This window comes from Rutidosis leptorrhynchoides, chromosome 3 (assembly GCF_046630445.1).
Source record: "Rutidosis leptorrhynchoides isolate AG116_Rl617_1_P2 chromosome 3, CSIRO_AGI_Rlap_v1, whole genome shotgun sequence".
Classification (NCBI taxonomy): Eukaryota; Viridiplantae; Streptophyta; class Magnoliopsida; order Asterales; family Asteraceae; genus Rutidosis; species Rutidosis leptorrhynchoides.
Window position 1 is genome coordinate 107034816 of NC_092335.1, and position 72089 is coordinate 107106904.

Below are 72089 nucleotides of genomic sequence, written 5' to 3' on the forward strand. Positions count from 1 at the left end.
ATGTGGTTGGATCATCATCTCGATTGTTCATTATTTGAAGTGTCTTCAGGAATTTCGGAGGGTTTGAACACAGATTGTAATCGTTAATATACATATGATGTTCTAGCACAGTTTTGAAGTCAAAATATAACTTGGAAAGATATAGGAATCTAAGAGTGATGATATTGGTTATATTTCGAATTGAATTCTGCGATTTCAAGATCAGCATATGTAATTGAATTTGAACGAGTATGGTTGTTTTGATTTTTATAAAAGAATGTATATTGTTGAGAAAATAGTGTGTATAGTGGTTGATTGCTGAATCAGATTCGAAGAATGTACCATATTAATTGTAAATTTATATATCTCTCGGGTATTACCTACCCGTTAAAATTTTTTTTCACAATTAATATTTTGTACAAAAGAATTTTATTACAGTCTTTACGAAAATATATATGTGTATATTTTCTTTAGATGTAACATAGATTTAATGAGTTAATATTAAATTAAACTCATCTGATTTATTGTTGAAACTAGAATTGAGTAATCCCTAAAACTTTAGAAATTACATAAGTATTTCTTCAATAATATTATGAATCAATACTTCGTTATTTGTTGATACATGATGCTGGTTTTTGTGAAATTCTTGTGAACTTCGCCAGGTACGAATGATGTTATTTGGAAAGTTTCGAGTACATCGATGATGAAAGTGTAAAATCAAACATATATTTAAATAATACACTTGGTTTATTATGAGTTGGAATTTATTGAATTGAGACAGAAATTGTAGCTAACGATGGTTAAGTTGCGGACGAAGGACGTACCTCATTGCATATTAGTAATATGAATTAACCGAGTAGTTAAGATTCACACATAATAGCTTAGTATGGAAAGATTTATTTTGATCTCAAAATTTATATATATGTATAAAATATACATATAATTTCTTCAGAGGGAGTGAGTTAATACTTCATAACTCGTTGATACAATATACGCGTTATTGATTCGTAATGATGTCCACAGTGATTCTTGAACTGACGGAGTTTGTGATGTTATAGGTGCTGCTGATTCTGATGACACTGACGGCACTAACTGTGATGGTGATGCTACGGTACTGTTGATGATGTTGGTAAAACAAGTCTAGCTTATAAATCACGCATCATTCTTGTCAGGATTTCTACTCTTCCTTCTATCATTTCGATTCACTCGTCTGATTTATGATTAGGGTTATAATAGATAATCTCTAAGACTTTAGAGATTACATAATCGACGTGGAGTGTTTCTCCAATGAAGTTATGAATCAACCTTCATCGTTTGTTGTTGTTGGTATTCCTTGGTATCTACAGGGCGTATGACGTTAGTGCTCATGGGACAGATTGTAAAGTTGAGATTTATGATGCGGTTGTGGTTGGGGGTGGTAATGGTACTGTTGGGGTTGATGATGGTAGTACTGGTTATGCTGCTGGTGCTGCTGCTGGTGTTTGTAACCTTTGCACCATATTCTCCAAAGCCACTACCCGAGCGCGAAGCTCGTTAACTTCTTCTATTACACCGGGGTGATTGTCGGTTCAGATGAGTGGATAAATAAAATCTCGAATTTGATGTAGTATATAATCGTGACGAGATACTCTGGAAATGAGAGAGAAAATGGTGTTTCGGACAGGTTCGCCGGTAAGTGCTTCAGGTTCTTCGCCAAGAGGGCAATGTGGTGGATGGAAAGGATCGCCTTCTTCTTGTCTCCAATAATTAAGGAGGCTATGAACTCATCCCCAATTCATCCAAAATAGATGATAGCTGATTGGTTGATCCATTCCAGTCACACTGCTTTCGGAGCTTGAGTGGGATTCCATATCGGAATTCGAGGGACTTGAACTAATGACGAATTCCATTTCATACAATTGAATAAAGGATTTTTTTTCGATATGAAATGATTTTCAGCTATCATATGATATTCTAATTACACAGAATATCTATATATATAGAGTAAAAGATTTCGTAAATTACGGAGGAATTTACGGAATATGTCAGGCAAAGTTTACAGTAACAGATACGCTAAGATATGAATTAGCAGATACTCTAATATATGAATTTTCTTTATACACTATTCATGTAATCAATGCAATAAGATGTGTCTAGACTAAGAATGATAAGCAGGTAATTTTCGACAAAAATGATAAGCAAAACTTTTGACATGCAGACATAGTCGAAGTCCAGACTCACTAATGCATCCTAACGACTTATCAGTTAGACACACTAATGCAGACCTGGTTCGCTAAGACCACCACTCTGATACCAACTGAAAGGACCCGTTCATATACATTATAAACGATTCACAATAGTTGATTACATCGCGAGGTATTTGACCTATATATGATACATTTTACAAACATTGCATTCGTTTTTAAAAGACAAACTTTCTTTACATCTAAAGTTGATGACATGCATACCACTTCATAATACATCCAACTATAATTGACTTAATAATAATCTTGATGAACTCAATGACTCGAATGTAACGTCTTTCGAAATATGCCATGAATGACTCTAAGTAATATCTTTAAAATGAGCTAATGCACAGCGGAAGATTTCTTTAATACCTGAGAATAAACATGCTTTAAAGTATCAATTAAAAGGTTGGTGAGTTCATTAGTTTATCATAATCCATCAATTCCATAATTTTAATAGACCACAAGATTTCAATTTTCATAAACAACCTTACACTCGCAAGTGTATAAAAATCATTCGTATGATGAACACCTGGTAACCGACATTAACATAATGCATATAGAATATCCCCCGCATACTCGCAAGTATGCCATAAATATTGGCAATCGCAATCACCATTTAAATCGAAGTACTAAAGCATTCCAAATTCTAGAATGGGGTTTGTTAGGCCCATAGATTTATCTTTAGGATTCGCGTCAATTAGGGGCCATTTCCCTAATTCTTAGGTTACCAGACTTGAAGGGGCGATATTCAGTTTCGATAATCCAACCATATAATGTAGTTTCGATTACTTGTGTCTATTTCGTAAAACATTTATAAAAGCAGCGCATGTATTCTCAGTCCCAAAAATATATATTGCAAAAGCATTTAAAAAAGGAGCAAATGAAACTCACAATACTGTATTTTGTAGTAAAAATACATATGACGTCATTGAAAAAGTGCAAGGTTAGCCTTGGATTCACGAACCTATATTAATTATATATATTTATATGTTTGATCAATATCTGTCTAACAATTTAGGTCAAGTCGTAGTGTATCACAATCCTAATGCTCGAGACTAAATATGCAAAAGTCAACAAAAGTCATATTGACCAAAATGTCTTCCAAAGTTTATACATGATTATTATATAGTTTAAATATAGTCGTTTTATATATTTAAATATTTTTAACAGATTTTATTAAAGTAAATAATATAGTTCTTTTATTAATAAATAAAATTTTATATTAAAATTTATAAAATAAAAATATACTTTTATATATCTTAAGTAATAAAATTTATAAAGTTCATTTAATATCATAAAAATAATATGATAGGTATTATTAATGTAATTATATTATACGTAGTAAAATATCTTTGTATCACATATTTATTTGATAAAATAATATTGATAATAATAATAATAAGTAAAACTTGTATTATTTTGTAATAATTATTATTATTCTACTAATAAAAATAACAATAATTATATTTTCTAAAAATGATAAAATGATAATTTTTATTAATAATAGTACTAAAATGATAATAATAATAATAATAATGATGTTTCATATTAACAATGATATTTTTATAAAAAATAATAATTTTAGTAAAAATGATAGTTTTGATATTAATAATACTTTTAATAATAATAATAATAGTAAAATAATGAAAACGATATTTTTCCTTTAAGTCAATATCTTACAATACCTTAATTTTATCATGATACTCATACTCATTATTTCCTAATCGCTTTGTTTAATAGCTTTTAGTCGTCTTTTATATCGCGTTCATATTAATAGTAATCATAATAATTAGATGTTACTAATATTAGTTTTAATTATAATAATACTAATAATAATAATATTAATGATAATACTAATAACTATTTGAATGATAATAATAATAATAATAATAATAATAATAATAATAATAATAATAATAATAATAATAATAATAATAATAATAATAATAATAATAATAATAATAATACTAATTATAGCCTTAACGATAATAACGATAATAATAATAATAATAAAAATAATAATAATATCTTTTATTAATAACGACAATGATAATAATAATAATATTAATAATAATAATAATAATAATAATAATAATAATAATAATAATAATAATAATAATAATAATAATAATAATAATAATAATAATAATAATAATTAGATTATAACGACGATAATAATAATCACTTTTACAAAAATTCAATTGACTATAACTTCTAAATCGTTCATCGAAACCATTCGATATCTAAATGAAAAGTTCTCAAATTTTTGCTAGCTTTTCAATGACATGCATATCATATACCTTATCTCAATAGCATATATATTTAACTCAAGATTCGACATAACCTATCTAACGACAATAACGAACGTATAAGCATGCATAATCCTATAGACTCGAGTACTAGTCAGGGATACACTTATAATATATAAAAGTTAAGTTATGAGTGCTCACGTATCAATATTGAGATTCAATATTGCAGGAAAAGTACGTAGACGCAACGGTGATGATAAACACTAGTTTGACTCACGAGCAATACTCCCGAACCATACCCATAACCTCCATAGCTATAACCCATAATTTCCTTAGCTCTATCCCGCTCGAAAAATAATTTCGAAATCACTCGGACAGCACTCCGTCGTAATATTTTATGTATACTAATAATATCTTGAAATAATACAGAGTATATATATATATATATATATATATATATATATATATATATATATATATATATATATATATATATATATATATATATATATATATATATATGTAAATCGATTGAGAGAGTTTAGAGAAAAATATTTTCAAGTTTCTATGAAATAATGAAACCTATTGAATTCTATTTATAATAGATTTTTGAATTATTAAAGTGAATTATTAAAGTATGAATTATTAAAGTGAATTATTAAAGTGAATTATTAAAGTATGAATTATTAAAGTGAATTATTAAAGTATGAATTATTAAAGTAAATTATTAAAGTATGAATTATTAAAGTGAATTATTAAAGTTAAAGTAAAGTAAAAATAAGGTAAAGTTTAAGTATAGTAAAAGTATAAAACTATGTACGTATAATACGCGTATAAATATATATAATATTAATTTAAATCGTTATATATATTTAATAAAATAAAATAAAAATATCGTTATCTTTATCATACTGGTTAAGTAATGAGTTGTCAAAAGTGGTTCTAGATATTTATAAAAGTTATATACGTTTTAATAATAAAGTTCTTTTTTAAACTGAAAACATTTTTGTATGTTTGAAACTAAATCAAATATGATAATTTTGTTTTCCAAAAATAAATATATTTAAGAATCATTTTGTTTAAAGGTTAAAATAATGGAAATCGTTATATCATAAAACGTTTTAGAAAAGTAAAATCATATATATTCATAATAGGTTTCAAGTTTTTAAATTACAGTCTGTTGGTGAAGCATGGGATAAAGTCCAAAAGTTAAATAAACGTATGAAATCATCTTAATGAAAAATGTCGAGTTACTTAACTTGTCGATATCCAACATCTAAGTTATTTACACTCCACGTTCTTACTTATAAATCACTTTACCATTTTTCGAAAAGTCTACACCTTGTGTCTGGATGTAGCCTTTGGCAACTAGCCGTGCTTTATGTCGTGTGACATTTCCTTTTGCATCCCTTTTAATTTTGTATACCCATTTTAGTCCAATAGTTCGGTGTCCTTGGGGTAGATCCATTAACTCCCAAGTATTATTCCTTTCAATGGAAGCTATTTCACCTTCCATAGCTTGCTTCCATTCTTTATGTCCTGTAGCTTCCTTGAAATTTGTTGGTTCTCCTTCGGTAAGAAGAAGATCATATATATCTATTTATATATAACGGTTCGTGAATCGTCGGAATTTGGTCAAGGTTATAATGAATGTATGAACACAGTTTAAAATTCTTGAGATTTAACTTAACAAACTTTGCTTATCGTGTCAGAATAATATAATGATAAAGTTTAAATTTGGTTGGAAATTTTCGGGTTGTCACAACACACTCGGCCGTGGGTCATACACACTCAGTCGATGGTCGAGTCGGTCGGTCGAGTGTCTCGAGACACTCGGCCGACTGTGTTTATCTGCAGAAGCTGAAGACAAAGTGATGGGTTTCACCCAAATTCATCCAATTCTTACTCTAGAGCTCGATTACGACCTCAAAACTGACCAAATACTAAACATGTAGAAACATAAACCTACTAAATTTGGACTCAAACAACCTCAAATCTAACCATTTTGACTCAAATTACTCACTTTGTAAAACTTTACACAAAGACCCAATTTTCTCAAAGATTAAAGCATGACATGTTATAATTCTTACCTTGATAGAATCAGTAAAACACAAGGAACAAGATAGTAAGAAAGATTTGAGCTCAAGAACAAGGATTAAAGATCTAGGGTTTGGTAGTTGGAAGGGATGAAGAACGAGATGTGTTTGTGTGTGTGAATAATCTGGAAAACAAATGAAGAAATTAGAAGCACTAGTCATCTAAAGTGGGTTAAAATCCTACACTGTGCAACACACGGTATTTATCAGTTATCTGATATCTTTCGTACATCATTTGGCAACCCAAACGAAGTCCAATTTAAATAAACAAACCTGTTCTGTGACCCTTGTCACAAACTGGTCCTAACCACATCATTATTTAATAGTATATATTAAATAAAAATAAAAGCATATATTAACACAATACTAACTTAAGGGCAAACTAGTAATCTTACAGCTAGGCCCGGTTGAGGATGTTACAAATCTACCCCCTTAAGAAGATTTTTTCCTCGGAATCTGGTCAAGGTCAAACAACTGGGGATAGCGCGCCCTCATTAACTCCTCGGTTTCCCATGTCAAGTTAGAACCTAAACTGTGTCGTCATTCCACTAACACCGTTGGAATCTGTTTCTTTCTTAACTTGGTGACTTTCCTGTCTACTATTCGAATTGGCTCTTCTACTAACTTCTTAGTCAAGTCAATTTTCAAATCCTTCAATGGAAGAATCTGACTTTCATCGTCTACTTTACACTTTCTTAAATAACATACATTGAATGTGTTGTGAATTCCTGCTAATTCTGATGGAAGATCTAAAACAACGGTTTGATCATTCAAAATTTCTTTGATCGAAAATGGCCCAATAAATCCCGGTGCTAGTTTACCACGTTTACCAAATCTGATCACCCCTTTCCAAGGCGAAACTTTCAAGTATACACGATCACCTACATTAAATGCTACCAGACGTCTGCGCGGATTAGCATACATCTTTTGTCGATCTCTGGCTGCTTTTAACTTCTCACGTGCAACTTCAACCTTTTCTGCGATTATCTGAACAATTTCGGGACCTGCAAACTGTTTCTCACCTGCTTCTAACCAACACGTAGGAGTTCTGCATTTTCGACCATACAACATGTCATACGGCGGCATTCCGATACTCGAATGGTACGAATTGTTGTAAGCAAACTCTATCAATGGAAGATGTGAATCCCAAGAACCACCATATTCTAAGACACACGCTCTCAACATGTCTTCAAGTGTCTGAATTGTTCATTCACTCTGACCATCTGTTTGTGGATGACAAGCTGTACTTAGATTCACACGCGTACCCAAATTCTGTTGTAAACTGTTCCATAAGTTCGATACAAACCTAGTATCCCTGTCAGAAGCTATAGACAACGGTACACCATGTCGACTAACGATCTCTTTCAAGTACAACACAAGGAACAAGATAGTAAGAAAGATTCGAGCTCAAGAACAAGGATTAAAGATCTAGGGTTTGGTAGTTGGAAGGGATGAAGAACGAAATGTGTTTGTGTGTGTGAATAATCTGGAAACCAAATGAAGAAATTAGAAGCACTAGTCATCTAAAGTGGGTTAAAATCCTACACTGTGCAACACATGGTATTTATCAGTTATCTGATATCTTTCGTACATCATTTGGCAACCCAAACGAAGTCCAATTTAAATAAACAAACCTGTTCTGTGACCCTTGTCATAAACTGGTCCTAATCACATCATTATTTAATAGTAAATATTAAATAAAAATAAAAGCATATATTTACACAATACTAACTTAAGGGCAAACTAGTAATCTTACAGTTAGGCCCGGTTGAGGATGTTACAGGTTAGCAAGGGCAAATATGACCTAGGGTCGTTCCTTTAGCGATCGAGTTTGAAGCGGAGATAATTCAGATACTTTAGTAATTAAGATTGGGTTTGTACACAATTTAGTATCCAAGATTAGTGGCCATGTACACCTTGTGTGGAGAGGCAGGATCCTTTTGGTCCCAATAAATTGGCGACTGTTCAGAAAATTCAACAACCAAGTCCACTAGTTTATTCTAGACACCACTTTATCCGGAATATCAAATTGTGTAAATGCTATAGTAGGGTTGATTTATATTATAGTTGTATTTAAAATATTAAAGCAATATAATTAAAATAAGCTAGCTAGCATGCAACAGCTAAGGACAGAGAAGATGTGGTTCACCATGATTTAAGATAACTTAGTGTTGGGATGATCGCGAGACACTCATCGGATAGATATACTGTAACGACCCGGAAATTTCCAACCAAATTTAAACTTTAATCTTTATATGATTCCGACACGATAAGCAAAATCTGTAATGTTGAGTCTAAAAATGTTGAAATCTATATTCAGATAATCAGTTACCCTTTGACCATGTCTGACGATTCACGAACAATTATGTGTAAATAGATATGTATGGATATATACATATTGGGTATAAATATTATATGTCATTATATTTAGATATAATTTATAATATGAAATTTTAATATAATAAATTTAATTATAAATTAAGATATAAGTTGTTATATTATTATTAACATTATCATTATTATTTAATTATCATTATTATTAATATAATTAATTAATACGGCTATAATATATAAAGATAATATTAGGCGAATACAGTTCAACCACACTATCAAAACTTGATTTTTCCTGTCTCCATATCCAACGTTAGTCCAAAACTTGAATTCACAGATTTCCAATTTGTGTGTCTTAATCCACTGTATGATTATTATTATTTATTATTTATTTATTTTATTTTTTTTCGTACCCTATTGACAAAAGCTGTCGACATCTTTCGGTATAAATCAATGGACTTGAACTAGAATATTAGCACATATAGATATAGAGGAACACTTGTGAAACCCAGTATCTATATTTCTTTCTCTCTAATCCATGCACAACACCTCCCACCTTAACTCCTCTTCATCGTCTATCAATTAAGCAACCACCATCTTCCTCGTTACAAATCCACCAACGACTACCATCATCGAGTCACCATTGCAAACCCACAACACATCGATCACAACTCGTATTCTTCTCCTTCTTCCCAAACCCACACCATCACCACACCGTTGATCATCATGTTTCTTTGTATTTTTATTTTTCCTGTTATTGGCATGAACAACCGTCACCCAATCACTCATCTTCTTCACCAAACCACCACTACCGTTTCTTTTCTTTTCTACTATTTCTGTTCGAAGTTTACTCACCACGTTCCTTTCTTTCTCTCTCTCCTAAACTTGCTCTTGAATCACCAAAGCTAATGTACTTTTATGTTTCTATTTCAAACACCACGAACCATCTTCATAATCGTTACAGTTATGGCGTCTTTCAATTTCTGTTTCAGCTTGACAAAAGCCCAAACAACACCTACTCGTTACATGTTTCTATGAACTGTTCTGGCCTGTTCCTTTCAGTTCATCAATCACCAAAACCTCAATTATCTACTATTTTATTTTCCTGATTTGAAGCTCACTAATTACTCGTATATATTTTTTTTTTTTTTTGTTACTCGATGACTTCATGATTAAGATGGAGGTGGTGAGTGAAAATGATTGATGATAATGATTTATGCCATTATCGTTTCTGTTTCCCATATCAACGACAACAAGAACCCCACACCCACTAAAGGGTGTTACACGCTAGTTACATCCAGCTGTATGCAGAAAACATTAGGCGGATTGGATCTTTGATTGGGCCATCAGTTTTACTTGGGCCATGAAGTTTGACAGTGGGCCGAAGAGTTATGTTATTGAGCCGAACACCTATCTAGTGTCGTTATTATTCCTGATTTTTTTTTCTTCTGGTCGACAAATGCCATAAGGATCACCCACTTGATTTTATTAAAGGTGTAAAAATATGTTTAGGATGAAAGTGACGGCTCTATGCTTCTATTTCAATTCTGGACCGTGAAATTAGTTAGGTGTGGGACCAAGTTTGGGTTGTTAATAGGCTACTTAAATTGTTTAGGTTACTCTTGGACCGTAACAAAAGCCAACTAATGTATGTTTTAACCGAAATCCAAATCTATTAAGGAATGACGATGATGAATTGTGAAAAGGGTCGATAATGATAATTAGATAATAGGATGATTGTGATGATCGTGGTATGATGTTATGATACATAAAATAATGAAAATAAATGATGGTGATGTTTAGGATGAACGATGATGATAATTATAAGGATTAGATGAACGAGATCGATGATGAAGAAAAAGACAGTCGGACATGGGTTAGAAGAATTTAATCCAAGAATTTAGTAAGGAAGTATTAGATAGAGGAATTGTCAAGGGTGTTTGTCTGTGATCGGGAGGTTGTAGGTTCGAGTCCCGTCCTAGGCAATTTAATATCTTTTTAATGATTCTAAGGTATAATTTTATTATTATTATTATTATTATTATTATTATTATTATTATTATTATTATTATTCCTAATAGTTGGAAGTATTAGTATTATTATCATTAAAATTAATAATTTTATTTAAAATTATCATTTTTATTATTGAAATTATCATTACTATTAAAAAAAAAATTTTACAAAGAAATATCATTTTGTTATTGGTAAAACTATTTTCATTATTTTCATAACTATAATTACTATCACTATTAGGTATTATTAATATTATTATTATAAAAATACAATTTTTATTTATTATTAATATTATTTTATCAAATAAATATTATTTGCATAAAAATATATTTAGAATATATAACATAACTATATTAATATTCTTAAAGTATATATAAATTAAATATACATAATTAATTAGTAAAACCTATAAATTAATAACAAACATATCACTAATAATAATATATAAATCTATTTGTTTACCGTTATATGTGTTAATATATATAATTGAATATAGGTTCGTGAATCTGAGGCCAACCTTACACTTGTTCAATGATGTTATATGTATTTTTACTACAAAATACATTAGGTGAGTATATAGTTCCCTTTTAACTCTAAATATTTTGGGCTGAGAATACATACGATGTTTTTATAAATGATTTACGTTATGGACACAAGTGATCAAAAATATAAATTCTACGTTGAGTTGTACCATGGCATATCTCTTTATACTTGGTAGCTAATATTTACGTGAGGAGCGTAAACACGAATCCTGTTGATAGATCTATCGGGCCTGACAACCCCAACCGGGCTGGACGACCAGCATTTAACGGTTGCACAGTACTTCGTTTCGTTACTACACTTGGTACGGTGTAGGGTTTATTTAAGAGTATGCTGCTGTGATTTAAATGTTAAGTATGGTTACCAAGTGCTCAACGTCTTTTCTATACACGAGCAGTGAATTATGTATAAACTTAAAATCTTGTGGTCCATGGTTGTTATAACGCTGCTAGCATCAAACCTATATATCTCACCAACTTTATGTTGACTTTTTAAAGCATGATATTCTCAGGTACGATTTAAGTCTTCCGCTGTGCATTTACTCATGTTAAAGATATTATTTGGAGTCGATCATCGCAATGGGACCAACTGTTGAAGACTACGTCCGAGAGGATTAGGACCGGTCCTTTCATATACCTTGGTGTAAACACTAGATTCCCTACTAATTGATTTCTCGATTAGCATGTCACGAGGAACTATGCTCAACTCCCAACGCTTTATCCAGTTTAAGGATATAAGCGGCCCATCTTGGATGCAATGCATACCTTGGGCGCACGAATAAAGTAGCATAACCATATATAATATCCAACCTTTCTTAACACCTTAGTGTATCACCCAAGTGAGTGGTTATGATTGTGTTTTGAATTCTTTTTTCTGTCAATGGTTTGGTAAATTCTAAGGGTTTGTAGACAAATTAGAACCTCTGATAGTTCTCAGTCATCCTTAAAGATTTATAAGTTTAGTTTGTATTGTAGTGCGTTAAATTCCCATTTATGATTTAAACCCTCCCTTACTCAAATCTACCCAATAAATCTCTTAGTTATCCACCATGTACTAGACTTATGGCAGTTCCATAGCTTCTAACCTTGACCATGCTCAAGTGGTCCTATAGTACATCAACACGGTACTCTACTGTTACAACAGTATTTCCTCGAGTCTTATACTCTTGACCAATGTCTTGATCTGGTCCTATGGTAATTCCCCATGTACTTTGTAGTATTTCCGATGGGTTCATACCTTGACCAATGTATAAACACAGATAATTAATTACCTTATAATTGTCGACTTTATAAAAGATTTTAATCACGTTTATTGGTGGAATGACGATAATAACGAGGTTTAATATCATAGACAGAACGCGAGTACGAAACGATAATCATCCCTAACTAACATTATTAAATCATGGCAAATAATCAAGCAATTACTCACACATCATGGCAACAAGCATTTCTAATATTAATAAATCACAACATCTAACAAGAATATTATAATAAATTAATAAAAGAAAGGATAGATGTTACCGAATAATGTAGTAGAATAACACTTGTATTTCTTCATAATATCCATAGCGTTACAATGCTTGATAGCTTCTACTACTAACTACATACTATTCTCCTATTGATCACTAGAGGGCGACAATAGAGAGATAATTATTTTCCTAATCTCTGTACTTTTCTCTCTCTAGAATCTAGAGAGAGAAAGTAGAGAAAGAACTAATCTCATACTGATCACTAGAGAGCGACAATAGAGAGATATTTAGAGAGAGAGAGAAGTGAAGAAGGTGTGTTGAAATGGTGGGATGAAGCCCCCATTTATAGGAAAGGCTTGATGGCAAAGTTGTGATTAAATGGCTGAAAAATCCCTGGCAGGCCGTTTGGCAGGATGTTTGGCAAGCCGTTTTTCAAGGCCATTTTTGGTGTACATTTTCTGGTAAGCCGTTTTCCCTTATGGCAGGCCGTAAGCAAGCCGTTTGGCAAGCCGTTTGCTGGATCGTAACTTGTCTTTCACCGTTTTCTCTCTAGAATCTTCGTTTTAGCTCCGTTTCTGACGATTCTTACGCCCACGCGTTCGTAATTAAATATCCTACAATATGAGATTAAGTAAATAAACTTTTCCAAAAATTATAAAATAAGTTATTTAAATGCGAGTTAATCGTCTTAGCCGGTTTTGCTCGTTTTTCTTCGTTTTTCATCCGTTTTTAGTGATTCTTGAAACATAGCCTTTGTAATGGCATAATCTACCAAATGAAGCAAACAAATGCTTATTTAGATGATAAAGTCAGTTACTTTATCATAAATGGGGTTAATATCGGAGGTAAAAACGTAACTTTTTAGCCGATATCAAATATCCCACACTTAGACTTTGCTTATCCTCAAGCAAAAATTACTTTTATTTTGAGTTCAAGGGTGCTTCTGAGGTTTCTGTTCTATTATTCAAGTGGCTTGTTATTTATTATAAGAGCAAAATCAGACAAACCGTCTTCTAAAAGGGTAGAAACTATCTCTGCAAGCATTAGGGGAGGTTACATGACTTTGGCTTCCTTACACGAGTCACTCAAATCACTCAAGTGTTTTCGGGTTCCCTATCAATCTATGAAATAAATTCGCTCATAGTCAGTCATGTTGCAAGTATTGTCATAGGCTTAACCAAGAATCAAATCTCCACCGGTTAGATAAGGACGGCACTGATCTTCTCCCTAATCATTCTTTCAAGAGGAAGAGCGGGTTTAAAGGTTGGTTTGCGGAGAAAAAAGTGAAGGTTTTGATATGGCGAAAAGGGTGATTTTTGAATCCTTGAAATTTTAAGAGATTCGATAGTTTTCGGTTTCATGGGGATATACTTTTTCTAGGAAAGATGATATTCTATTTTTGTTGAAGAGTTCCTTTAGAGGGTGCTGATTTTTAGCGAAGACTTTGCTTCATTTTCTGAAATCCTCCTGAGCCACAATCTTCATTTTCTGAGGGATCCATGCTTTTATTTGAATACTTTTCTCTTCTTTATTTTTGAGACTTTTCTCAACTTTTTTTTAATATATCTCATCTTCATAACTTTATCTATTACTTCTTGTGCCCAGAGAGAAAGGTATTTCACCAGAAATAGGTCTTTTTATGAACTATCAAAAATAGTCTGGAATTTCGGAATTTTTCGACAAGTGTTTGAAGTAAACTTGGTTGATCTATCTCTTTGAATTTCTAGATTTTAGAAATGAGAAAGGAAAGAGGGTGAAAAAGGTTACGTATTTGATAGTGAATTTGGGGGTGAGTATTTTCTGATTCATCAACTCTTTGGTGTGAGTTGGTCGTTTTAAATGCGTGGAGTGGAAACGGAAACGGATGGTTTTTGTCTTCTCTATTCAGAATGATTTCGGAAGGAGTATCACACCTACACCACGTATGGCGCTTACTAACCATTGACCTCGAAATGTATGTCGGTCAAGTTCTAACTCTAAATGCTAGCATCGACACTCTCAACGGAAAAGATAGTGAAGCATTAAAAATGAATGCTTATTGGGCCATTTTTGGGGTGCCTCACAACAATTATATTGGGTCGATAATGCCTAGTCATGCAATGCTCTTTTAGAGAATGGGTTCATCCTTAAGAAGATTTATGTACTCATTTGTTTTAATTTTAGAACAAACACGCTTGATTTTCGAAATACTTTTTCAGAAAGTATCATTTAGTCTAAAATTTTTAAAAATTTACGTTGAGGACAAAGAATCTAAATAGTAGGTATACTCGAAAAGCTTAGTAAAATTTTAAGTTAAGAATATTTTTCGAGCATCCCATAGCTAATTACGATGTACTACACTGCTATCCCAAACTTAGAGGAACATTGTCCCTAATGTTCATTCTCAGATTTTAAGGCGCTAGAATCCCACACTTAGAGTTTGAGCATGTCGGAGAATGTTTCTAAGCTCAATATTGAGTTGGATCCCACACTTAGTGATAAGCTTGAGGTAGGGTATAGTTTAAGGATATAACTAAGCAAAATAAATAAACGAAGAGAAAGAAACGAATTACTCCCCTTGGGTGCGGCCGTGAGCTGAGGATCTGAAGGTAGACTGAGTCGGAACCATCTTCTGCTAGATTCGAATCGGTCTTTCTGAAGTGTACTCGAGCTCATTAGGGCGTTCTCATCCTCCATACAACATCCACCAATAACTTGCAATGAAATAATCAATGGGTTTACTTGTCATTTCATCATTATTCAAAGAGTCTCCACCACAGGCATCAATAACTGTCTATCACTTGTAAAAATGGAAAAGATTAAACCTAGACAGGTGATTAAGCTTTAGGACATAGACTCACTGATTTGCATTTTGATGAAAAAGTTGAGGGTTTCAAAATTAGGTTTTTGAAAATTCAACAAATCAGTGTATGACTAAAAATCTTAATCCCACACTTAAAGTGTTGACTACCTTTAATTTTAAGACTTTTGAAATAATGTAAATATTGTAATTAAGTTCATCACAAGTAGGAGAAGTGAATTCGTCCTAAGAAACGTTGAAAATTTTATTTTAAGTTTTACTTTATCGTTTATTCAATTAACCTAATTATCCTAATCTAACTACTACTGAAGCTATAGAAAAATAAACACGCAGGTTGCCTCCCAAGAAGCGCTTGTTTTTGTTCGAGTCACAAGCTTGACTCTAGCCTTATTTCTCAGAAAATCTAGGCAGCTCCCTTGCATCCATCAGTAGACACAAGAGGTAATATTGGAACATACCGATGAGATTGAAACGGACATAGAGTAAGGTATGTCCAATGAGAGGAGAAGGTGGTTTGAAGTGAATGCTTTGTTTAACTTGAGGTATAACAAAGCTATCAACTTCTTTTACCTCCTTTATTAGAACAGGATGGTCAAAGGGGTCCTCATCACTCCATGATGTGTATGCCATTATGTTTTTGAGTGATGGTTTATAGGGTAGCCGTGACGCAAAACCCGTCTTTCTTCTTTGTGACTTCAGGTCGGTCGTAATGTTGTACTCTAAGGATGGAGGTGGGACGATGTCCATTAACGTCTCCAATATGGTTACAACATTAGTAACTACCTCGTTGCTAGAATCCTCTATCTCTTTCTTCTCATCCGGGCTTTCCATTTCTATTTCTTCATCCACCTCCTTGTCACTCTGGTCGAGAGTTTCAAGAATAATTGGTTCAGAGAGTTCTTCTAGAACTAAATCCTCTCCAGTCATTAAAAGATTAATATAAGGTTGGAGTGAAGATTGGTTTGGTGTGGAGTGGTTATTCTTCTTGTATTCTACTTCTATCTTCTTCTCTTCATTCTCGGAATAAAAGGTGACTTTCCTAGTGGAGATGGTATTTACTTCGCCGTTCACATCAGAAGGACATACAGACTCGTCGATTGTGAAAGTGACCTCTTCTCCACGGGCTCTCAATGTGATAGTCCGTGAATAAACGTCAACGATCGCTTTGGCTGTATTCATGAAAGGCCTTCCTAAGATGATGGGGGTTTTCACGTCTTCTTTAAAATCCACAACCACAAAGTCGATCGAAAAAAGGAATTTGTCAACCTCAACCATGACGTTCTCATCTATTCCCTTAGGATATCTAGTGGATTGGTCAACTAGCTGGATGCTCATTTTGGTAGGGTTAAGGTTTCCAATTTCGAGTCTCTTGAACATTTAGTAGGGCATGAGATTGATGCTGGCACCAAGGTCAGCGAGAGAATAGATAGTACCAGATTGGTAGATAGAACAAGGAAGGGTAAATCGTCAGGTATCCCCTAGTTTTTCAGGAAGAGTATTTAAGATAATGGCTGAACAATCCGTGTTTAGTGGGACATTGGGTACTTCGGGTACCTTATCCTTGGTTGATAGGAGTTTCCTAAAATACTTCTTACTATGAGGATTCTTATACAAAGTGTCTAAAATTTTACCGTCAAGCTTGAAAGATTTCATCTTGTTATGTCTTTGCTTGAGATGGCCCGGGAATGGAATGGGTGTTTTCCTAGTAGGTTTAAGTGATGACTCAATGACTACTACCGAATGGGTACTAGTTAGTTTCTTTTCCTTAGAAGAAACTGAAGGTTGGCTATGTGCCACCTTTGAGTCATTTTTAGGAAAACCTGGAGAATCAAGACGTTGATTTAGCTGGCTTATTTGATTTTCAAGACTACTCAAGTGATTATTCATGACTAAGTCAGCTGCGTCTTGTCTTGCTGTGATCATGTGGATGATTCGCAGTAGGACATCTTCTGGACTTATCTCTGGTGGGGCAGTGGGTTTGGTAGGTGGGTTGTGCAGATGAGCTAGGATCTTATTGGAGTCCTCACATTCAGCCTCGTATACCTTGGCTGGATGTGGGTCAGTACAATTCTGGCATAATTGCACTTGAGACACATGTTGCGGGAGTTTCTTTAGCTCTTCAACTTCTTTGGTGAGGTTTTCTATTTGGTCCGAGAGAAATTTGATGGTTTCATTTTCGATAGGATCGGAGGCGGAAAGCGGTGTTGCTGATGATATGTGCTCTTCCGTGTTCCAATCGTGATGGTGCATAGTCATCTCCTCGATCAATCTCCATGCCTCGTCAGCAGTGAAGTTCATGAAGTTACCTTGAGAAACAGCATCAAGAGTAGACTTTTTGTTCTGATTTAGACCTTTGTAGAAGGTCAAAATCTGATCAGAGCTCTCAAGACGGTGGTTCGAGCATCTTCGAAGCAAATGTTTAAATCTTTCCCATGCAGTGTAGAGTGATTCATCGTATGGTTGTTGAAAGTTTACGATGTCATTCCTAAGTCTGATTTGTTTTGATGGGGGAAAGTACTTGATTAAGAAAGTTGTTGCCATTTCCTCCCATGAGGTGATAGAGTTGGGTTCTAACTCCTCGAACCAGGTTTTTGCATGAAGAGTTAAGGAATAGGAGAACAGATACAGATGAACTATATCTTCTTCAACCCCGTTTTGCTTATATGAGTTGGATAAGGAGAGGAATCTATCTAAGTGAGAGTTGGGATCGTCAATTGGTAAGCCGTGGAACTGGCAATGGTTATGAATGAGTTGTATGATGTTATGCTTAAGCACAAAAGACGCTCCGTTAACCTCTGGATAGAGTATCGGTCCTCATCGTCCTTCTAACGAGGGTTTGGTGATGTCAGCGAGAGTGATGCGTGCGGCCATTGTCGAACTATCGACAGGTAAGTGTGGATCTCGTCGGATGGGTACAATGTATGATATCGGATAGAATAAAGGATGTGTCGGAAGAATTCTTAGCGGTCTAAGTAGGTTAAACCATCCTAAAGGTTCACTAATAAGGAAGTCCATTTTAAACTTTTTAATTAATCTAAATTAAGCTAATATTATCTAACTTAACTACGTTAAACTAGTAAATTCTGACAAAGCTAGTCTCAGTCAAAAGGGTCTCTTAAAAACTAACTAATCTAAACAGGCTCCAAATCGTACTAGCGCTCCCCGGCAGCGGCGCTAAAAATTAACTTACCCGTGATATGTCTGAATCTGACGGTTTATTTATGCGGTGTCGTTAGGTCTCAAAACGTCAATTCGGGATATCAACGGAAGAAGTTGATTGTTTAATTTATATATGCTGGGCCTAAATCTATTACTCCTTCCTGTGGGTTAGCAAGGGCAAATATGACCTAGGGTTGTTCCTTGACCGGTCGAATTTGAAGCGGAGCTTATTCAGATAATTTAGTAATTAAGATTGGGTTTGTACACAATTTAGTATCCAAGATTAGTGGCCAGGTACACCTTGTGTGGAGAGGCAGGATCCTTTTGGTCCCAATAAATTGGCGACTATTCAAATCCAACAACCAAGTCAAACCGGTTTATTCTAGAGACCACTTTATCCGGAATATCAAATTGTGTAAAGGCTATAGTTGGGTTGATTTATATTGTAGTTGTATTCAAAATATTAAAGCAATATAATTAAAATAAGCTAGCTAGCATGCAACAGCTAAGGACAGAGAAGACGTAGTTCACCATGATTTAAGATAACGTAGTGTCGGGATGATTGCGAAACACTCATCGGATAGATATACCTTGGTGTAAACACTAGATTCCCTACTAATTGATTTCTCGATTAGCATGTCATGAGGAACTAGGCTATCGTGATTCTGATCGGATGGACTATGCTCAACTCCCGACGCTTTATCCGATTTAAGGATATACGCGGCACATCTTGGATGCGATGCATACCTTGGGCGCACGAATAAAGTAGCATAGCCATATATAATATCCAACATTTCTTAACACCTTAGTGTATCACCTAAGTGAGTGGTTATGATTGTGTTTCGAATTCTTTTCTGTCAATGGTTTGGTAAATTCTAAGGGTTTGTAGACAAATTAAAACCTCTGATAGTTCCCAGTCATCCTTAAAGATTTATAAGCTTAGTTTGTATTGTAGTGCGTTAAATTTTAATTTATGATTTAAACCAGCTCTTACTTAAATCTACCCAATAAATCCCGTAGTTATCCACCATGTACTAGACTTATAGTGGTTCCATAGCTTCTAACCTTGACCATGCTCAAGTGATCCTATAGTACATCAACACTGTACTCTACTATTGCAACAGTATTTCCTCGAGTCTTATACTCTTGACCAAGGTCTTGATCTGGTCCTACGGTAATTCCACATGTACTTTGTAGTATTTCCAATGGGTTCATACATTGACCAATGTATAAGCACAGATAATTAATTACCTTATAATTGTCGACTTTATAAAAGGTTTTAATCACGTTTATTGGTGGAAGGATGATAATAACGAGGTTTAATATCATAGACAGAAAGCGAGTACGAAACGATAATCATCCCTAACTAACATTATTAAATCATGGCAAACAATCAAGCAATTACTCACACATCATGGCAACAAGCATTTCTAATATTAATAAATCACAACATCTAACAAGAATATTATAATAAATTAATAAAAGAAAGGATAGATGATATCGAATAATGTCGGCAGAATAACACTTGTATTTTTTCATAATATCCATAGTGTTACAATGCTTGATAGCTTCTACTACTAACTACATACTATTCTCCTATTGATCACTAGAGAGCGACAATAGAGAGATAATTATTTTCCTAATCTCTGTACTTCTCTCTCTCTAGAATCTAGAGAGATAATTATTTTCCTAAGGTCTGCAGACTGAAAAACAAACGACACCTTATAGAACGTGCATCGAACTTTTGTTTACTATATTTGTTTTAAACATTTTACTTTTCACGTTATAACTTGTACCAAATTTTGATATGTGTATTGTAACTATAATCTATCGAATTTATTTGTAATGTATATAGCGGGACAATGTGTTGTTGCAAACGATTTTTCATCGTAATAAGTGAATCATCTCTACTTCTGATAAAAAGTTTAAGTTATCGAGTGAAATAATTTCCCGCAAGAATTCGAGGTGACTTTTTCCGATCATAAATAATAGAAACCACTGTTAATATTCATGTACAATTAAGGTTATAAAAGACGCGAGATGGAGTCGAGACGGTCAAGACCTTTAAACGTCGAGACGGGGTTGAGGCAGTCGAGGCGGACGTTGACTGGAGTTGACTTTTATATATATCAATATATACACACATATTTTAAAGCAAAAAATCTTCGTTGACAAGTTTGTACCTATGATCGCTATTATCGTTATTATAATACAAAAAAGTAACACTAAACTACGTCAATTTTAATTGATTTGGCCGACTTTTGATCGAATTTAACCGAATTTTTTACCGGCGTTGACCCGACCCTTCCCGCATTTGATCCGAATTTTGACCATTGACCAACTTATTAGAAGACGGAACGGGGTCGAGACAAGCTAGTCACAAAAACGCTGCAACGGACGTCGGAACGGACCCGGCGAACCACTATGTACAAATTAAAAATTATTAGAAGTAAATAAATTTTGTGTTACATATTGAAAAAATAAATAAATGTATTCAATCGATCATTCTTAACTTATCACCCTTACAGCACCAAACTAGTTATTGAACCCTCGCTTCGCGCCGGGGGTTCAATTTTTAATGTATTTTATTGCGTTTAGTAAAATTATTTTGTGGCTAACGATGATGTCGTTGAAGCGCAACTCGAGTCGAACTAAAAGGTATAACCCGTGAGAGATTTAAATGTTATTTTAAATTAACAATATATGTGCATCTCCGCGTTTCGCTATGGAATTGTCGACTTTTAAAAATTTAACGCCAAATCAACGTGTATGAAAAGTACCCCAAATATTTTGCGTTTTTTAAAATGCGTCTGTTTTGCGTATAGCTAGTGACATTGTGTTCCTAAAATTATTTCGAGTTTAACGATGGTGTCGGAAAAATTTAACTCGTTGCGAGACAGAAGATATGACCCGTTGAATATTTGGGTGGAGTTTATTTAAGATTTTTTTATGAAAATGGTTATTTGACACTTTACCCCCCTGTTTGGGGGGTCGATTTGAATTTTTCAAAAAAGTGTGGGGGCCTTTGTTGGTAAAATAAAATTTAGTTAAAATAAAAAAAAGGTGAAAAGTCGAAAATGCCCCTGGTACTATTCATAACTTTTGTCTGTTAGTTAATACTAGTTATCGAACCCTCGTTTCGCGCCGGGGGTTCGATTTTTAATGTATTTTATTGCGTTTAGTAAAATTATTTTGTACCTAACGATGATGTCGTTGAAGCGCAACTCGATTCGAACTAAAAGGTATAACCCGTGAGATATTTAAATGTTATTTTCAATTAACAATATATGTGCATCTCCGCGTTTCGCTATGGAATTGTCGACTTTTAAAAATTTAACGCAAAATCAACGTGTGTGACGATCGCTCCAAATTCATATGGACGAACACGTCATTCATCGATTTCATTGTGAGGTATTTGACCTCTATATGATACGTTTTGTAAACATTGCATTCTTTTGAAAAGGCACACCATAAATGAATATTTAAATCAAAGGTTTTCGACATCTGATGATTTCTACATATAGACAATTACCGTAAATAATAGATTACAATAGTACTTCCATTGACAATGCAGTCAAAATAAGATACATGGTGATGATATGGTGAATGCAACGTTTCCTTGATAAATATGCCATGTAAGACTCCATGCACATAGCTTGTCTAACATATAAGCAAACAGTGGAAGACTTCTAGGAACCTGAGAATAAACATGCTAACAAGTGTCAACACAAAGGTTGGTGAGTTCATAGTTTTAGTGTTTCGCATAATCTGTATATAAAGGTGGATCACAAGATTTTAGTTGTTTCATCCAGAAACGTTTATCAAAAGTTTGTCAATAGATTCTACGTAACAGAGCACCCTGGTAACTAAGCTTTAACGTTATAATGATAAATACCCTATTCGTTTTAATACACGCAAAGCAACGTGTCCTAAACTCAAATAACACACGTCCGTTAAAAGGCTAGCGCTCTAGCTCGGACGGGGATGTCAAGCCCTATGGATCAATATACTGTTATTCGCGCCCACCAGTCCATATCCTATGTACTGGCAGCTACTAGTTACCAAAGCTAAGGGATTTTCGGTTCAAACTCAGTGTAGAATTAAGTATGTACTTATATCCATTGCGTTTAAAATAAATTGCATGTATTCTCAGCCCAAAAATATATATTGCAAAAGCAATTAAAAAGGGAGCAATGAAACTCACCTTAGCAGCATATAAAGTCGTTCACCAAAATGTGACTGAAACTCGGATCACCAAATAACTGTAGATCTCAACCTAGAGAACATATGTTGGTCAATAAATGTCTATTAAGCTAGGTCAGGTCATAGTGTATCACAATCCTAATGCTCGAGATCGACATACAAAAGTTATCCAAAGTTGTTTCAAAAAAATCAATTTTGACAATAGTTTAACAAAACGAGACGTGCCTTATATAAGATTTCATTTACTCGGCTGGTAATATTTAAAAATCCATTTTATCAATCTTGTAAACAAGTTGTTTAAATCTTAATTGCAGATTCAAAAGCAATTTCAATTAACGTCAATCATAATTTAGTTGATCATATCTTTTAATCCATTCATCGAAACTATTCGATATCTAAATGAAAAGTTATTGATTTTTCGTCAGCTTTCCAAAAACATGCATATCATGTACCTTTTATTAGTAATATATGTATTTACTTCGTGATTCATCATAACTGTTTAACGAAGAAATTTAGCATACAAGCATGTATAAATATATATACTCGAGCACTAGACATGGATACACAATTAATATATAAAAGATAAAATATGAGTGCTTACGTATCAATATTGAGATTCAATATTGTAGGAAAGTATGTAGACGTAACGGAGATGATAAACACTAGGTTTGACTTGCGAATATTACCCATAACCTCCATAATTATAACCCATAATTTTCTTAGCTCTATCCCGCTCGAAACCCATTTTGAAAGTGACACGCTCATGACCTCGTCGTAGTATTTTATGTATAATACTAATTAATAATATAATAATAATAATATTAATAATAATATTAATCTTAATAATAATAATAATAATAATAATAATAATAATAATAATAATAATAATAATAATAATAATAATAATAATAATAATAATAATAATAATAATAATAATAATAATACGAAAGAGATAGAAAGATGTGTAAAAGAACTCGAGCAGAAACTGACCTTTTATAGGTAAATTTTTGGAATCTGATGCCCATGCGATCGCATGGGTTTTATGCCTATTTCTCATGCGATCGCATGACCCCAAAATCCAGCTCACAATTTTTTGTTATTTTGTTTGTCGACATATTTTTATAATATATATATAATTTATATAATTTATATTAATTAATTATATATTATATTATATTCACATGCATAGTTGACTTTTAATTTTTGGCCTGATGACTCGTACGTTTACGCTCGACTAATGTCTGAGTTCGGGTTTCTCGAATGCATTTTCGTATGCTTAGAAAACTTGTACTTTACGTTTCGTGATTCGTACCTTTTTCAAAATATAATCTTAAATTATCAATAAACTATATTACTCAAAGTATAACTCATACATTTTAGTAATTTGGTCATTTGCTTCTATAAATCAACTCCTCGTTGTTTATTAAAATATATTTAATAATATCGAAACATTTTATATCTAATTCAATTCAATGCATTATCACATTGTAAAATATATATTTTCGTTTAGAAAAATATAAATTTGTATATAATATTTATTTATCAAACAGAACAATAAATGGGTGTTACTATTGTTTATAAAAATAATTTTGAACCTTAATATATATATACAATATATATAAATACTTTTTCTATACACGTTGCAAGTTATTTATATATCAAATACAGTTAAAAAGGAAAGATTTCTTAAATCAAGGTGAACCTCTCAACAAAGACTTATCACAATATTTACGGGATTTATAATTGTTGAAATATCTACTAATCCAATCGTTGGTATTATCTTCTAATTCCGTAGATGAATATATTAAGCATATCTTGAGTCAAATACGTTTAATGTAAAATATTATACATTTAATACTTTGTTAACGTTTTCAAGTTATAATATATATATACATATATACATTCATACCCATTTATATATTCGTTCGTGAATCGTCGAGCATAGTCAAAAGGGTAATTGAATGTATGAACATAGTTCCAAAATTTTCGAGACTCAACATTACAAACTTTGCTTATCGTGTCGGAATCATATAAAGATTAAGTTTAAATTTGGTCGAAAATTTCCGGGTTGTCACAGTACCTACGAAATTTGATTGGGATGGTCATGGCTGACAATAAGTATGTTTTCGTGACGCATATGAGCTGAAAATTAGAGTTTTATCTTCATCGAGTAATATAGACAAACAATTTGATTTTGTGAAGAGTACGAGTGAAGCTATCACAAAAGAGTGAAATGAATAAATGTAGATTCGTCATATCTTTTGACGTAGTTACGATTGATTTCCGGAATTTAAGGAATAGAAAATCTTCATAATCTAAATAAGATTTGATTCTTCGAAATTTAAGGAAATTAAGATTTTCTTTAAATGCGTAATCTGCCTCGATTGTTATGTCTGATATTTCGCTATAAATTAACCACTTTCGTTTCATTATTTTCACCACTCCTACATCTTCTTCCTTATTTCATACTTCCAAAAGATTGTGAAATTCTTAATCCAGTTCTGATTCTTGATATTTTCTTGGCTATCGTATCCTTCATTCTTCTTTTTCATCTGCCACCAGAGGATGTTCTTTTCTTCTACTATTACTTTAGGGTTATAGTATTTTTCATTCTCCCGTGTCTTTATATGTGATGACCCGGAAATTTCTGACCAAATTTAAACTTAATCTTTGTATGATTAACATTTCCGACACGATAAGCAAAGTCTGTAAAACTGAATCTCAAAATTTTTGAACTACTTTTATATATTTAAATACCCTTCGGTTGTTTTCGACGATTCGCGAACAATTATATGTAAATAGATACATATATACTATAACTTGAAAAGGTAACAATGTATTAATTGTTTGATACCGTACATTAAACTTATTGGTTTAAATATCTATTTGAATATATATGATAAGTTGAAATATTTATTAATAAAATTTATTTATATATAACTTTCAATGTGTATTTAAAAACTGATTTATATATTAAAAATATATATACATATATATAATTTCAAGTTATTTAGTAAACGATAGTAACATTCGTTTATTGATTCGATTGATATTTAGATAAGTTAACTAAAGTATTTAAGATAAACCAGTAAAACACTAATTTGCTACAGTATTTTCAAATTGCTACAGTACCCAAAATGCTACAGTGTTTTCGAAAATCACTATTTGCTACAGTGAAATTGACTTTGCTACAGTGAATTGCTACAGTAAACCATTTTTGATATGAAGTAAATGACCAAAACACTTAAATGTATAAGTTATACCTTGAGTGGTATAGTTTATGGATGATTTAATACTATATTTTGACAAAGGTACGATTCACGAAACGTAAAGTACAAGTTTTCTCAGTATACGATAGGACGTTCGAAAAACCGGAACTGGGACATAAGTCGAGTGATGACGTACGACTTATCGGAACTAAAATTACAAATCAACTATGCACGTAAATTTAATATAATATATAATTAATTATATAAATTATTATATATTATAAATATTATATTAAAATATGTCGATAAACTAGAGGCCAAAACATTGTGAGCTGTAAACCCATCCCATGCGATCGCATGGGAAATGGGCTGTAAAGCCATGCGATCGCATGGCAGTCATATCCAGGCCACATCTATAAATTCGAGCGATTTCATTTCATTTCAGCACACATATCTACTATCTATCTCTGTATCATTATTATTATTATTATTATTATTATTATTATTATTATTATTATTATTATTATTATTATTATTATTAAGATTAATATTATTATTAATATTATTAATTAGTATTATACATAAAATACTACGACGAGGTTATGAGCGTGTCACTTTCAAAATGGTTTTCAAGCGGGATAGAGCTAAGGAAATTATGGGTTATTGCCAAGGAGGTTATGGGTAATGTTCGGAGGTATATTTGTGAGTCAAACCTAGTGTTTATCATCTCCGATGCGTCTACGTGCTTTCCTGCAATATTGTATATCAATATAAAACAGTGAGTTTCATTGATCCCTTTTTAAATTGCTTTTGCAATATATATTTTTGGGCTGAGAATACATGCACTTTATTTTAAACGCAATGGATACAAGTACATACTAAATTCTACACTGAGTTTGAACCGAAAATCCCTTAGCTTTGGTAACTGTTAACTGCCAGTTATAAGAACTGGTGGGCGCGAGTAGTAGTATATGGATCCATAGGGCTTGATATCCCCGTCCGAGCTAGAGCACTAGCCTTTTAACGGACGTATACTATTTGAGAAGCGTACACGTTGGTTTGCGTGTATTTTTAAGATGATTATACAACGGGTACAAATTATATATACGTTAAGTTTAGTTACCAGGGTGCTCAATTTCGTAGAATATTTTGATAAACGTTTCTGGATTGAACAACTGAAATCTTGTGATCCACCTTTATATACAGATTATGCGAAACACTAAAACTATGAACTCACCAACCTTTGTGTTGACATTTGTTAGCATGTTTATTCTCAGGTTCCCTAGAAGTCTTCCGCTGTTTGCTTATATGTTAGACAAGCTATGTGCATGGAGTCTTACATGGCATATTTATCAAGGAAACGTTGCATTCACCAAATCATCACCATGTATCTTATTTTGACTGCATTGTCAACGGAATTACTATTGTAAACTATTATTTACGGTGATTGTTTATATGTAGAAATCATCAGATGTCGAAAACCTTTGATTTAAATATTCATTTATGGTGTGCCTTTTCAAAAGAATGCAATGTTTACAAAACATATCATATAGAGGTCAAATACCTCGCAATGAAATCGATGAATGACGTGTTCGTCCATATGGATTTGGAGCGATCGTCACATTATATTGCTATACGCATTGATATAAACGGTTTGTAATATATGTGTTGTTGTCAGGATTTATATTTTCCCTTATATTTAGGAGCTCCATGCTTTCGTTTTTCCTTCCCGACTTCAAGTCAAGCGAATAATGGTTCAGAATTCGTAGCTATACATTTCGGAATGAACATAGTTAATGTTCTAAGAAAAAAATTATAATGACACGATCTTGATTTGTCAAATTACCAGAATATCTGGAAAAGACCGAATCATCAAGAAAAGTATTTTCTTGATATATTTAGAGATTAAATAGAATGAAAGAGTTATGTAACATGGTTCATGATGAGGGTGTGATCTGTGAACCTTTATTAAGTTCCATTAGAAACTCAACATGACTTACTCTAATATAATCACGTTGATCAAGTGTCATTATATTATACTAACTCATGCTTCAATTCCCAACATTACTTCAAAACATCTATTTTTCGAATTTTTCAGATTTTAGAAACTAAAATAGTTTCTTTTATGATGTAATAAAGATAGCGCGAAGAGATGAATGATTTCAGATAAGAATGGTTATAAAAAAAATATCTTCAGAAATATGGAGAATATTTATAATGGAAGATACGATGATATCTTAGAATATTTAAGATAAGATGATGATGAAGAATATTGTCCGCAAAGGTTTAAGAGTAAGGAGCAAGGTATTTGCTAAGGATTTCAGCAGACACTGAATCATTTGTATTCTTTGAAGGTAGATTTCGTTTTTGTGATTTGTCCACAGCCTCCTTCATGGTCTGCTTAATCTGTTTTCCAGTTCTAAACCTTCTCTTTTCTCAGCTTTACCACCATACTATTCTTTATCATCAAACTTTTGACTGTTAAGGTCATTTACAGTTTTTGCTGCTTCATCAGCATTTTTCCAAAATAAGGAGAACTAGTTTTGTAGTTTGGGGTGTTTTTCAGAAACTTCACATTCGAAGTATGTAAGTCTAGAAGATAGATGTTATCTATATATAACTGTTGTCGTAGAAAATGCTGCGAGATTCAAAATACTAATTGCTAATTCCCGGTGGTTGGTATGGCAATTATTGTTACAAGATGTGGATGAGTACATGATAGGGTTTCAATGAGTATAAGAATTTTTTGAAAGGTCAAGGATTAATAAAGTTGTTGGTAAATTTACTGCTAATGTGGTGGAACATGAAAGGTTCCCCGGTAACAAGAACGTATATGTCAAGATTATAATAAGGCTAATCTGAAAAGTCAAAGTTGACTAGTTGGAAGTGTGATAAAACTGGATACTTTGAAAAGGGATTGCAAGATTATTTTCGGTAAAAACAATGCTAAAGGATCTTGCACAGTTTTGAAGTCAAAGTATAGCTTTGAAAGATGTAGAGATCTAAGAATGATGTTACTAGTTCAGAGTTATGACTTGGATTCTGTTCTGTCAGAATACGTAATCAAATTTGGATGAGGATGGTTGCTTTAATTTTTATAAAAGAATATATATTGTTGTGAAAGTAGTGAGTATAGTTGATGATTTGTTGAATCAGAATCGAAGAATGTAACATATTAATTGTGAATTTATATATCTCTCGGGTATTACCTACCCGTTAAAATATTCTCACCATTAACAGTTTGTATAAAAGAATTTTCTTAATTACAATCTTTATGAAAATATACCTACATATATATTTTCCTTAGATGTAATCATGGATTTAATGAGTTAACATAATATTAATCTCATCTGGTTTTTGACTAGGACTAGAATATATAATCTCTAAAACTTTTAGAAACTACATATTCTCTGCAAAATATTTCTTCAATGAAGTTATGAATCAATACTTCATCGTTTGTTGTTGTTGGTATTCCTTGGTATCTATGGTGCGTATGACGTTGATGTTCAAGGTACATATTGTGATGTTGAGGCTTGCGGTGCGGATGTTGTTGGTGGTGGTAATGGTACTGTTGGTGTTGTTGTCGGTGGTACTATTGATGCCGGTGATTCTGCTGGTGCTTGTAACCTTTGCACCATATTCTCCAAAGCCACTACCTGAGCGCGAAGCTCGTTGACTTCTTCTACTACACCGGGATGATTGTCGGTTCGGACGAGTGGATGAATAAGATTTAGAATTTGAGATAGTATATTATCGTGATGAGATACTCTGAAAATGAGAGAGAAAATAGTGTCTCGAACAGGTTCGCCGGTAAGTGCTTCAGGTTCTTCGCTAAGAGGGAAATGTGGAGGATGGAAGGGATCACCTTCTTTTTGTCTCCAATGACTAAGCAGGCTACGAACCCATCCCCAATTCATCCAGAATAGGTGATGGCTGATTGGTTGATCCATTCCGGTTACACTGTCTTCGGAATTCAGGTGAATGTCCATATCGGAATAGCTGTCGGAGTTTAAGGAATTTGAACTAGATACGGGATCCATCTTGTATAATTAGGGAGATGATTTTTGATATGAATTAGATTATAGAATTTAGTTTGGTATTCTTCAATACATAATTTACATATGTATATATAATACCAAATTCCATAAATCACGGAGAAATTTTCGGAAGATGTCAGGAAAAGTTTACAGTAACAGATACGCTAAGATATGAATTTTTGTCTATGCACTATTTATGCAATAAATGCAGGAAAACGTGTCTAGACTTAAGAATGATAAGCATGTAATTTCTGACAAGAAATGATAAGCAAAACTTTTAACATGTAGATACGGTCGAAGTCCAGACTTACTAATGTATCTTAACAACTATCAGTTAGACACACTCATGCAAGACCTGGTTCACTAGGACCAACGCTCTGATACCAACTGTGAATAAGTTGGGGACAACCACCGTCCCACCCAGTGCCTTCCCAGCTAACCGCCTGGTGACCACTGAGTGTACCTCAGATACTGATTTTAGGGCCTGCCTCTCGGCTACTGCCAACCCTCGTAAGGGATCGCAAGGAGTAAGAGCCAATGCTTCGTCACATGTAACACTGTGAGAACCTCCTTTACGACTAACCCGCCACACATGGACGGCATTATACCAGCTCTGATGCCAACTGTGACGATCGCTCCAAATCCATATGGACGAACACGTCATTCATCGATTTCATTGCGAGGTATTTGACCTCTATATGATACGTTTTGTAAACATTGCATTCTTTTGAAAAGGCACACCATAAATGAATATTTAAATCAAAGGTTTTCGACATCTGATGATTTCTACATATAGACAATTACCGTAAATAATAGTTTACAATAGTACTTTCATTGACAACGCAGTCAAAATAAGATACATGGTGATGATTTGGTGAATGCAATGTTTCCTTGATAAATATGCCATGTAAGACTCCATGCACATAGCTTGTCTAACATATAAGCAAACAGCGGAAGACTTCTAGGAACCTGAGAATAAACATGCTAACAAGTGTCAACACAAAGGTTGGTGAGTTCATAGTTTTAGTGTTTCGCATAATCTGTATATAAAGGTGGATCACAAGATTTCAGTTGTTTCATCCAGAAACGTTTATCAAAAGTTTGTCAATAGATTCTACGTAACAGAGCACCCTGGTAACTAAGCTTTAACGTTATAATGATAAATACCCTATTCGTTTTAATACACGCAAACCAACGTGTCCTAAACTCAAATAACACACGTCCGTTAAAAGGCTAGCGCTCTAGCTCGGACGGGGATGTCAAGCCCTATGGATCCATATACTGTTATTCGCGCCCACCAGTCCATATCCTATGTACTGGCAGCTACTAGTTACCAAAGCTAAGGGATTTTCGGTTCAAACTCAGTGTAGAATTAAGTATGTACTTGTATCCATTGCGTTTAAAATAAATTGCATGTATTCTCAGCCCAAAAATATATATTGCAAAAGCAATTGAAAAGGAAGCAATGAAACTCACCTTAGCAGCATATAAAGTCGTTCACCAAAATGTGACTGAAACTCGGATTACCAAATAACCGTAGATCTCAACCTAGAGAACATATGTTGGTCAATAAATGTCTATTAAGCTAGGTCAGGTCATAGTGTATCACAATCCTAATGCTCGAGATCGACATACAAAAGTTATCCAAAGTTGTTTCAAAAAAATCAATTTTGACAATAGTTTAACAAAACGAGACGTGCCTTATATAAGATTTCATTTACTCGGCTGGTAATATTTAAAAATCTATTTTATCAATCTTGTAAACAAGTTGTTTAAATCTTAATTGCAGATTCAAAAGCAATTTCAATTAACGTCAATCATAATTTAGTTGATCATATCTTTTAATCCATTCATCGAAACCATTCGATATCTAAATGAAAAGTTATTGATTTTTCGCCAGCTTTCCAAAAACATGCATATCATATACCTTTTATCAGTAATATATGTATTTACTTCGTGATTCATCATAACTGTTTAACGACGAAATTTAGCATACAAGCATGTATAAATATATATACTCGAGCACTAGACATGGATACACAATTAATATATAAAAGATAAAATATGAGTGCTTTCGTATCAATATTGAGATTCAATATTGTAGGAAAGTATGTAGACGTAACGGAGATGATAAACACTAGGTTTGACTTGCGAATATTACCCATAACCTCCATAATTATAACCCATAATTTCCTTAGCTCTATCCCGCTCGAAACCCATTTTGAAAGTGACACGCTCATGACCTCGTCGTAGTATTTTATGTATAATACTAATTAATAATATAATAATAATAAGATTAATAATAACACTAATCTTAATAATAATAATAATAATAATAATAATAATAATAATAATAATAATAATAATAATAATAATAATAATAATAATAATAATAATACGAAAGAGATAGAAAGATGTGTAAAAGAACTCGAGCAGAAACTGACCTTTTATAGGTAAATTTTTGGAATCTGATGTCCATGCGATCGCATGGGTTTTATGCCTATTTCTCATGCGATCGCATGACCCCAAAATCCAGCTCACAATTTTTTGTTGTTTTGTTTGTCGACATATTTTTATAATATATATATAATATATATAATTTATATTAATTAATTATATATTATATTATATTCACATGCATAGTTGACTTTTAATTTTTGGTCCGATGACTCGTACGTTTACGCTCGACTAATGTCTCAGTTCCGGTTTCTCGAATGCGTTTTTGTATGCTTAGAAAACTTGTACTTTACGTTTCGTGATTCGTACCTTTTTCAAAATATAATCTTAAATTATCAATAAACTATATTACTCAAAGTATAACTTATACATTTTAGTAATTTGGTCATTTGCTTCTATAAATCAACTCCTCGTTGTTTATTAAAATATATTTAATAATATCGAAACGTTTTATATCTAATTCAATTCTATGCATTATCACATTGTAAAATATATATTTTCGTTTAGAAAAATATAAATTTGTATATAATATTTATTTATCAAACGGAACAATAAATGGGTGTTACTATTGTTTATAAAAATAATTTCGAACCTTAATATATATATATATATATATAATATATATAAATACTTTTTCTATACACGTTGCAAGTTATTTATATATCAAATACAGTTAAAAAGGAAAGATTTCTTAAATCAAGGTGAACCTCTCAACAAAGACTTATCACAGTATTTACGGGATTTATAATTGTTGAAATATCTACTAATCCAATCGTTGGTATTATCTTCTAATTCCGTAGATGAATATATTAAGCATATCTTGAGACAAATACGTTTAATGTAAAATATTATACATTTAATACTTTGTTAACGTTTTCAAGTTATAATATATATATACATATATACATTCATACCCATTTATATATTCGTTCGTGAATCGTCGAGCATAGTCATAAGGGTAATTGAATGTATGAACATAGTTCCAAAATTTTCGAGACTCAACATTACAAACTTTGCTTATCGTGTCGGAATCATATAAAGATTAAGTTTAAATTTGGTCGAAAATTTTCGGGTTGTCACAACGTGTATGAAAAGTACCCCAAATATTTAGCGTTTCTTAAAAAGCGTCCGTTTTGCGTATAGCTAGTGACATTGTGTTCCTAAAATTATTTCGAGTTTAACGATAGTGTCGAAAAAATTTAACTCGTTGCGAGTGAGAAGATATGACCCGTTGAATATTTGGGTGGAGTTTATTTAAGATTTTTTAAGAAAATGGTTATTTGACACTTTACCTCCTGTTTGGGGGGTCGATTTGAATTTTTCAAAAAAGTTTAGGGGCTTTGTTGGCAAAATGAAATTTAGTTAAAAAAAGGTAAAAAGTCGAAAATGTCCCTGATTACTATTCATAACTGTTGTGTATTAGTTAATATGTAAATAAATATAAATTAGCATTTTCCACTAATTTTAGATAGAAACACACTCCGTAGTAGTCGATCACAGCAGCCTGGAATTGGATTGTAGAAAGTCTAACATATGAATATGGCGACTTAGTTGGCCATATTTTATCTATAGTTATTATTAAAATGTTATATTGATGATGTCATTATTAGGCTAATTTTTTTGTTAAAAAAAAATCAAAAAGAAAAAGAAAAAAATCTAAGAATAGTGGGTGATGTCATTAATCTAAATAATTTTTATTTAAAATTAAATCTTATTAATTAATTATTATTATTAAATCTTATTAATAATTATTTTAATTATATTAAAATTAAATAATTTTGAATTATTTTAATTAATTATTTTGAATTGAGTACGAAAGGTATAAAACTAAACAGAAAGAAACCAATTCTAAATTTATATTTTATTTACACTTTTAAAATAAAATGACAACCAATATTATCTCTTATGATTGGATGTGTATTATTTAATATGCATTTTAGGTATTTGATGAAATGTTCAGCTGGCGAGTTTCTTAGTCGGACTTTGTGGTTCCACGGGTCATTAAATTAAATGTCTTTAGCACTTACGTTCACTTAATACCTAAAACTTATCATTAAACTATTTCGTTTAAACAAACACGTGGTTCCACGGATCATTTCACTAGTTTATTTAATTATTTATATTTTATTGTTGTTCTCATGTACGTATATAAGTATATAAATATATAGATAATAAAATATAAAATATAAATAAATATAAATATAATATATGGAGTATAATATTAATTAATTAATATCAGTAGTAAACAAAATTCCTCTTCATTGGTCAACATCTGCTGTAAAAAAAAAAAAAAAAAAAATAAAAATAAAAATAAAAATAAAAATTTGGTCAATATCTTCTGGTTCCTTATATACTTGGTATTTAGCAGCCACCCAAGTCATCACAAGACATTCCCCAGTCTACAACTGCAAGAATCAAGCCATGGCTAATAAATGGTGCCAGATGATGATTGCAGCCTTAATGTTCATGGTCTGTCTCACAACCACAGTCAAATCACAACCACAAACAAATTTACTAATCACTGGTTGCAGCCAAATCAACGCCACCAATCTTCAAAGTTTCTTTAGCAATCTAAATGAAACTTTCAGAGACATCCGAATTCAATTATCAAATAACACCTACTTTGCAACCTCAGAACAAACCAGGAATTCGGAACCAGTTTATGTCTTGGCTCAGTGCAGGAACTACATGTCCACCAACGATTGTTTGAGTTGTTTCGATACTGCTAGGGAGGATATACGCACCTGCGCTGCGGCTAATGGTGCCCGAGTCGTACTCGATGGCTGCTTTCTGAGGTAAAATAATTGGTTTGTTTTTTCACATAGAAATAAATGATGTCAGCATTGTATTATTGGTTTTTTAAGTCTCTACATGAACTAATAATCAATATCTATTATCTATTATCTATTCGATTAAATTGATGGCAATAATTTTGTTAAGAATTAACTAAAAGGTGCTACTTTTTGAATAAGTCAACGGTTATCACAATCATTAAGTTAGTTCTAATTAATAAATTAATTATTATTTGTTACTAAACGGTTATCACATATGTATTATTTACAATATTTTTTCTTTCTGAGATGTGCTAACTAGAATAAGAAAAAATAGACTAAAATAATATGAATTTTTAGTTGATTTAATATTTAGGAAAATATGTATCAAAAATAAAAATCAAGATTCAATTTCATCATATCATAATTCTGGTAATACATTATCTTCCTACTATTGTCTATAAATCCAGGAGGTAATTTCATATTTTTCCCCTTCATAAACTTATAAATTACATATATCCTCGAATATGCATAAAAATTATTGTACTTTATGCATTGAAAATATGTATTTTGGAAAAATATGTAATTCATGGGTTTAGGAAGGATAAATAAGATAAAATCACTTTATACAAAATGGTCATTTCATTATCTTGGTTTCATTTATTAGCAGACTCGGTCCTTCATTTATCAAAAATCGACATATTTACATGATATTTAAAAGTAGAGTAACATATTTTTTTGAAAGACAAGCTTGCATCAGTCCGGACCGAAGCCTAGTCATCATTTGCACACACACACGCGCTTTCGGGCAGGAAACCCGAACCACACTCTGAGGATCCGACCATTTACCATCCCGAGGGGCAGGCGGGCCGGATCTTAGTCCCGGAGCGGGTCGGTAAAACCTTCCCTTTGGGCCACCTTCAAGGAATATATTTCAATTCCTAGAGCGGGTGACGAGGCTCGAACCCGAGACCTCTAGCCCTGCGAGTACACAAGTGTAACCGTGGTACCATTGAAGCAATGCTTCGTTGGTAAAGTAGAGTAACATATAAATACGAATTTTGTGAAGGTACGAGAGTAATTCTTTCTACGATCAAACAACATTACCGGGAAATCAGGGCCTATGTGGCAACATTACGTCATCACAACAGAGCGCTTTCGAAACAGTTGTGGACGGATTATTATACAATCTTTCAATCGCCACCCCTAAAATAAACAATTTCTATGCTGCGGCTACTGCACCAGTTTCCGGTACTAATACAAGTACCGCGTACGCAATAGCACAATGTGCTGAAACTGTAACAAAAGATGGATGTGATAATTGCTTAAAAGTTGCATATGCTAATATAAAGACTTGTGCTACTGATGTTACTGATGGTAGAGCTGTTGATTCTGGTTGTTTTATGCGGTACTCTGCATCTCCGTTTTTCGCCAACAATAAAACTATTGATATCGCACCGTTTTTACTACAAGATAGTAAGACTTCAGCCATCGATCACTCTTTATGTTAACCTTTTCAATATTATTAGTTTATATTTATGATGGTACTTCCACCATCTAATAGATCACCACAACATTATTTGCACTGTACAAGTATTTAATGCATCAATGTGGTGAATCTATCAAACTGATTGGTGGAAATATCAACTTCCATTGCATATATATTTTTAGTTACTTATAATTATTTTTTAATATATTTTTACAGAAAGTTCAAGTAATAAGGGGGCAATTATAGGTGGTATTGTTGGAGGAGTTGGTTTTTTGATCATTTTGCTAATAGTTTTACTTTTTTGGTATCGTCGTTCGCAAAAAACAGCACCTGGAGGTATGCGTTATCGATTTCAAACAAATGTTGAGTAGGATTAGTGAAACAATAACTAACTAGTTTAACTTGTGACTAAACAGGTAGTTTGTATGGGGCAACTGAATTACAAGGTCCAAAGGATTATAGCTATGGCGATCTTAAAAAGGCGACAAAAGATTTTAAGGAAGAAAATAAACTTGGAGAAGGAGGGTTTGGAGATGTGTTCAAGGTACTCTCATTTTTAGTTTCTGGTACATTTTAACATTTTTATTTTCTTTTTTAGTTTATTAATTAATTGTTTGTTACATAAAACAGGGGACTGTGACGGATGGAAACGTTATTGCGGTAAAGAGACTAGCCTTAGGATCCAATACAGCAAAGGATAACTTTGAGAGTGAAGTGCGCGTTATTAGTAATGTTCATCATCGTAACCTTATTCGCCTTCTTGGATGTTGTAGCAAAGGGCCAGAATTACTTCTAGTCCTTGAGTATATGGCCAATGGAAGCCTCGAAAAGTTCCTATACGGTTAGTTTAGATTTAATTCTAACATGTTCTTGATAATATATATTAACATATAACATTTAGTACTTGTACTACTTCTATTGTAATTTATGTTTAATCTTTTTTTGTCATGTAGGTGAAAAGAAGGGGACCTTAAACTGGAAACAACGATGCGATATTATATTTGGTACAGCTAGGGGTCTTGCGTATCTACATGAACAGTACCATGTAACCATTATTCATAGAGACATAAAACCAAGCAACATATTACTTGACAACGATTTTCAGCCGAAAATTGCTGATTTTGGATTGGCAAGGCTTCTACCTGAGGACCAGACCCATATTAGCACTAGATTTGCAGGAACTTTGTAAGTGTTATGTTATCATCATGTCATATCATCTTAAATTAGTAGTTCAAGAAACATCATAATAACAAAATGTATAATTACAACTTGCAGGGGTTATACAGCACCAGAATATGCAATCCACGGACAGTTGTCCGAGAAAGTTGATACCTACAGTTTTGGTATCGTCGCCCTTGAAATTATTAGCGGGAAAAAATGCACGGATATTCCAAACGAATCTGCTGGTGAACAGTACCTCCTTGAACATGTAAGTCAATATAAATAAATAAGAAATTCAAGAATTTTTATGTTATTTATCTTATTAAGTTAAAGTTAATTAACCAAAACCATTGAATGTATGACATCAGGCTTGGAATCTATATGATACTCGAATGCACTTGAAGTTGGTTGATGAGACATTAAACCCAAGTGAGTACAGAGAAGACGATATAAAGAAGATCATAGAAATAGCGCTGATGTGCACTCAGTCGCCGGTTTCAGTCAGGCCAACGATGTCCGAAGTTGTGATGCTTTTAAGTGATCGATCACGAGTGCAGAATCCACCAAGTAGACAAAATGTGGATTTAGCCAATATAAGGATACAAATTGATAACTCGTCATCTACTACTTTGTCAATCAGCAATGCTGATGCGACAATCACTGAATTAACAGGACGATAATTTGTTAAGGTATATGGTTCTGAATGTTAAGATCGATCGATGAACGTTATGTAGAGGATTTGGAACTTTTGAAATGCATGTTTATGTGTTTATGTTTATATGTTTCATGGATGTATAATTACCAATTTCCGTATAGGACTGGAAACTTAATTAAGTGTGATATAATATCAAACTTAAGTAAAATTTTCATATGTTTGAAACGTACTCAACCCATGCTTTGACAATTATAAGAACTAGAAAGTGTCTACTTTTTTTTTTCTTTGCATCCCGACATCTGATTAACGGTTAAGTATCATAAATGAGTACGTGATCAGGAAATGATTGAACATATGAAACTAATGGTTCTGTATATTGTATGTATAAGGTAACAAATAAAATAGGTAACACTTATAATACTCCTAATATTTGGATAGTGATCATTTCACTCATGAAATTGATAAATCTACTCATATCATTCATTATATATTACTAGTGAAATGACCCGTGAAATTACGTGTTTGTTTAAACGAAATAATTTAATGACATGTTTTAGGTATTAAGTGAATGTAAATACTAAAGTCATTTATTTTAATGACCCGTCTGACTAAGAAACTTGTCGTTGTTTTTATAAAATAGAGACATGTATTTTCGCATACATATGTAACGTAATTGATTTCGTAAAAAGAATCCATATTTGAATATCAATAATATAATAATTACAATTATTATATTAAAAGTAAATAATAATAATAAAGTACGCTCAAAGTTGAGTCTTTATATTTTAAATAATAATAATAATAATAATAATAATAATAATAATAATAATAATAATAATAATAATAATAATAATAATAATAATAATAATAATAATAATCTATCTATTAATATTAAAATGCTAAAATGATGATTTCATTATTAGGCTAATTCCTTTGTTAAGAAAAAATCAAAAAGAAAAAGAAAAAAATCTAAGCATGGTGGGTGATGTCATTAATCTAAATAATTTTAAATTAAAATTAAATTTTATTAATTAATTATTATTATTAAATCTTATTAATAATTATTTTAATTATTAAAATTAAATAATTTTGGAATGTTTTAATTAATTATTTTGAGTTGAGTACGGGAAGGTATAAAAGCTATGCAGAAGGAAACTAATTCTAAATTTATATTTTGATTTACACTTTTAAAATAAAATGACAATCAATATCATCTCTTATGATTGGATGTGGATTGTTTAATATGCATTTTAGGTGTTTGATGAAATGTTCAGCTAACGAGTTTCCTAGTCGAACTCTGTGATTCTACGGGTCATTAAACTAAATAACTTTAACATTTGTGTTCATTTAATACCTAAAATATATCATTAAACTGTTTCGTTTAAACAAACCCGTGGTTTCACGGGTCATTTCAATAGTTAGTAATAATAAATGTCTTTTAAATTTTTTTGGGAAAATTAAAATACAATTATTATTGGGTGTTTTGTAAAAGATTTTATAATTTAGGAGAGATTAATATTTCCTTTTATAAAAGATTTTATATTATTTTTTAATTAAATTAATATAAAATTATGACATCATCATTATTAAAATTAAAAGATAATTAGCTTAATTATGACATTATCATTTTAAAATTTTATATAACCATATAGATCGATATTTTACATACCTTAAGTTTGTTAGCATCAACAGCCACGTATGCATCCACCTAAACATGCTCGTCACCCTATTCATGACACATCATTATTCGATTATTCGATCATATTAAAAAACTTAAAATTGTAATTTTTGCTTGCTTGGAAAAATAAGTTAACGTGTTACACTAAAAATAGTTGACTTACTAAAAACAATTGACTTGATATACACCATCTTATTGATTTTTTTTTTAATGGTAGATTTTGCAGCTGAAATTACAAAAATAGAAATTTAGAAAAATTTGTTACATAAATAGAAAAATCGGAATTTGAAACTCCGGTTTTGGTTAATCCGAAGTCTCAAACTTCGATTTGTACGCATTTTCACTAACTGTGCATCAGAATTTGCCACGTGGCAAATTCTGATGCATATATATGTATATATATAATTTGTATATATGTCAAGGGTTCATTTGAGAACTAAAAAAATGTCAAAAATTGAAAGAACTAATCTTAACCATTAAATAATTTGATCAAAGGTTAAATAAGCATGACACTTTGGTAATTAAGTGACCAATGAGGTAAACGTTTAACGAAAAGAAAATGATAGATTAGTCATTCGAAGTTAAATAAGAAAAAAGAAATTGTAATGCATTAAATAAAGGGGTAGTCTAAATCTAAAGGACTTTTCTACTAGATATACCGGTCAACTACATCTTTTTACATTTTCAACATCTTTTTACATTTTCAAGATAAAAATAAATGATACATCTATATATTACTCCGTGCGATTATTATTATTTATTATCTATTACTATTATGTTATTTTATAATTATTATATTAATTAATCAATAAATATTTTTAAATATTAATGAGATAATAGTCATGAAATTTTATAATATTTATTTCATTATTTATCTTTAAGTTGCTTACAACATTTTTACCATATGCAAATAATAATAAAAGTTACCATTGAAATAAATGATACAAATATAATACTACTTGTATTATATTACTCCATCCATTCCAAATCTATTATCCCCAGACAAAAAACTTGAGACAATTAATTTGAGACATCCTAAAATGAAATAGTGGACTATAAATTTGAGACGGAGGAAGTATAATATATTGTAATAATGTGTCCATGCAATTTAAAATGGTATAAATACTTACATATTACTTTGTACAAAGTAATGAAAAACTTATTTGTATAACATAAACTTAAGTGACTAATACTACTCCAATGTGGGAACAATCACGTGTATTCAAAAAATAGGCAAAATGAATTCAATGATTTAAAACCATGAAAAGTAGGGTTTTTTTTAGGTATATGATTTACATTACGCAATCTCTTAAAAATTTGTTCGTGTTAAAGGTAATCTGACTATAATTTTTTTATTGATTGATTGTGGATATGCATAAAAAATATGTCCAATAAATGTGATTATTGATTGTCGATCAAGTTTTATCTAATGATCAGTTTACGTGGGAAGGCCCGCTAGGTAAATTTTCGCGTATTGATAGAGTGCTTATCAATAGTAAATGGGCCCTTTTGTGGCCTGATGCGATTCTTCAAACCGATCAATCGGACCGATCCGATCATAAACCCATTATATGGGCTAAAAAACTTTTATTCTCGGGTCCTAAACCCTTTCGACTTAACAACAATTAGTTTTCTAAAAAAGGTTTCTTAGTCTTCTGTGAATCGAGGTGGAATTTTTATCCTGTTACAAGGTGGGCTGCCTTTGTGATTAATAAAAAATTGAGACTGTTGAAAGGAGATTTAAAAACCTGGAATTCTCAAAATCAAGATGCTGATTTCGTTAATCTCAAGTCAATTGTGGCTGAAATAAAAAGGTTAAAGTTTTGTTTCCAAAGTCGTGATCTTTCTCTGTTGGAAACAAGCAAATTGGCAGCCTTAAAAGCAAGCAAAAAACAAATCTCCATTACTATAGAATCCAAAAGAAGGCTGCAGTCTCGTTTCCTATGGTTAAAGTTGGGTGACAAAAATTCGAGATTTTTTCATCTTGCCTCTCGCATCCGACAACAATCTTCTTATGTAGCAGGTATGCAAATCAATGGTTTATGGGTTGATGATCCAATTTTAGTTAAAGAACATGCTGTTTCGTTCTTTGAAAATTTGTTCTCTGCTATACCTTCAAGATCCGATATTATTGATGTGGATTGGGGTTCTCTTGGCCTGGCATGTGTTCCTGCTCCAGTTGGTTCTATGATAGAGGCCCAATTTACTGCTTCTGAGGTGGCTTCTGTTATTCGGGGTTTCGAGGGTAACAAAACTCCCGGACCGGATGGCTTCTCGCTTCATTTTTTTTAAAAAGGATGGCATTTTTTGGAAGATAATGTTATGGAGATGTTCTCTCAATTTCATGACACACCTTCGTTTCCAAAAGGTTTTAATTCGTCTTTCATAGTTTTGATTCCTAAAGCTAGCTCGGCAAGATGCATTGATCAAATGCGTCCCATTAGTTTGATCAATGCTCCTTATAAGATCTTAGCCAAGACTATTGCTAATAGACTAAAACTTGCAATCTCGTCAATCATTAGCGAGAACCAAAATGGTTTTGTTCCTTCAAGATTATTAACGGATGGTGTCATGGTTGTTAATGAAGTCGTTCACATGGCTAAACTTAAAAAGAAACCTATTATCTTGATCAAAATTGACTTTTCAAAGGCTTACGATTGTGTGTCTCACGATTTCTTACTCTTGGTTTTACATAAGATGGGTTTTGGGGCAAAGTTTATTTCATGGATCGCTTCTTGTATCTCGAATATTTATTTCTCGATTCTTTTAAATGGCTCTCCTTCTCGTGAAGGGTTAATGCATCGAGGTCTTCGTCAAGGGGATCCGTTGTCTCCTTTTTTGTTCATTATTATAGCCGAAGTCTTAAGTAAACTTCTTTCAAGGGATTTAGCCAATGGTTTTTTGGAAGGTTGTAGTTTTGGTAACAACTTGAAAATTAATCATTCGCAATTTACGGATGACACGATTATTTTTTCTCAACCAAATATTCGTGAGCTTAACCGTATCAAGTTTATTATAGGTTTGTTTTATCAACTATTTGGGCTTCCAATGAATGCCATTAAAACTACTTTATATGGCATTCACGTTTCTAAAGAAGACATGATCAATTTTTCGGCTATTTTCGATTGTAAAGTAGGGTTTTTTTCCTATGGAGTATCTTGGAATACCGATTGGGTTCAATTCTAACCGAATCTCTATGTGGGATCCCATTGTTAAAAAGTTCAAAAAGAAACTTTCCGGGTGGAAGGGAAGATGCCTCTCTTTCGGAGGTCGTTTGGTGATGGTTAATGCGGTTATTTCTAGTTTACCTCTTCATTACATGGCTATGTATAAAGCTCCGGTGGCGGTTATCAAGTTACTAGAACGTTATCGGAGAAATTTTATTTGGGGGGGCGATTGTCTAAAAAAGAAAACGTGCTTAGTCAAGTGGGATACGGTGTGTCTTCCCAAAGAATTGGGGGGTTGGGTGTTACCCCTCTTCGTTTAAAAAATTTAGCAATGCTTGCAAAATGGTGGGCAAGGTTTAATTCCCATAAGCCGTGTCTTTGGAAATCTATTGTGACCTCTTCTTTTGGTTCTTCGTATGGGAGTAAGTTTTTGCTAAATGATTCTCCTTACTTAATGCACAACTCTCTCCTATATGGAGGGATTTGGTTCAAATGCAACATGATTCTTCGTCTAAAGTCATCGTTGGTCCGAATGTTTGGAAGTGGAAGGTAGGCAATGGTGCTAATATCTTATTTTGGCATGATGTTTGGTTAAATGATCTTTGTTTTAAGGAAGTATACCCCTCTCTGTTCGATTCAAGCAGCAACCAGTTTGCTTCGGTTGGTCAGTGCTTCTGCTCCTTTTCTTCTAACAGGCTTATTTTCAATGAGTGGGTTTTGGGCCTTTTAAGGCCACTGTCCTTTTTTAACTCAAGTAAATTGCGTGAGTTAGGCCTTCTCCTTACTCAGGTTCGCTTAGATCCTAGTATAGAAGACTCTTTGATTTGGTCTGCGTCTCCGGAAGGTGTTTATTCGGTGTCCGATGTGGTCCGAATTCTCGCTCAATCTAATGTGGTCAAAACTCCATCGTGGCCTAAAGTCGTTTGGGGCAACAATGTTCCTTCCAAAGTCATGTTATTCCATTGGCTTGCAATTCGTAATTGTATCCCCGTGTATGAGGTTCTAATTTCGAGACATATTGTACCATCTCCGCATTCCAACTTGTATATTTGGTGTTTGGAGGAAATCGAGACGGTCAATCATCTCTTGTTACATTGCAAGTGGTCATCTAGGATTTGGTCGGACTTGTTTTATTGGTGGAATCTTGCTTGGGTTATGCCGGCTTCTATTGAGGAGTTCTCTTTGGATTGGTATCATGGTATGGGGATTAAAGCGGCCAAGTTTTGGAAGTTGATTGGCCCCACAACGCTTTGGGCAATTTGGTTGGCAAGAAACGATTTTATCTTCAATCGAAAGTTTGTTTGCCGCTCGGTTGTGGTGCGCAATATAAAGCTCAAGTCATTCCTTTGGGCTACGAATCTTAAGCTTTGCAATGGTTTTCAATTCTATGTTTGGGATCATAATCCTTCTCTTTTATGTTTTTAGTTTCTTCCAATTTCAATATGTATGTCTTTATTGTATTGGCCGAGTTTTTACTCCGTCTTTGTAATTTTATCTTCATTGTTTTGATGAAGATCGTTTCAATTAATACAATTCTCCTTTTCGCCAAAAAAAAAATGTAATATGTGAAAAATGATGTGGTACAAAATAAAAAAGTAAAATTATATTGTGAAATCCAGGTAAAAAGCATAATTAATATTGTAAGGAGTATCACGTAAAACTAAAAGAAGAGAGAGAAAATCGAGTTGACCGGGTAGATTTAGCAGTACCCATAATAAAATGAAGGTAAATTGTGGAAACCAATATTCATATACCATTCTCTCTCTAATTGTGTTTCTCTCTATTTCTTATCCCATCAACAGATCCCTACCATTAGTGAAAACATTTTGGTGACAATAACTTAAAATAATATTGATAAAAATTCACCATTGGTGATTAGATCATGTTGGCTTGATGTAAAGATAATCGTGCATTGTAACTGTATGGATTTGGTCCATATTTATGTCATTTTGAGTATGATTATTTAGATTATGATTATTTAGATAATTAATCTCAAATAGAATCATCATCCTTATTTATTTTATTACACTTCATATATTTTTTTATTCACATACACACACACACACACACACACACACACACATATATATATATATATATATATATATATATATATATATATATATATATATATATATATATATATATATATGTATGTATGTATGTATGTATGTGTGTGTGTGTATGTGTGCGCGCGCGCCTGCATCAGAATTTGCCACGTAATAAATCCGGAGTTTGAAACTCCGAATTTGCCACTTGACAAATTCTGATGCACAGTTAGTGAAAAAGCGTACAAACCAAAGTTTGAAACTTTGGATTCATCAAAACCGGAGTTTCAAACTCCAATTTTCTATTTTTGTAACAAAATTTTCTAGATTTCTATTTTTGTAATATCAGCTATATCAGCTGCAAAATCTACCATTAAAAAAATCCTATCTTATATGTACATTTCACACAATTAATAGTTCCATCCACACAAGGATAATCAATTTTCTTACCCACACTATGTAGTTCAATAATACCACCCACTTTTTAAAATAGGTTTTTGAATTAATTGAGTGAAATGAATATGGCATGACAATGTTGTGGGATGAAGAGTATAGTTGGAAATATTTTAGGTTGCTGGAGATTTTAAAAGACACGGCAAAATATGATTGAAAATTTTGTTAAAAATGTTAATATAATGCCAAAAATAAAGTGATGGACATCTTAATTTTTGCTCGTTGTTGTGGTAATGGCTAAAAAATTGTTGGCCAAAAACACCTTATAACTTAAAATGGATAACTTAAAAGGGATGGTAGGGGTGTTTTTCTCTTCCACCTAGACAACGGGCATCTTCTCCCCACCTCTCCTAGTAAGGAATATGTTGGAGATATGAAGAACTTTAAACAATTAGAGAGAAGATTCCAGAAAACTCACACGAAGCTTCCACGAAGTTGTTAGGAAACTCACATGTAGCTTCCACAAAGTTGTGAGGAAATTCACATGTAGCTTCCACGAAGCTGTCAGGAAACTCACATGTAGCCTCCATGAAGCTGTCAGGAAACTCACATGAAGCTTCAAGGAATTATTTTTAACTTACTCCTTAAACCATTCTATAAATAGACCCTCTTGTAACTCATTATAAACACACTGCAAATATTCAGTAAATACATTCTCTAGTTGGTCCGTGGACTAAAGCAATCACAACGATTGCATATAACCACGTTATCTCTTGTGTCGATTTACATTTCTTGCATTTATAATCTTTCGTTCATTAAGTGGGTTAGTAATCTTGTAGAATTACTATCGGTGAGTGATCTTGTTGAATCACTTACGTTGTTTTGGGTCCTAATATCCTTACAACTGGTATCAGAGCACAAGGTTTCGTTAAGGGAACGATGGCGGAAGATGAGAAGTTTAAAATCGACCGATTCGATGGGAGAGACTTTGGATTTTGGAAGATGCAAATTGAAGATTACTTGTATCAAAAGAAGCTACACCAACCCTTGTTAGAGACCAAGCCTGAAAGCATGAACGATGCCGATTGGACGCTTTTGGATCGTCAAGCTTTGGATGCGATTTGTCTTTCACTTGCTAAGAACGTATCATACATCGTTGTGAATGAGAAGACGACGTTTGCTTGCTTGAAAGCACTCTCTAACATGTATGAGAAACCTACCGCTTTTAATAAGGTTTTTCTCATGCGATAATTGTTCATTACGAAGATGAAGGAAGGTACGAGTGCAACGGATCATATCAACGAGTTCAACAACATCATATCGAGGTTAGCATCGGTAGATATTATGTTTGATGATGAGTTAAAGGCACTAATCTTGCTTTCATCATTATCGCGGTTAGTAGCTCTAAGGGAACTACTAAGCTAGCGTTCGAAGGAATAAGGGATTTGATTCTAGGTGAAGATACTCGTAGGAGAAACTCGGGGGAATCGACATCCGGTTCTTTGTTAAGTACCGACAATCGTGGTAGAAAATCTGATCGCGGTGAGAAGAATGGTAGAAAGAAGTCTAAGAAGAGGTATCCATCGAAAGATAGAAGTGAAGCTGTTTGTTGGGGTTGCAATAAAAAAGGACACTTTCAAAGGAATTGTAAAAATGGTCCGGCGAAAGGTGTGAATTGACCGAGGAAGAAAGTGATGATGCACTTTTATGTACTGTTGAAAATTATATGGAGTCTTGGATTTTGGAATCGGGAGCTTCGTTTCATGCTACTCATGTCAAAAGCATGATGAAGAATTTTCATTCATATCAAGGCAAGGTGAGATTGGCGGACGACAAATAACTCAATATAGAGGGCATTGGAGATGTTGTATTGAAGACTACTCTTGGCTCTAATTGGACCTTGAAAAACGTAAGGTACATTCTTAAATTAAAAAGGAAACTTATTTCGGTTGGTCAATTAGATGATGAAGGTAACGCGGTTACTTTTTGAAAACCGCCAATGGAAGGTGGTTAAGGGTAGTTGTACTGTGGCCCGTGGACATAAAAGGGGAACTCTTTATATGGTTGAAGTGTTTTATGAAGACACGGTGGTTGCTACGGTTAATGTTGAGTCTGAATCAACTCTATGGCACCGAAGACTCGGGATATGAGTGAGAAGGGTATGAAGATGCTTGTTTCGAGTGGGAGAATTCCGAATTTGAAAAAGGTAGAACTTGGGTTTTGCGAACCATGTGTATATGGGAAGCAAAAGAAGGTGACTTTTGGGAAATCGGGGAATGCTCCTAAGTTGGAGAAATTGGAGCTTGTTCATACGGATGTATTTGGTCCAACGAATGTAGAATCACATGGAGGTTCTCACTATTATGTCACCTTCATTGACGACTCCACTCGAAAGGTATGGGTTTATTTTCTTAAAGTTAAATCTGATTTATTTAATATATTTGTGAAGTGGAAAGCTAAAAGTATGAGACTACATGCCGGTTTGCCTAAAATGTTTTGGGCAGATGCGGTTAACACGACGACTTATTTGATAAATAGGGGACCCTCAACACCATTGGGTTTCCGAATTCCCGAGGAAGAATGGCATGGTAAGAAGGTGAGTTATGGTCATCTTAGGATCTTTTGGTGTAATGCATATGTGAAGACCAAAGATGCGGATAGAGACAAGCTTGAAGCTAAGTTAAAGAAGTGTATTTTCATAGGCTACGGGTCAGATGAAATGGGTTATCGTTGTTGGGATAAAGAGGCTAGAAAAGTAATTCGTTCTCGCGATGTTACTTTTGATGAAGATTCGGTCTATGGCAAACCAGAAATGGTGAGTCCTAAACTGGGTCATGTTACTTTTGACGATGTTTCTATTGATGATCTTACAGGTTCTAGTGGGAGTACATGAAACAATGAATTACCAACAAACGGTGAGGCGTCGGAAAATGCTAATGATGGGGATGGTTCGGAAAACGGTGATGATTTCGAACATAGTGCGAGTTCTAGTGATGATGAGGACACAAATGAAACCGGTCCAACCATTTCGATTACTCCTACACTAAGACGCTAGACTAGAGTGCCCAAACCTAATCCTAGGTATTCTCCATCAGCAAACTACTTGCTCTATACCGAGAATGGTGAACCCGAAAGTTACTTTGAGGCAAGAAAGATAAAAGAATCCATACAATGGGAACTTGCCATGAAAGAAGAGATGGGGTCACTTGAGAAGAATAAAACTTGGTCACTAGTCAAGTTACCTCATGATAAAAGGGCGTTGCAAAGTAAATGGGTGTATCGAATCAAGAATGAGTTGGATGGCAAGAAAAGGTACACGGCTCGTTTGGTAGTCAAAGGCTTTCAACAAAAGGAAGGGGTTGACTACAAAGAGATATTTTTACCAGTAGTTAAAATGACTACTATCCGTTTGGTACTTTCTATGGTTGCATCCGAAGACTTACATCTAGAGCAACTAGATGTGAAGACCACATTCTTGCATGGTGATCTTGTTGAAGAGATCTACATGAGGCAACCCGAGGGCTTTAAGGTAAAGGGTAAAGAGAACTGGGTTTGTAAGCTAAAGAAAAGTTTGTATGGATTGAAGCAAGCACCTCGACAATGGTACTTGAAGTTTGATGATTTTATGAAGAATATTGGTTTCTTAAGATGTGAAGCGGATCACTGTTGCTACTTGAAAAAGCTCAAGTCTTCTTATATAATCTTATTGTTGTATGTTGATGACATGTTACTTGCAGGTTCCAACATGTCCGAAATTAATAAGTTGAAGGGATTACTTTCCCGTGAATTTGAGATGAAAGATCTTGGTGCTGCTAGGCAAATATTTGGCATTAGTATTGTGCGTGATCGTGTGAAAGGTACTCTATACTTGTCTCAATCCAAATATATTGAGAAAGTAGTAGAGAGGTTTAATATGGAGAATTCAAAGGCTCGTTCTATGCCTTTGGGTAGCACGATTAAGTTATCGAAAAGTCAATCACCAAAGACGGTAAAAGACAAAACGGATATGGAAAAGGTTCCATATGCATCGGCCGTGGGTAGTATTATGTATGACATGGCTTGTACAAGACCCGATATTGCTCAAGCAGTGGGAGTTGTAAGTCATTATATGTCAAATCCGGGGAAAGAGCATTGGGAAGCAGTCAAATGGTTGCTTCGTTATTTGAAAGGTACTTCTAATATGGGATTGTGTTTCTTCAAAAACAATCTCATACTTAGGGGTTATGCGGATGCTTGTAACGACCCGACAAAATCGTCATTGACGGCGCCGCTAACTTAGGTCCCGTTACGTGGTCGTAGTCCCTATATGAGACTCGTTTGACCAAAATTATGTCGCATTCATTTGAAAAGTACAAGACTTATAAAGTTTAGTTTACCAAACTGATAGACAAAAAGTTTAAGTTTACAAAAGTATAATGTATAAATGAAATAAACTTGCGACATAATATAAGTTGAAAGTCACAGTTGCTATAAATAGCGTACGTATGTAAACAATATGTTTGAATCCAAAGGTGCTATCACTAGCGTATGCATGTATGTATGCTTGACTCCAAGCAAGAAATCAGAGTGTATGCATGTATGCTTGACCTCAAGCAAGTATGAGTGTACGCGGAAGCATGTATCAAATAGCCATGTATGAACCTGAGAAACATGTAGAAAACTGTCAACGAAAAACGTTGGTGAAATCATAGGTGTTTGTAATAAACGTTGTTTTTGAACCACAACATTTAGTATTCCCATAACGTTGATAATCAAAATCGTTTGCATTCCAAAAGTATTGTTCGCGAGCACCCAATTATCAAGACTTAACGTATACTTCTATAGAACTCTATCACAATAGTGTTAGAACATACACTGTTTCTCAAAAATATATTTCATCCGTAGACAGTAGCGAACCGTCCGAAATGAGGGTTTGTCAAACCCGTATGGCCACACAATATAAGTTCTCGCTTACACCCTGCAAGTAATGATAATCGAATTGAGGATTTTTGTTCTAACTCGCTGTGGAATGTTTGTTTCATTGTACTTGTGTTCAAAGTATAAAAGTAAGTAGTAAAAAATGTAACAAAGTATATGTTTCTCAGCCCACAATTTAAAAGTATAAAAAGTTGTTGAAAAGATGGGACTATGATCTCATCTCGGGTGCACGAGTATAAAAGTACTTCACAAAGTAAACGTGTGCATGAAAGTTGCTTAACCTTGACCTAAACAAGTAAGTCGTATCAATTAACCGGTTACGACATAAGGTCGGGTGAAATGTGTTCAATTAGTCCTATGGCTCATTACGACTCGAATATATATAGCATGTGAGTCAAGTTGTCAAGTTTCATGCAAGAATCAAGTATAAAAGAAAGATTAGAACGATTGCATAAGTATTTGGTTAAGTTTGACTAAAAGTCAAACTTGGTCAAAGTCAAAGTTAACACGGTTGGGTCGGGTCTCGGACAATTTTTCTAAGTTATATAATCATATATGCAATTGTTGGCCAAGTTTCATGTTAATCGGAGGTGCGTAGCATAGTTAGAATTAAACGGTAAACGACCAAGCGAAACAGAATCTGGCAGTTTATCTGGACGGCGTCCAGATTTGCTGGACGGCATCTAGCATTGAAGGCTGGATGGCGTCCAAGAATCTGGACGGCATCCAGATCAGTATGCAGACCCTGTTTTGCTGAAACACACAAGTGCACGAACCAAAACTCAAACTAACACAATTTGTGAACCGAAAACACTTAGAACATGTATCTTATATTGTTGGAAAGGTATTTTGACAAGGAGTACAACTAACCACATATCATCAATCGAGTGAATCATTTACAACAACAAAACCTCGTCAAATGATCGTTAAATGTTCATAATCGAAGTCTCAAGTTCGCAAAATGCATTTCATGATTTCGGGCAACCAATTTACATGTATGATATGCCGTTTCGAAGGTAATCAAGCATACAATCCAACCAAACACTTACCAACAATATTTCATGGCATTCAAATCATTAAAAGTCCATTTTAAGAGTTATCAAACGCTAACCAAAACCCACAAAATCAATATTCAAGTTTATGAATTTTTCTAAAGCAACCTACACATCAAATTGAAGCTAGTGATATTAGTAACACAATTAATACATGAACTTTAACAATTTAACAACATTAACTCTTTCAAAATCAAAGATTACGCACACCCATTTCAAATGTTCATACTAGTTACCCAAAACAACAAATCGAGCAAATAAATCATATATTCATGCTAGACACGAGCCATAGACACTAACTAACACCATTTCAAGTCAAAAACATGAATTTATAGAAACCTAGAGTTTTAGAAATGTTACCCAAACGAGATGAAGTTGGTATCAAATTGTAGAGGATGAAGAGAGGATTCCAAATATGTAATTTATTTTGTTGCAAGCTTCCTAGATCGAATTTAGATGACGATTTCTTGTTTGAGGGTTTGAGAGCAAAAAGGAGGTGGAAGTATTAAGTGGAGGTGAAAGAATGAATGGGGAAGGAAGAGTTGACTAGTTGACCTAGTCAACTAGTTTGGCTCTTTGGCGAATTTGGTCCCTCAAGTTTCAAAGCGGGTGCGTGAATTAACCAAACGAATATTTTAAAAACGCTCGAGTAAACGAGTGATTTTATAATTAAATAAAGGGAATATTATGAACGTTAGTTAACGAATGATAAGAATTTAGATAATGAAAGATATCATCTAAAAAAAGACGGTGTTAAAAATAAATTTAACGGAAAAATGCGGGATGTTACGTTACCTACACCTTAAAAGAAATTTCGTCCCGAAATTTAGTTGGAAGTAGTAGTCGTTGTTTCTTCCTCGAGATCTTGCGTTACAAATTCTACGAATAAGTGAAGGCACTTCCTTGGGCATTTCAACGAGCTTGACAGTCGGGATTTTACGTTGTTTCAGAGTTTGGTTTCATGATCCATAATTTCAACCGGTTCTCCTAGAAGGTGAAGTTTGTCATCGATAGGAAGTTCATCAAAAGGATAACAAGTTCTTGTTCCACAAGACACTTCTTTAAGTTAGGTACATGGAATGTAGGATGAACAGAGACTCAAATGAGTCAGAAAATCTAAACGGCAAGCAACGGATCCAAAACGCCCCAAGATTTAAAAGGATCAAAATATCGCGTATTTAGCTTTCTACGTTTCTCGAAATGGATTACACCTTTCTAAGGTGCGACTTTTAACGTTACGCGGTTACCCACTTGGAATTCGAAAGGTTTACGTCTAACACCGGCATAGCTCTTTTGGCGACTACGGGCCATCTTGAGCCTTTCTCGGATTTGAATAATTTTTCGGTTGGTTCATGAATGAGTTCGGGTCCGGTGGTTTGCTTGTCACCTACTTCGGTTCAACAATTTAAGAAAATGACAATTGCGGCTATACGGGTCCTCGAAAAGTGTGGCGTTAATACTCGAATGAAAATTATTGTAGTACTAGAATTCGGCTAAAGGCAAATACTTTTCTCAAGTAAATTTGAAGTTGATAACGCAAATTCGTATTATGGTTTCCAAGGTTTGAATCGTATGTTTGCTCGGTCCGTCGGGTTGTGGTTGATGTGCGGTACTCATGTCTAAACGTGGTCCCGAGACTTTTTGTAAGGCACTCCAAAATCTAGAAGTGAAACGAGGATCTCGATCCGAAACGAGGTACATCTCTTTAAGGTATATTGAGCAAGTTCGTTAGGACTTGAAAACGTTAGTTACAACAAGTTTCTCAAGAAATTCGCGCCGCGAAAGATTTATCGGTTTCAGAAAACGTTCGTTAGGAATATTCCCCCTCGTGGCGAATACTAGTATAATGTGAAGAGTCTCTCTCTGCATTGAGAAATACATTTGATTATTTAAACAAAACAAAATATAAGAAAAAAGTTATATTTTAAAAAAATATATATATAAAGAAAGATGAATATTAATATAAATTAATGAAATATCACTACATAAATGATACTAATTTGAGTGATAAATTTATATATTTAGTTAATTTGGGTGAAAGCGGGTTCATCCATGGATGAAATTTTTTCATCCACATCCATATCTATATCCATTTAGATCATCCATATCCACGAATAATCGGATGGAAATCCACTGAATCGAGTATCCATTGCCATCCCTTTGTGTATGGTTTAAACCCGACCTTCAAGAACACAAATAAAGGGTTTAAACTTGACTTCGATCTATTTATTTCATCCCGTTAATTTTGTAGATTAGTGCCAAAAAATAAAAGTCAAGGATTTACCAATCTCTTGTCCTTCAACCTATAATTTTTTCTTATGCCCTACCTACAAATACATCTTCCATCATTTTCATGACTATCACGTGACAAACCTTCAAGAACACAAACAATGGGTTTAAACCTGACTTAGATATGTTGATTTCCTCCTTTTAATTTTGTAGATCGGTTCCAAAAAACAAAAAATCAAGGTTTAAACCCGACAACCCCATATCTAAGGGACGACGGTGGTTGTAATCGGAAACTGAATCGATAACCAAGACGGTGGTTCCAAATAACATTGTTTTTAGACAAATGCACCCTAATTTATCCCACATTGACACCTCTATGGATCGGAGCACCCACCTCCACATCTAGAAGCTAGGTTAGGACTATGCCTGGCAAATGGGTCAGGTTTGGTTGGTTTGGTTGGTTTGGTTGGTTTGGTAACAGGTCAAAATGGTTTTGAGTTGAAATGGGTCATAGGTCAAACGGGTCAATTTTTTAAACGGGTCAAAATGGGTTAGTTTGGGTCAGTTTGGGTAACTGGTCGAAACGGGTCGCAGGTCACTTGGGTCAAATGGGTTACATCACTTTTTTTTTTACATTTATTACATTACTTTAGTTATTATTATCTATCTATTATATATACATAATACATAATAAATGATATAACATAAATACTTTTATAAATTTTGACGGATAAAACTTTTTATGCTCGACCCATTTGACCCATTCACAAAACTCATTAGAGTTATTTCTATTTATTGATCTTTGAGTATTGATACCCGTTAGACTTGTTCCTTCATTTTTTGTATAGGACTCAATATGTTGAAGATAAACTTATTTGGATTTTTTTTTAAAGTTTTAATTTACATTGTTAGGCTTAATTTTTCTCAATACCCAATTGACCCGAAAGCTTGACCCATTTGACCTGAATTTGAGTGTATAGGTTAGAATTGCCAGGTCTTAGGACCAAGTCAACTTCGATTGACCTGCACCTAGCTAGCGAGAACAAACTGTTGGATGAAAAGGGTGTTATATGTTTAATGATGATATTTTTAATATTATAACTGTGTCTTTCTCCCAACGTTCTAAAAATCCTACAACCACCAACAAATTTTTGACTGTAAATAACAAGCATTTACCCGAAAATTAGAAGACACCACCACTTCCATTCAACTGGAAATTAGCTTACGAACCTACCCAGCCAGGTCTTGCCGTCGTCGGAGCTCCCACGCGCCACCAGGAATAATCCGTCAGAGGTGCGTTTTCCGGCGAATAAATTGGGTTTTCTCAGCCATTTTCCGGCAAGTGGGATACCACCTTCTACGGATCGGGCTAAGGAACGTTTTTCCTCACAAGAAACAACCACTTTTGTTCTCGCCGGCCTCACCGTTTCACGTCAATTGCCGTCGGCTGCTACCGGAAAATAACTTTCCGGCCGTTTACCTCTTACCACTCCCTTTATTTGTTTTGGTTAACTGCTTCTGTCTGCTGCCTGTTATTTGCTTGTATATATATATATATATATATATATATATATATATATATATATATATATATATATATCTTGTTCATTTTTTTATTTCACTTATTCATATATAGACATATATTATATCTTTTGAGCACATAAAATTACTAAAACTACTAAAATTACTGTCCACTTCTATATAAAGTTACCTAAAGGGCTTTTTCATCTATTTACATGTGATGACCCGGGAATTTTCAACCAAATTTAAACTTAATCTTTATATGAAATCGACATGATAAGCAAAGTTATTAAATCGAGTCTCAGATTTTTTGAACTGTTTACATAGATTCATTTACACCTTTGACCATTCCCGACGATTCACGAACAGTAGTTGTAAATAAATATGTAAATATATATATATAAGTAAATATATAATAATTTGAATCAATAAAATATACCTTAATCAAATTGAAATTTACAATATAAATGAATGAACAAAGTAATTAGATTATTAATAAAATGATTATATAAATATATATACATATATAGATATATATAATACTATTATGAACCTATATAAGATAAATGATTCTATTAGCAATTATTATGTTGAAACATATACCTAAAATATATAAATGTTAAATATTCAATAGATGTATTTGTATAATATATGATATAATTATGAGGTATTACAAAATTAATAAATTGTAATATCAAATGTAATTAACAGTTAAATCTAATTGTTATATTATTATTGACACATTTGATTTATTATGTCATTATTATTAACATTATAATTATCAATGTTGATATCATTATTATTGTAACTAGTAATAAAAAATTATAATTTTTTTTTTGTTATTATGATAAGTATTAATATCATTATTAATTCTAATATTGTTTTATAATATTTTGATTATTAATAGTATCTTGATATTATTAATATTAGTATTTTTTTATTTAATTATATTACGAAAAAATGTATTATTATTATTATTATTATTATTATTATTATTATTATTATTATAATTATAATTAATCATAGTATTACTTATATAAAAAAAATTATATATGAAAAGAGGGAGCATATTCAGTGAACGTAATCTTTTAACTTTATCCAATTTTGTTTTTTTTCACCAAATCTGTACTAATATTCGAAATCTAAAATCAGATATATCCAAAATCAGTTTTCCATCTTTTTCAACTTTTTAATTTTTTTTTATATTTCTGTACGAATTGATTCACTATCGATTTCTTAATCCCCTTTAAATTCAATTAGTTCATTGATCATAAATCATACAGCTTTTTCCACATTCATACTACTTTGCAATTATAGCAACAAAGTGAATTTAATTGAAATTAAAAAGGATTTCTTATTTATTTATTTTTTCTGAAACAGCTCGACATCTCTGTTACATATAATTTTTTCTAAACTTCGAATTCAAATGATTTTCAAAAATGTGTAAATGCAGTTTTGTTAGGATTCCTATATTCAAACTATCTGCAAATTTGCAAGTCTTAATTCACAAAATCAAGTTCTAATTTAGGAGTCAAAGTTCTTATTATAAAAAGTCAAATTTTGTTCTTCATTGAAATTCAAACGTATTTTGAGGATTTTGGATCAATTGATGCTTTGAAAAGTTTATAGAAACGATTTACTACCAATTTCATTTTGTAATTTCGAGCTAAAACGTTCTAAAATTCGAATATGATGTTTGAGTTTAGTATCGAGCTGTAAAACTGTTTTATTTATTATTTGTTCTTCTTTGGGTCTGTTAATTAAAATCAATGATTTCAAAAATGTTTCGTTGCAACTAAAAAATCTAAATTGAATTTAAACCTCGCTGTTATAAACTTGTTTGTTCTCGGGTTGAATCAATTTGAGTTCGTGAAGAAGAAGATAGAAGAAGGGAAACAGTTAAGGCATAAATAAAAATTATGATTCAACTAATATTAGAAAACATTCATGGCTTGGATGGTTTGAGGGTGTTTTGTGTTAGCAAGTAGACTCGGGTTCAAATCTAGGCGTGGACATTTTTTTTTTTTTTTGTTTCTTCAAAGGTAGTCTCTTTTTCTTTTAGTGTTAATTATTATTATTATTATTATTATTATTATTATTATTATTATTATTATTATTATTATTATTATTATTATCCTTTTAAGTATTATTATTATTATTATTATTGTTATTATTAACTTATTATTACCATTATTGTTATTTGTAGTAAAAGGGTTATTTTTATAACTAGTATTATTATCAGTACTATTAGTATTATTAACAACACGATTTTTTATAAACATTATTTTATCATCATTATTATTAAAAATATCATTATTGAAACTATTTAAATTATCATGAAAATAAGTATTAGTACTATAGATATTATTATTATCATTATTACTAAATGTATCATTACTTTTAAAGTTACAACTTTTGTTAAAGCTAGTATTACCATTAAAATTAACATTTTTATCAAAATTATCAAATTATTATTGAAATTGTTATTACTAATATTATTAAGAATTATCATGAGCTTATCAAAATTGGTATTATTTTATCACTTTTATTATCATTATTGTTATTATTATTATTATTATTATTATTATTATTATTATTATTATTATTATTATTATTATTATTATTATTAATATGATCAGTATTAGAAATATATCAAATAAAGATGATTTATATAAAAGTACACATAACTTAACTATATTATTATTATCAATACTACTGGTAATATTATTATTATTATTACAATAAAAAGTAGTTACATAAAACCATATCTAATACCTATAACCTAACTCTATTATTATATTAATTAATTATTCAAGATATATAAAATAAATATATCTAAGTACTAATGGGACTCAAAACTCATTAAAATAACAGTTGAATCACTAATAATTATATATATATTTGTTCAACTACAAGTATACGTTTTAATATATATATATATATATATATATATATATATATATATATATATATATATATATATATATATATATATATAAATGATATAGGTTCGTGAATCCGAGGTCAATCCTGCATTGTCCAATTTAGTCATATGTATTTTTACTACAAAATACATTAGGTGAGTTTCATTTGCTCCCTTTTTAAATGCTTTTGCAATATATATTTTTGGGACTGAGAATATATGCGCTGCTTTTATAAATGTTTTACGAAATAGACACAAGTAATCGAAACTACATTCTATGGTTGGATTATCGAATCGAATATGCCCCTTTTTAGCTTGGTAGCCTAAGAATTAGGGAAATGGCCCCTAATTGACGCGAATTCTAAAGATAGATCTATGGACCTTGACACGTCCCATTCAGGTTACGAATGCCTTAGTACTTCGATTATCATGTCCGATGAGAGTCTCGGAATGATGGATATTCTATATGCATCCTGTTAGTTCGGTTATCAAGCGTTCACCATATGAATGATTTTTATCTCTAGCAGTTTGCAAAATGCCTGATATGAGATGATGTTTATGGAAAAATGAAAATCTTGTGGTCTATTAAATTAATGAAAATAATTGTTATGATAAACTAATGAACTTACCAACCTTTTGGTTGACACTTGAAAGCATGTTTATTCTCAGGTATGAAAGAAATTTTCCGCTGTGCATTTGCTCATTTTAGAGATATTACTTGGAGTCATTCATGACATATTTCAAAAGACGTTGCATTCGAGTCGTTGAGTTCATCAAGATTATTATTAAGTCAATTATAGTTGGATATATTATGAAATGGTATGTATGTCGTCATCTTTCAATGTAAAGAAAGTTTGTCTTTTAAAAACGAATGCAATGTTTGTAAAATGTATCATATAGAGGTCAAGTACCTCGTGATGTAACCAAATGTAATGTATTCGTCCAGATAGATTAGGACGGGTCATGAAAGTTGGTATCAGAGCGGTGGTCTTAGCGAACCAGGTCTTGCATTAGTGTGTCTAACTGATAGTTGTTTAGATGCATTAGTGGGTCTGGACTTCGACCGTGTCAGCATGTCAAAAGTTTTGCTTATCATTTCGTGTTGAAAATTATTTGCTTATCATCCTTAAAGTCTAGACACGTCTTACTGCATTTAATGCATCTATAGTGTATAGACAAAATTTATATCTTAGCGTATCTATTACTGTAGACTTTACGTAACAGCTTTCGTAGATTCATCCGTAACTTATGGGATTTTAGTATTATATATGCATATGTAAATTATGTATTGCAGGGTACTAATCTACATCCTATAATCTATTTCTTATCGAAAATCCTTCATCTGATCGTACGAGATGAATCCCTCAACCAGTTCAAGTTCGTCGGATGCCGAAAACTATTCCGATATGGATTTTCACTCAAGCTCCGAAAGCAGTGTTACCGGAATGGATCAACCGATTAGCCATCATCTATTTTGGATGAATTGGGGCTAGGTTTGTGGCCTCCTCAATCATTGGAGACAAGAAGAAGGTGATCCTTTTCATCCACCACATTACCCTCTTGGCGAAGAACTTGAAGCACTTACCGGCGAACCTGTCCGAAACACCATTTTCTCTCTCATTTCCAGAGTATCTCGTCATGATTATATACTATATCAAATTCTAGATCATATTTATCCGCTCGTCCGAACCGACAATCACCCCGGTATAATAGAAGAAGTCAACGAGCTTCGCGCTCGGGTAGTAGCATTGGAGAATATGGTGCAAAGGTTACAAACACCAGCAGCAGCATCAGCAGCATAACCAGTACCACCATCATCAACGCCAACAGTACTATTACCACCAACAACAATGAACGATGAAAGTATTAATTTATAACTTCATTGAAGAAATATTATGCGAAGAATATGTGGTTTCTAAAAGTTTTAGAGATTATTTATTCTAGCTCAAATCGAAAAATCAAATGAGTTTAATATCATATTGACTCATTAAATTCATAATTACATCTGAAGAAAATATATATGTATATATATTTTCATAATGATTGTAATTGAAAAATTCTTTCGTACAAACTGTTAATGATGAAAATATTTTAACGGGTATGTAATACCCGAGAAATATTTAGATTTCGCATTAATAAATTACACTGTACATTCTTCAAATCTGATTCAACAGTCATTTACTATCCTACTTACATCCATAGATATACGTAACCGTTCACCACAGAATAATCATTTTCATTTAATTTCATATTTGGATTTTGATTTATCAGAATTCAACTGGCATAATGAAGAAAACATTGGACAAAATAAAATTTGTTAGAAACAAACAAATTAACTATGAAAATTTTTGTTAAGAATCCACGCTAACTGTTCCAGCTAACTGTTCCTAGCTAACTGATTACATTTTATTTATCGCAGTTTGTTTATCGCAATTTAATTATCGCAATTTTATTTATCATCATTTAATTTCTGTTATTTACTTTACGCACTTTATTTATCGTCATTTAATTTCTGTATTTATTTTACGCACTTTAAATATCGGGACACGTATACAAGGTTTTGACATATCATATCGACGCATATATATATATATATATATATATTATTTGGAATAACCATAGACACTCTATATGCAGTAATGATCGAGTTCTCTATACAGGGTTGAGGTTGATTCTATAATAATATATATATTTTGAGTTGTGATCGAGTCTGAGACATGTATACGGGTCACGATACGTATTAATTAATTCGAATATTATAAACTATATATGAATTATTGAGTTAGTGACTGTGGACTGCAAACTGTGGACTACCAAGATTGGACAATTAAAATGAATTAAAATATTGATTATAACATATAAAACTAAACAATTCTTCAAGTTGCCACTTGATTTCATCTTAAACCTCATTTGTATCTTGACGATTACAATCTGCGTTCAAACCTTTCATGATTCTTGAAAACACCTCAATCGAGAGGATGAACCAACCGCACTTCATCTACGGAAGGAAAGATTTATGCATATAGTTATGTACCTAAAAAATTCTCAGAAACTGAGTAAACGTTTCACATATATCTGTACTAGCTCCTTTGGCGTTGTTATTACCGAAAATAACTTTACAATCCCTTTCCAAATTAGCCAATTTTATCATAGCTTCAGCAAATCAACTTCGACTTTTCGTTCGAAACAACCTTATTATAACCATGATATATATGCGTACTCTTTTATTATTACCGGGGAACCTTTTATATTCCACCATATTACCCTCAGCGTTTAATCATCTAAAAACACAATTCTCTTGAAACCACCTCGGATTGATAATCGATGACTCAGATATGGTAGTATTAAATTCAGAGGAAACAGAAAAATTATAGATGGTCTAAACGGCAAAAAGTTTGATGATAAAGAAGGGAGTGTTAGGAACGCTCGATAGAAAATTTGGTACTGAAAAACAGATTGAGCAAACCACGAAGGAGTCTCTGAACGAATCACAAGGACTAAACTTGTACATTAAGAATCCTGATGATTCTGTTTCTGATGAAATCTTTAGCGAATACCTTGCTTCTAACTCCAAACTCTTGCGGACAAATTTTCTTCACCATCCTTTGATATTAGAAATTCCAAGATATCATCGTATCTTTCATTATAAATATCCTCCATATTTCTAAAGATATTTTTATAACTACTCTTATCTGAAATCATTAATCTCTTCGTACTATCAGTGTTACATCATATAGAAACTGTTAGTTTCTATATTCTGTAAACTTTCGAGCTTAAAATATGAATGTTATTGAAGTAATGTTGGGAACTGATGCATGAGTTAGTATAATATAATGACACTTGATCAACGTGATTATATTACAGTAAGTCATGCTGAGTTTCTAAATGGGACATGATGATTCACAGATTATAACATCATCATGTGCCATGTTACACGACTCTTACATTTTATCTGATATATAAACATATTAAGAACATATTTTCTTGATAGTTCTATCTTTCCCGGATATTTTGGTAATTTGACGAATCAAGATCGTGCTATTACCATTTCTTTCTTAGAACATTAACTATGTTCATTTCAAAATTCATATCTATGAATTCTGGACCGTTGCTCGCTTTACTAGAGGTCGAGAGGATAATAAAAAGGCAAAGAGATCCAAAATATAAGAGAAAATATAAAGCCCAATGACAACACCGAAATTACAAACCGTGGATATCAGTACGTATAGCAATATAAAGACACGGGAGGATTATAAATACAATAATCCCTAGAGCATAATAGAAATAAACAGATTCTTCAGGTGGGAGTTGGAAAAGAAGAATGATCATTGCGATAGTTAGAATAAGAACAAGGATCAGAACAGGATTAAGCATTTTCACGATCTTTTGGATGTATGAACTAAGATAGAAAGTATAGGAATGGTGAGGATAATGAAACGGAAGAATTTAATTTATAGTAGAAATATCAGACAGAGTAATCGAGGCAGATCATCGTATTTAATTGTAGAGATCTTAATTTCCTTACTCGCCGAAGAATCAAATCTTTTAGATTTCGAAGATTTTCTTTAAATCTCTTGAATTTCGGAATTCAACCAATACAACGTCAAAAGTTAAGATGCACCCTATTTTCTAAATTCAACCCTGACTACGTCAAAAGCTATGACGAATCTTTACTTCTTTATTTCGCTCTTTTGTGATAACTTCACTCGTACTCTTCGAGTAATTGAATTATCTTATCCATATTACTCAACAGTAATAAACTCTATTTATCAACTAATATTCGTCATGAAAACATTTTTATTGTTAGCCATGACCACCTCACTCAAATTTCGGGACGAAATTTCATTAACGGGTAGGTACTGTGATGACCCGGGAATTTCCAACCAAATTTAAACTTAATCTTTATATGAAATCGACATGATAAGCAAAGTTATTAAATCGAGTCTTAGAATTTTTGAACTGTTTACATAGATTCATTTACACCTTCGACCATTCCCAACGATTCACGAATAGTAGTTGTAAATAAATATGTAAATATATATATATAAGTAAATATATAATATTTTGAATCAATAAAATATACCATAATCAAATTGAAATTTACAATATAAATGAATGAACAAAGTAATTAGATTATTAATAAAATGATTATATAAATATATATACATATATAGATATATATAATACTATTATGAACCTATATAAGATAAATGATTCTATTAGCAATTATTTTGTTGAAACATATACCTAAAATATATAAATGTTAAATATTCAATAGATATATTTGTATAATATATGATATAATTATGAGGTATTACAAAATTTATAAATTGTAATATCAAATGTAATTAACTGTTAAATCTAATTGTTATATTATTATTGACACATTTGATTTATTATGTCATTATTATTAATATTATAATTATCAATGTTGATATCATTATTATTGTAACTAGTAATAAAAAATTATAATTTTTTTGTTATTATGATAAGTATTAATATCATTATTAATTCTAATATTGTTTTATAATATTTTGATTATTAATATTAGTATTTTTTTTATTTAATTATATTACGAATAAATGTATTATTATTATTATTATTATTATTATTATTATTATTATTATTAGAATTATTATTATTATTATAATTATAATTAATCATAGTATTACTTATATAAAAAAAATTTATATATGAAAAGAGGGAGCATATTCAGTGAACGTAATCTTTTAACTTTGTCCAATTTTGTTTTTTTTCACCAAATCTGTACTAATATTCGAAATCCAAAATCAGATATATCCAAAAATCAGTTTTCCATCTTTTTCAACTTTTTTTTTTTTTTATATTTCTGTACGAATTGATTCAGTATCGATTTCTTAATCCCCTTTAAATTCAATTAGTTCATTGATCATAAATCATACAGCTTTTTCCACATTCATACTACTTTGCAATTATAGCAACAAAGTGAATTTAATTGAAATTAAAAAGGATTTCTTATTTATTTATTTTTTCTGAAACAGCTCGACATCTCTGTTACATATAATTTTTTTCTAAACTTCGAATTCAAATGATTTTCAAAAATGTGTAAATGCAGTTTTGTTAGGATTCCTATATTCAAACTATCTGCAATTTGCAAGTCTTAATTCACGAAATCAAGTTCGAATTTAGGAGTCAAAGTTCTTATTATAAAAAGTCAAATTTTGTTCTTCATTGAAATTCAAACGTGTTTTGAGGATTTTGGATCAATTGATGCTTTGAAAAGTTTATAGAAACGATTTACTACCAATTTCATTTTGTAATTTTGAGCTAAAACGTTCTAAAATTTGAATATGATGTTTGAGTTTAGTATCAAGCTGTAAAACTGTTTTATTTATTATTTGTTCTTCTTTGGGTCTGTTAATTAAAATCAATGATTTCAAAAATGTTTCGTTGCAACTAAAAGATCTAAATTGAATTTAAACCTCGCTGTTATAAACTTGTTTGTTCTCGGGTTGAATCAATTTGAGTTCGTGAAGAAGAAGATAGAAGAATGGAAATAGTTAATGCGTAAATAAAAATTATGATTCAATTAATATTAGAAAACAGTCATGGCTTGGATGGTTTGAGGGTGTTTTGTGTTAGCAAGTAGACTCGGGTTCAAATCTAGGCGTGGACATTTTTTTTTTTTTTGTTTCTTCAAAGGTAGTCTCTTTTTCTTTTAGTGTTAATTATTATTATTATTATTATTATTATTATTATTATTATTATTATTATTATTATTATTATTATTATTATTATTATTATTATTATTATTATTATTATTATTATTATTAATACCCTTTTAAGTATTATTATAAATTATAATTGTTATTATTAACTTATTATTACCATTATTGTTATTTGTAGTAAAAGGGTTATTTTTATAACTAGTATTATTATTAGTACTATTAGTATTATTAACAACACGATTTTTTATAAACATTATTTTATCATCATTATTATTAAAAGTATCATTATTGAAACTATTAAAATATGAAATAGCTTATATTTTACTAGGAAAAACTATTAAATACGATACAATTTTATACAAGATATTTATTATTTATTTACAGATGGGATATACCTAAACCTTGCTACAACACTATAGGCAGTGTACCTAATCGTAGAGTAGTATAGTTTTTAGTAAGTCCGGTTCGTTCCACAGGGAGCGGGCTTATTGTACACTATATTTTAATTAACTATATTTGTACAAAATATTTATAATTATATATAATAATATATAAAAGGGGTTTACCGTTTAATGACCGGTTTGTCGATTTTAAAACTTTAGTCGTAGTTAAAACCTAATGTAAAATATTAAAAATAAATACAACTTAATTTAAAGCGTAAAGTAAATAACGATAATGAAATTGCGATAAATAAAAGTGCGATGAAATAAAATACGATAATTAAAAAGTGCGTTAATTAGAAGTGCAATTAAATATGAAAATAAAAGAATTATGCTTATTTAAACTTCCGTAATCATGATGTTTGACGTGTTTATTTTTAGTTTTATGCCCATGGGTTAATTGTCCTTTGTCCTGGATTATTTAATATGTCCGTCTAGTTTTTGTCCATAATAGTCCATCAGTCATAAATATAAAATGCGAGTGTCCTCGTCAAATTATCCTTATACCCGAAGTCAAATATTCCAACTAATTGGGGACTTAAACTGTAACAAGGTCTTAATACTTTGTTTAATAATTACACCAGGATATCGACTGCGTGTAACCCAAGGTTTTAATACTTTGTTAACAATTACGCCAAGTGTCCTTGTACATAATTTCACCCCTGTTTTAATAAGTCCATAGACTATTAATCCATTCCCGTGTCCGGTTAAATGAACGATTATTCGTACATATAAATATCCCGCCCATCGTGTCCGATTGAGTGTATATGGTTATTTATAGGTATGTCCAATTGTAAATCTTTATATTAAAATTAACAAGCTATCATTTAGTTAAACAAATATAAAGCCCATTAATAGCCCATAGTCTAATTTCCACAAGTGTCGTTCTTTTGACCAAACCCCAATTATGGTACAAAACTCAATTACCCAATTTTAATATTTTTAGCCCAACATCATGATTACTTCGTTTTAAATAAGCATAATAATAACTTAAGTACGAGACATTAATTTAAAAAGGAGAACATAGCTTACATTGATTATTTATCGCGTAGTGTTACACGGACAGAGTTCCGACTTTAAAACCCGTAAAATAACCTTTGCATAACCCAAAACTAATCTAATATAAAACTACCCTATACTATAATATATATATATATATATATATATATATATATATATATATATATATATATATATATATATATATATATATTTATTATTATTAGAGGAGTATTATTATTATTATGTTTAAAACTCGTCGAATAAGCTGGCTATTTATAGGACCTGACCAACTTTTTCGGGCCATGCGATCGCATGGGATATGTGCCTTCTGGCCATGCGATCGCATGGTGTCTGGCACCAGCTCACATTCATTTATTTTTTAGTCTGCCGACACTATTTAATATAATATAAAATATATAAATAATTTATATAATTATTTAAATATTATATTATATTCTTGTGCATAGTAGACTTGTAATTTTTGGTCCATTGCGTCGGGCGTTGATAGTTGGCTCAGGTCCCGATTTTGGATTTTTGAACGTCCTTTCGTATAATTTAATATCTTGTACTTTGCGTTTCGCAACTTGTACTTTTGTCATTTTTAGACGTTTCTCATCAATAAATTGAACCACTTGGATTGTATCTTGTACATTTGAGCTTTTTGGTCATTTGCGTCTTCAAATCGTCATTTTCGCCTTTTGTCTTCGCACTTATTTAATATAAACGATTACAACTTAAAATAGGATAATTACAACTAAATAATTTACATATTTGGAGGATATTGCTACTAAATATATGTTCATTTGGAGCACTATCAAATATCCCCACATTTGAACGTTGCTTGTCCTCAAGCAATACAGAACTTGAAATTAAATCACACGAATCACTTCTTTATTCTTCACACTTTATACATTAGTGATTTTGATACAACGGTATAAACAATGATAGTAACGATGTGGTTTACGGTCCCACATGACTATAAAAATTTAGATCCTTAAGGAAATTGGATCTTTATGAAAACATTTGATCTTTTGAAAATTCATTCTAGCTTTTACCCTAGATAAGTTTTCCGGAATACCCCTTCACCGGTGTTTGCAAAACGTTTTTGTGGGTTTCAGATTTGAAAATTTTGGCTCAAAACTTATGGTTTTGTGTCACCCACTTGCTAACCTTGTATTAGAAAAGCAACACGTCCAGTATACTTGCTCCGTATATTACCTTTCGGTAAACTACCGTCCGGTTGTAAAGGAAAGCGTTGAACAAGCAACTGTTAAGGCAATGTCCCCTGACACGCTTTTAATTATGGTCTATAACGTGTCGGACGCAATTACTATCCTTTGTAGGAGCAATAGTAAAGCTCACCCTTATAATTTTTCGGTCTGGCACAAGGTTCTGTCTTCGACCATGCTATGCAACCACCGTTCTTACGGTTGACACCCGATTTAGTTCAGGTGACCTAATGAATTCTGATGAATTCTCAGGATTTTACATTCAATGGTAATGAACGCATTGAAAATAGGTTTTCAGAAAACAAATCGATTTTAATTTGATCAAAATATTTTCTCGTTCAAGCTCGAGTTTAGATATCATCGAATTCCATGAGTTTGTAATTCTCAATCTTTAAGGTCAATCTCAAGGATTGAGTAATATTAGGCTTAAAAGCTGATTTTTAATCTTTAAGGAGATTATCCTTTCTGGGGGTCTGATTCATTAGTCTTATCAAGCTAATTTGCACGGCGCCCTCCCCATTTTACGAGACAGATCCTCTCATGGTTAAGATAAGTCTGACCACATGGCGACCCTGTTTGATGCTGAGGTCCGTGGATTTCCTGCTGATTTTAGAGATGACTTTTCTAGATTTTTCGTCAACCTACAGCTGGTCTGGACGACAAATTCATGACCTAAATCAAGAAGCGCGTGTCTTTTTCCGGAAGACTTTACTTCCTCTTAATGATGGAATTGATTCATCGTGTAGATCCATCTTTCTTTCAAATATATTACAGTAAATCGGGTAAAACTGATTAAATTAGTCCAAAACAAAAGCACCTGCAATAAACTTTACAGAAACATGTGATAGATAGTTTTTAATTGAATAACTTGGTACATTCTCCCCACACTTGGCTTTTTTCATGCGTCTTTTTATATCTTAATAAATAAATTCAAGCGTTTTAGTTGTTTATCAATTTATGTCCTTTCCGAGGTAACGATAATTTCGGTATTAACACCTAGTTTTCATCGTTCATAAATATGTATAAACATGATTTTGAATTCATTTAGTTGAAATTTTTTTTTCTAAATTTTCACAAAATTTAGAAAATAAACCAAGTATAAACCCGAGAGAATTTATAACTCTTCCCCACACTTGAGATCATGCAATACCCTCATTTGCATGAAATCAGACTCTAATTATAAATTCATGAGGGTGATTAGTGTAGAAAAGTGATTAAAAATACCCAGTTTGTAATTACAAAGCTCGTCGAATGATAGATGGCGCGCCTCATCGTTCATTCCTTCTTGTTTTGTCACACATGTTTTTCTTCAAAAATGGTTGCTTTTCTGAACTGTTTTCTAATCTTTGAAAATGCGTCTTTTACCCTTACTTATTATGCATGTTTATTAACGAGTTATGCACTAACCCGAACCCCTAATTTAACGTTAAGTGGGGTTAGACTTCCCCACACTTAGCTGACGATATGTGAAGTCGGTAGAATAAGTTCCACGAATTAGAATAGTGAGCCAGTTATTTACATCTCGGGTGGTGTATAATATATCAATGGGTTTAAAGTTTAGAATCACCCGATCGTCACTACTTAATTCTTTTTTAAGTATAGCTTTTAGTAAATGGATATGTCTCTTTTCTGGTTCTTGGTCAAATGGATCGATATACACCGACATACATATTTCTATAGGGTGGACAATTCCTAACATTTCCTTCGATTCATTCTCGGGATCAAAGGTTTCACCTCTATTACCTAATTGGGTGAAATCCGAGGTGTCATTATCTATTACAGCTCGTAGTTCATCTTCGGTAGATGACTCGTCTAATGAGAATATTGGGTTGGAAGGTTGTGGAATGGTGAATTTCGGGATCTAAGCAAATTCTTCTTCATTAATGGTACTTATTGGTCTCACCATTTTGGTCTCGGGGGTAAAATTTTCAACGTTATCGTTTTCCCAAGAGTACCAATTTGTCACCCTTACTTCTTCTTCATTCATTGATGGATCGATGATTTTGTCGGTAGAGGCTAATGTGTCGATATGTTGTGAAATTGGTAAAACTGAATAAAAAGTATCATCGGGATAATTGGTGATTTCGGAGCTCTCGAATTCATCAAAATTCGATGATATGAGATTTTCTTGTACATGACTCCTCAGATCAACAGGTGCGTAATCTGATAGAGTTTTAGCTTGCCGATTTACAAACTCTCTCATTTGTTCATTTTGAGCATCAAGTTCTTCGAGTTTGATTTTCATATAATCTAAAGAATTTTCAGGCACATAATTTTCCTCGCCTTCTGGTTGTTGAGTTTGGATATATTTTTGGGAATAATCCCAATTTGAATTGTATTCTTCATAATCGTTCCATTCAGGTTCCGTGGGTGCGTAATTTTCCATAGGAACGTAATAATAACATTCCCATGTTGAGTGATAATCTCCACAGATTTCACAACCAGTTATTGTTTCGTCATTCGTGATCCAAGATTGACTGAACGAATTGTCATCAACATCCGTTTGAGAGTATTGATTAAATTGATTTCGGATGTCATAAAGAGTTTCCAAAATATTCTCGAGATTTTCCATAATGCGCTTATTACCAAATTTTAGCTACAATGTGGTGCATTTACTTAATTATCCTATTAGTTATAAAAATAAAAATTATATAAGTTATCAAATTAATAAACTTTTCTGCTTTTGCCCACGTTTCGAATAGCCAATAGATGCAGCAGGGAGCCAGAACCCTTTAAATCGGAAGCTCACAACTCAGCCACTAACAAATCCAACTATTACTGCGAAGCATAAAATTTGGATGTCTATCAATTTAACCGCTTAAAATAATTTTTCGTTTTTGAAATTTTAGAGAAGAAATAGAAAATTCTATGTCCTAAAAACTAGATCGTCGAGAAATAAGAAAGAAAAAGAAGTGCGTCGGAAAACGTCGAAAAATAAATGGCGGAAAACAAAAATAAGAAAGTAACGTGTCGAAACTTAAAAGGAACTAAAAACTAAGAATTAAAAGTTGCATCAAAAAATATAAAAGCTTAAAAGAAATACTATATCCCAAAATGGCAATAATTTAAAAAGGTACTAAAAAACGGCGTCGCAAAACTCTAAAGCACCTAAATCTTAGTCTAAAGAAAAAGCATTTAAGGGATTTTACGGCAAAGCCTAAGAATCTAGAAATAAAAATAACTAAGGCAAAAACTATAATTAAAACTAAGTACGAGCGAAAAATACAAATATTACGCTAAAACGATTAAAAAGTACAAAATATAAAAATAAAACTAAAGTTTATGGAAATACAATTTTTATAAAAATATTATTTTTATATTATTTATTTTATAAAAGTATTAATTTTATATTTTATAAAACTAATTAAACTTAAAAATACAAAATAAATAAATAACTAAATTAAATATTTAACTAATATAACCTAATTAGGGTTTTAAAATTAATAATTATTATTAATTTAAACACTAAACTGTCGGCTGAGGTTACCAGGCCTGTCAAGTCAAGCCATGCGATCGCAAGGTTTGATAGTTAAAATCTCATGCGATCGCATGAGGTAGGGTTTCGGGCCAGGAGCTGGGCTGCTACAGTGTTCGGGCCCGAGAGTTTTTTTTTTTTTTTTTTTTCTGTTTTCTAATTTTCTGTTTTTATATAAATACAAAATATTTAAATAAAACTTATATTTTTATAAACTAAAATAAAAATAAAGAAACTTTATAAAATTTTTAACAAACTCTTAAAAATATATAAATTTTTGTTTTTCTTTTTATATTTTTGGTTTTTTTTATTGTTTTTCTAAAAATGATATACAAATATATTTATAAAATATAGTGTTTCGCCGAATCCCCGGCAGCGGCGCCAAAAACTTGATGTTAAAGCTAAGGGGTATAAAATATGTATATGAAATAGCTTATATTTTACTAGGAAAAACTATTAAATA

At 32.2% G+C, this 72089-nt stretch overlaps 3 protein-coding genes across 3 annotated transcripts; all 3 read left to right on the top strand.

Annotated features, from left to right (window-relative positions):
• The first annotated feature begins 35134 nt into the window (after positions 1-35134).
• Positions 35135-39061, top strand: LOC139901339 (cysteine-rich receptor-like protein kinase 2). The gene is made up of 8 exons (XM_071884066.1): positions 35135-35564; positions 36610-37016; positions 37246-37365; positions 37446-37573; positions 37660-37870; positions 37983-38214; positions 38305-38458; positions 38559-39061. Exons 1-8 carry the CDS (start codon positions 35191-35193, stop codon positions 38868-38870), a joined length of 1938 nt encoding a protein of 645 aa, XP_071740167.1. The 5' UTR covers positions 35135-35190; the 3' UTR covers positions 38871-39061.
• A 2722-nt stretch (positions 39062-41783) lies between these two features.
• LOC139900280 (uncharacterized) lies at positions 41784-42815 on the top strand. Its single transcript, XM_071883067.1, has 3 exons — positions 41784-41855; positions 41961-42120; positions 42259-42815. The coding sequence occupies exons 1-3, from the start codon at positions 41784-41786 to the stop codon at positions 42813-42815; spliced, it is 789 nt and encodes a 262-aa protein (XP_071739168.1).
• A 1367-nt stretch (positions 42816-44182) lies between these two features.
• On the top strand, positions 44183-45115 carry LOC139900281 (uncharacterized). The gene has a single exon (XM_071883068.1). The coding sequence runs from the start codon at positions 44183-44185 to the stop codon at positions 45113-45115; it is 933 nt and encodes a 310-aa protein (XP_071739169.1).
• The last annotated feature ends 26974 nt before the right edge of the window (positions 45116-72089 follow it).

What these genes read in the sequence shown, in the direction of transcription:
- LOC139901339 (XM_071884066.1), top strand. Translation starts at nt 35,191, where the DNA reads ATGGCTAATAAATGGTGCCAGATGATGATTGCAGCCTTAATGTTCATG. An exon ending in GGTTTGGAGATGTGTTCAAG is followed by an intron (nt 37,574 to 37,659) that starts GTACTCTCATTT and finishes TACATAAAACAG; the next exon opens with GGGACTGTGACGGATGGAAA. An exon ending in CCTCGAAAAGTTCCTATACG is followed by an intron (nt 37,871 to 37,982) that starts GTTAGTTTAGAT and finishes TTTGTCATGTAG; the next exon opens with GTGAAAAGAAGGGGACCTTA.
- LOC139900280 (XM_071883067.1), top strand. Translation starts at nt 41,784, where the DNA reads ATGAAAAGTAGGGTTTTTTTTAGGTATATGATTTACATTACGCAATCT. An exon ending in AAAATTTGTTCGTGTTAAAG is followed by an intron (nt 41,856 to 41,960) that starts GTAATCTGACTA and finishes TCTAATGATCAG; the next exon opens with TTTACGTGGGAAGGCCCGCT. An exon ending in TAAAAAACTTTTATTCTCGG is followed by an intron (nt 42,121 to 42,258) that starts GTCCTAAACCCT and finishes GACTGTTGAAAG; the next exon opens with GAGATTTAAAAACCTGGAAT.
- LOC139900281 (XM_071883068.1), top strand. Translation starts at nt 44,183, where the DNA reads ATGCAACATGATTCTTCGTCTAAAGTCATCGTTGGTCCGAATGTTTGG.